The 71,854-nt window shown below is 43.2% G+C and overlaps 2 protein-coding genes across 5 annotated transcripts; both read left to right on the top strand.

The window, feature by feature from the left end:
• Window positions 1–18,034: 18,034 nt before the first annotated feature.
• On the top strand, window positions 18,035–26,749 carry LOC137153401 (putative methyltransferase DDB_G0268948). Of its 4 annotated transcripts, none has more exons than XM_067548700.1 (8): window positions 18,043–18,191; window positions 21,046–21,142; window positions 21,233–21,360; window positions 21,585–21,745; window positions 22,228–22,441; window positions 24,886–24,986; window positions 25,397–25,534; window positions 26,305–26,749. In XM_067548700.1, exons 3-8 carry the CDS (start codon window positions 21,250–21,252, stop codon window positions 26,393–26,395), a joined length of 816 nt encoding a protein of 271 aa, XP_067404801.1. In that variant the 5' UTR covers window positions 18,043–18,191; window positions 21,046–21,142; window positions 21,233–21,249; the 3' UTR covers window positions 26,396–26,749. The 4 variants fall into 4 exon arrangements, with proteins under 4 accessions (XP_067404798.1, XP_067404801.1, XP_067404799.1 ...); XM_067548698.1 differs by having other exon boundaries at window positions 20,966–21,142; XM_067548697.1 differs by lacking the exon at window positions 21,046–21,142 and having other exon boundaries at window positions 18,035–18,191.
• Window positions 26,750–37,737: 10,988 nt separating this feature from the next.
• Window positions 37,738–69,954, top strand: LOC137154072 (interferon lambda-3-like). The gene is made up of 7 exons (XM_067549807.1): window positions 37,738–37,819; window positions 66,355–66,482; window positions 67,516–67,682; window positions 68,108–68,185; window positions 68,683–68,826; window positions 69,113–69,184; window positions 69,856–69,954. Exons 3-7 carry the CDS (start codon window positions 67,521–67,523, stop codon window positions 69,952–69,954), a joined length of 555 nt encoding a protein of 184 aa, XP_067405908.1. The 5' UTR covers window positions 37,738–37,819; window positions 66,355–66,482; window positions 67,516–67,520.
• Window positions 69,955–71,854: the final 1,900 nt, after the last annotated feature.

Here is a 71,854-nt window from a genome sequence, read left to right as displayed (position 1 = left end):
TATGACAGTAGTTGCTGAGATTCAAAAAGTTAAAGCTTTATAAATTGTTAAAACACAAATTGTCAACATCACATGTCAAAATACACAAAGTAAATCTCCTTAAAACAACAATTCATACCTGTGTTGTTTATTCATTCACTAGGCAATTTGTAATAAGCTTAATTCAAAAGTATAAATCCCTGGATTTTTACTCTAAGTTCCAAAGCAACATTGTTCTTACCTTTCCTATATGTAAATCTTAATGATTATTAATGGAAATGTTTTCCATTGGTTTGTGTGTGAACAGTGAAATTGATGTTTACCAACATTTATCAATAAAAAACTAATCTTTCCAAGCCTATATTTATGCCAGTATTTTCAAATCTAGAGGACTCATGCTAGGAAATGAGGTTCCAATGAAGCAGGCCACTATCTCATAGAAAACAAGCAAAGAGTGTTTCTAGTAAATTTTTATGCAGCCTTGCTAAAAGTTTTTCTGAGGAATGGTGGTAAAATTTAAAACTAAGGCTAACTCTTGTTATTGGGGAAATAAGTAGAAATGTTCTACTGCTGTGCATTCAGAAATATGAACCTAGGATGACAGATACACAGTTCCTGACAGCCGTTCTTGGTAAACAGTACAAAGCAGAGCTTTGAAGAATCATGCACTGATGCACAAATATGCAATGACATATGCAGTGGCATTACTAAAATGTGAATTAAGTTTTTAGGAACATGCCCTGTAGTAAAAAATCAATCAACTCAAAGAATATTGTATAAATATAGGAACTTAGAATAGCTGCACTGTATCAGATCATCTAGTCCAGTATCCTGTGTCCAGCTGTGGGGATTAGAGGAAGTCATTAATCATGTTGTTACCTGGAACCATTCCCAGCGGGAATGGGGGACTTCTCTTTAATATGTGCAGTGGGTTGGGTTTTTTGATAAAGCATTTTAGGATCCATTGCAAATTGCAATGATTACATAAGTGTTATGCACATACCTACACCCACCCAAATCCAATTTGCACACATTATGAGAGGAAGGATGGTCTAGTGCTGATTGGATGAACCCAGGTTCAGTTCCCTGCTCCTCCATGGGTTTCCTGTGTGACCTTGTACAAGTCACTTAACCTCTCTGTGCCTCAGTTCCCCCTCAGTAAAATGGGAAATTGTGCTATCCTGGAAAAAGGAGATATAACAAGAAGATACGACATGCTGGTCTGTCACAGAGGAGGCAACAGGCTGCTTCCATCATTCCTCAAGAAATTGCTTTTTCCAAACCGGTTGCTGGTGAAGGAGGAGAATTTCAAAGGTACAGAGGGCAATTAGGGCTCCAGTCCCACTGAAAATCAACAGGAGGTGGGCACCTAGTTTGTGCCTTTGAAATCCCCTCAAGCTGAAGGAAGCCCAATAAAACCTGTTAGAGTATCACATTGGATTTGTGACCTCCACAAACCACAAAATGTTAGTGCTCTCCATACTGCTAATTCACAGGGAAAAAAAGGAGATCAGAGAGCTGGAGCTCATAGGATTCCCTCAGGGAAAGGAAGGCTGAGGCTGTAAGGCCACTGACAGGGAGGGCCTGTCAGGCTCCCTGAGGTAAAGGAAAACCCAGGGAATTAGTCATGTATGGTTTTGGTCCCCTTCTGGATCTGTTTATGGATTGTTTGAAGACCTAGTATGTGGGGCCTCCCTGAGGAAAATCTGGGAAAGGATTAGAGGTGGCATTTAGCTCTTGAACTGACCACAGCTACAGGGTGTTGACCTTCAGAGGGAATTCTGATTACGGAGGGGTTTTCCTTACCCCTGCTCAGCAATGGGCTTTCGCCTGACTTAAGCAATGGCCACTCAGCCCTCATCTGAGTGACTCCCTCCCATTGCGGTCCCGGGCTTGTGGCGTTCCGTGTGCATGCATCATGCTGCATGTCTGGCTGCAACAGGGATTGTGGGAATCAATCCCAGCTACACTAGCCAGTTCAGTGGCACACGTTTTCTGAAGTTCCATTGAGATAAACCATGCTACATAAAGAGTAGGATGAGTACAAGTAGATGGTGCAGGAAAAGTGAGGGACAGAGCTGCTTGGAGATCGTGAGGGGTCAGTTAAAACGCAAATCTTCTCTGGAAAGAGACTGTAGTAAATGGTACTGGGGGTTCTGTGTTTATGGGATCCCACCAAGTCCATGTCAGCTGTGCTGATTTTGGGCCAAACTTTGGTGCCTGTCCTGCGTGTTTCCAACACTCTCCATGTCAGCTACCCATATCGTGAGCAGCCTCTGCAAGGCGAGTACAACCCCACCACAGTATATGACAGTGGGAAGGGGCCCTGGTACACCAGCCACTAGATCTGTACCGGCACACTGGGGGACGTATGATGAGCCAGGGACAGGGAGAAGGCAGCTTGGAGGTAGTTGCTGAGTGACAGTCTTCTTCCCAGGCTCCTCCTGGGGCCACTCAACAACACACAGCTGCGCACACAGGATCTGAATCTGTTACAAGGAAATACTCTTCACCCTGAGCTCTGAGTCAGGCTGGGCTCTATCCTTCTAACACATCATTACCAGTAATAAAGCCACGCTCTCCCCTCCATAAGGCCTGCACAACCCTGCAGAAAGGATTTGCCCAGGTGTACCTGGGAGCAGAATTTGGGCTGCAGATGCTCTACAGAGAGCATCTCCTTGACACTGAGAGTCCAGGCGGAGGTTGCAGGGCTGGCAGTCAGAAAACAGCATCTTTTTAATTGTAAACCGAGCGAATGTGATAGGTAAGGCCTCGTTCTCCTTTTCGCTAAGGTCCTTTGACGTGGCTCTGGCAGTGTAACCGAGCCGTCGCATGGGTATAAATGATGTCTCTGCCCACTGTGAGGCTCCTTGATCCTGCTGGAGTGTGTAAAGGGGCCTCATGTAAATGAGAGTCAGGCACTAAGTCATTTAGACACAATAAACATGAACCCCCAAAATGTCATCTATAGCAAGAGGGTGAAAGGCTGGCCTCATTGAAGTCAATGGCAAAACTCCATTTAAGAGCAGAACGGCACCATAAGTGGTAATTCTCCCCACCTGCTGGTGGGGATTTGGAGGCAATGAGGACAAAGCCCATAAAGCATCAAAGGACTGAGGAGGTGTGGGAAATCCTGCCCCAATCCCAGCTGTGTGGAGAGACCATGCCTCTGCACTCTCTCTCCCCTAATAGCTCATCTGCAAACTGAGGGCACAGCCATCAACCTCCATGGTAACTAGCCCTCCAGCTGTGCTCTGGGACTCCAGCGTAGGAGTGTCACAGATCATGTTATTGCTGCTTGGGGAGCGTTAACCAAACAGATTTTTGAATAGCTCTCACTCTGCAGGGTAGGGAGAATATGCTTCTCGGTACAGTTCATCCCAGCTACTCTCTGGCCCCATGCTTGTTTCCTGTACAGCTTTCCAAACCTTTCACATAGGGAACTGCAGTGACTATAAAGGTGAAGGGATGTCCAGCATGACTGCCCAGCGCTTCCATTCTGTCCTGCTGTGGTTTTCAACCTACATTTACTATACTCTGTATGGGAAGCACAAGGGCTCAAATGATCATTCAATTAACCTTGATTGTGGAGGACTAGAAACTAAGGAAGAGATATACAGCCACTGTATTCATTTAAAACCTCAGTAAATATTTTTCAGTACTGCCAAACTGAGGTCATCTCACTGATTCAGCACATTCCCCAAGCTCCAAGTCCAATCCACCTGCAATTAATTGCAATTAATTAAATAACTCCAATCAATGTCACTTACAACTCATATAGTATCACAGAATTATCCCTCTGTTTGATTGCAAAGATATCCTGCAGTGCGTGTGAAAGGACCTTATTATAATACAGCAAATAGTATGCTTAGATAGGAGTGAGTCCAGAAGCAACAAAAATGTATTGGGCAACAAGTTGGACTGGTTTTCCTACAGCCTTTTGATGTTTAATATAAAAACTCTTATCACATGATACATATGCAGCAGCTAAAACACACAGAACATTCTTAACGAAATATATACCCACACTAGTCATTTCGGTAAATGTTATCAGAGACAACAGGTGGGATTGTCAAAAGCAATCAGCACTGGTTCTAATGTTGTTCCCATTGAAATCAATGTGAAGGATTTATCCTTTGAAATAATTCTGGAAAATGTTCAATGGGTTTTTTTGTGAGGGGGCGGTCCCTCACCTGTTTTTTGACCAACTATTAGCGGGTTGAAATTTTTTTAAATTTAAAAAAAAAATGTAATTTTGAATTTCAAAAGAATTCAGGGGAGGGGAGATCACAATTTTTCCCTCTTTTTTTGTCAATGTAGTCTTATAGAATTGTAGAATCTTAAAGAGAAAAAAGAATTAATACGTATATTAGCGCAGCTCTCTCATCATGGAAGATTTCCCCATATCGCACATCTGTTCATGGATCATTCATGAAGAGTGAAAGGGGCTACAGCTGTCAAACAAATTTGAAGAGTCACCCAGCTGTTTTGGAAATATATTGGGAGATTGTCTTTAATGTTTGACTAAACAGATGACTTTTCATAAGGACATATAAATAGCTGGCATAAACTAAAGCATCTCAATTGACTTCAATGGAGATGTCCCCGTTTATTTTGGCAGTGAGTTTGGCCCAAACTACAGCTATACTAAGAAGTCACCTGAACCGAAAGCCAAGCTTCAGCTATTGCCCCATATTCCAGCATATGCCCTATCACTATCCCACCCTTCTGCCCATCTCTGCTCATTCCAGTTCCATACAGAGCATAGAGTCTTAGAAGGAGCTGCGTATGCCCTTGTGATGCTGGCAGACTGGGTGCCAGCTCTTGCCAAGGCTGTAGGCATCAGCTGAGCGCTGACAAATTCATTACTGGAAACCAGACCAGCTCACCTGGCTGTTAACATTATCAAAATAGATATTAGATGATAAGTTGATAAGAACATTTAGACTTTGTGAAATGCTTGTAGGATGCTGCAGGTATTGATCTCATTAAAACCTCTATAACCCATGATATAAAGTTATACTGAGTGTTTGCATTGTAAGCCTCTGTAATTGCATAACTCAAACAGGAAAAGAGGCATTAATTAAGATGAAGTGCTCATCCTGCATACAAGATGGCCCACTGAAGGTATTGTGTTGCATCAAAGGATAGAGGCCCTGTTGACTGCAGTCCTAACTCCCTCCGGGACAGAGAGATCTATGTGTGAACTCATCCCATCAGTTTGAACTGTGGGGTGGAAGGGATAAAAATCCCTGACAAGGAAAAACTGGATCTCTCTCTCTTTGTTGTTTGGACTCTCACAGGGCTGGAGCTAGAAGATAGGAGCAGAGATTCCTAGGGTCAACATGGCTTAGCTCTAAAACAGTGGTTCTCAACCTTTCCAGACTACTGTACCCCTTTTAGGAGCCTGATTTGTCTTGCGTACCCCAAGTTTCACCTCACTTAAAAACTGCTTGCTTACAAAATCAGACATAAAAATACAAAAGTGTCACAGCATGCTATTACTGAAAAATTGCTTACTTTCTCATTTTTACCATATAATTATAAAATAAATCAATTGGAATATAAATATTACTTTCTTTTCAGTGTATAGAGCGGTATAAACTAGTCATTGTCTGTATGAAATTTTAGTTTGTACTGACTTAGCGAGTGCTTTTTGTGTTGCCTGTTGTAAAACTAGGCAAGGATCTAAATGAGCTGATGTACCCCCTGGAAGACCTTTGCATACCCCCTGGGGTATGTATACCCCCAGGGGTACGTGTACCCCTGGTTGAGAAACTCTGCTCTAAAAGACTTTCAGTGCTGACATTACTACAACTCGGCCACCTTTTGAAACCACAGATTGTAACTCATTGGAAATATATGTTGCCTGCTTTAACCTGTAAATAACTCTCTCATTTCTTTTTCCTAGTTAATAAATCCTCAGTTAGATTACTACAGGGATTGGCTACAAGCATTGTCATTGACTGGAGATCTGAGGTACAAATTGACCTGGGGTAAGTGACTGGAAGCAACCTGCATCTTTTGTGATCTTGGTGTAGATCCACTTCGAAGCTTGCCTGTGTGGCAAGGTAGACTGGAATGCCCCCGCAGGACTATCTGTGACTCCGTGGTAAGACTGTTATAGAGGTTCTGGGGTTCATATTTGTTACTGGGTTGGTGAAATGTAATTATAGAACACACCTCCTGTTTGGGGTGTCTGCCTTGCTTTTTGAAAATCTACCCTGAGGTTGGCCCTCACGGTTGTGACCCAGGCAGCATGACAGCCCTATACTCTGTAGCGTAGAATCACAGAAGTTAGAGAAGGAAAAGACCTATCATGCTGTCTATCCCCCTAACAATGCACAATTGTTCCTTTTACTATAATTTAATCTCATATAGTTTTAAATGCTAATGTTTAACCTTTTCCCCAATGTTAGGGCCCTGATCAAAAAAGGCAAGACTCCAATCTTTTAAACATCTTGTCCTGGAGGAACTGGGGGAAAGTATAACATTTTGGGAAACTATTGTCTGGCGTAACATCTCCATGCACTAACCCTCACAGTAGAGTGGACACTGGCATGTTGAGAAATTTTGAAGCTCTCAGTAATACATTTACCATGAATAAAACAATGGATTCTATCCAAGAATCCACTACTGTCATGGAAAACAAAATGGAAATGACAAGGATCTATGTAAGACATGGAGAGAACTCAGTTTCATAATTAAATCATAAATAAGGAGCCCAAATTAACCTGATGGTTATGTTAATCTGGGAACATAAATCACTGAGAAGTAGAACAAAACAAGATGACTTTGGGAATAAGAGGCACCAAGGCGCTGTGAAGTTGTGACGCTTGGTAACTATCTAAGGATGCATGCAGTGCAGTCAGAGGTGTGATTGCAGCTAGAGTAGACGTACACATGCTAGCTTTAATCTAGCTAGCATTATTAACAGTAGCACTGATGAGGTGCCAGCATGGCTCCCGTGCAGGCTAGCAGTGCGAGTACATACCTGTGGGCTCTGGCCAGGTTTGTACAGCCCACGCTGCAGCCTATGACACCACACCGTCACTGCTATTTTGAAAGATTAAAGCTAAAGCAGGTATGCCTAGCCAAGCTGCAATCACACCTTCGATTGCAGTGCAGACATACCTTAAAGAGATTGGGGTCCTGGTCCTCTAGGACACTGAGGCTACTTAAGCTGGTGTCCCTGGAGGACACCAAGTATGCATCCTCAATGGTGCAAATCCCCTGTAGTGTCTCCTATTCCACTTTCTTTTCATTAGTTGCTGGTGCAGCGGTCAGATCAGCCCTGTGCCCTGACATCCCTGCTACTGCCAGAATGGCCCCTTGAGGACATCGAGAGCCAGCACAAATTAGAGCAGCTTTGAGGGTGCTCTAGTTTTTAACAGTGGTCCAGTTAGAGCACCTCTAAGATCAGGGCAGGGAGCAAAGGCCTGTTAAAGATAGTTTAGGGCACACAACCTTTCAATTGCCCCAACCGCTCTTCTGCTGCAGCTTAGGAATTTAGGCCTGGATTCTGATCATCTTTGGCTGAAAAATGTTTCTTTATCTATCCAGTTCACCAAGAAGCCCTAATATACCAGAGGATGAGGGCCCCAGCCTCTGAATTTCCTCTTCTGTGAGGAACACAACTGGTACATCTTCTTGGTGACTTCTGAAAAGGTAGGCCTTGATGTCCTGATGCATGTGTGTACAGGGGGCTGATTGAATAATGTTCATCTGTCTATACTTCTTTCCTACAAAAACAGCCGCAGTTAAAACATAGTTAATCAGGTGATTTCAGAATGTGTGCATCTAAGGTTGGCATTCATCTTTTAGGTCTGCAGCAGGTTAATGGAAACATTTTAAGTAAGCTTGTATGAAAAGGTGACCCAGATTGAGCAATGTCTGAATACAATCAAAAGGCCCGATTGACAACAGAGCGGGAAGTTAACCATTGGAACATCTTACCAAGGAATGGGGCCATTTCTCAATCACTTAAAATCAAATTTTGATGTCTTTCTAAAAGACCTACTTTAGTTCAGCCCCATGTTGTGTTTAATGCAGGAATCACTGGGTGAAATTCTGTGGCCTGTGTGATGCGGGAAGTCAGACAATGTTAACAGGAGGTCAGATAATCATAATGGTCCGTTCTAGCCTCAGAATGTGTGAATCTATAGACCCACAAGTTTTATGCTAGTGTAACTCCAGCGGATGCATTAGCTTCAGTGAAGATACAATGGTATAAGCTGCCGTAATTCAGTGGTCAGTCACACCATGTGACTTTATTAAAGAGAGCTATGATTAGAGGAAGATTAAATGTCACAGGATAGAGAGAATAGAAAACTCATTAAAACTTTTAAGGCACCCCTGTGAGGCAGCTGACAAACCCAGAAGAATTATAGCCTATGGGTTTATAGCACAGCCATAGCCAAATGCAATATATGAGAATTAATTTTTATTTTATAAGGAGTAAACATGATTCATTAGAAGGCATGTCCCAATTTACATCGGCTGAGAGTCAGACCCTCTGAATATATTCATTTTAAAATTAAAGAGACCATAAATGCTGGTAAATCTAAAGTGGATTGTCAATCTTGACAACTACGCTGCACAGACCAGTCTCACCGCTGCATCTTAATGTAAAAATCATGGCCGCAGGTCTTAGCCATAAAAATGAACAGAGTAGCACGGCTGACAGCTGTTAGCAGATGGAGCAGTGTGTGTGGTTGGAGGGTGCACAGCAGATGAACTATACTAGACCCTGAGGCAGATCCATTCTTCCCTGTTCTGCTGATCAAACGTAAAGACCTGGCTTTTTATATTTCGTTGTTGATTAAAGACTTATTCACATAGAGTAGGCCTGCTTCACAGAAAAAATTTAGAATGTAATGGACTACGCCAAGTTTATTCAGTTCAGTAGATGCCATGTACTTTGATTCATTGGCTCCATTTATGTTAGTGTGCTAAGAGTCAAAGGGAACAGTCTCTGCGGGTGTAAATCAGTATAGCATTTTCTTTCAGTGTAACTATGGTGATTTACATCAGCTGATGATTTGACCCAAGAACTCTAATCTAGGCATTGTCCTTGATACTTTCTATGGTAGCACCTTGTTGAAAAGGGATATGAGAGAGAGATGATTGAGATGAGCAGGAACAAGGAAATAATATCCAAAGAGCTGTAATTTCCTGGATGCCGTTGTTTTACTATTTTTGCCAAAGGTTCACAGTCCTTGAGAAATCAAACTGCAGGGAGTTGATGTAAACACAAGAGAAAATCAAAGTCCATAGAGGATGTAGAGGAGCAGTTAGGACTCATTCTAATTTGTGGGTTTCCTGTCTTTCATTCCCTTAAATGTATAAATCAACCCTAATAATGTGTGCCATTACTTTGTGTTGGGACTACACTTGTGTGCACGGAGGTATCCCTTTGGGGTTCATCCAAAGCCCATGACAGCCAATGGAAGGATTCTCATTGACTTCAGTGGGTCTTATATCAGGGCCTTGATGGGCAGCTAGTCAAACAGATTATATAAACTGTCTCTTGGTTTTGCAATTTTCATTTCTCATTCTAGTTGTGTGTGAGTAGTGTTGTAAACACACCACACATCCACGTGACTGACTTGCCATGACACTCATCCAATTCACATCTCTGTTCTGGGATATTGTGAAGTCACTTTTCAAACACCGTCTTGTGTTGCCACTATTGCACAGCCAAAATGATCACATTGTGCTTGTGCAAGTTACCGAGTTTTCACGAGCTCACGCTGGTTTTTGAGTGCATGAATTTAGAGGCAGGGGTGGAGCTGCTGTGAAAATATGGCCCTATATGAATTGCTTGAATTTTTCCTTCATTTGTTTTTTTTTATTTTTCATATGTTTTTTTCCTTTGTTTTCTGTGGGCCCAAACCAACGCCTGGTATAGTCAATGGGAGTCGTTTCACTGGCTGAGTGGGCGTTGGGTAGGGCCCTGTTTTTTCTAAAATCAGTAAACTGTTAAACATATGTAATCTCAGTGGCCAGTAGTGCTAGAGGGGAAGACACTCTCTTCTCCCCTCTCTTGATGAGCAAAGGGAAGAATGACCACAGAGCAACTTCATCGTCATAAACTCTTTACTCAGGGCAGCAAGTGAACAGAGGCTCCAGAGTGGAAGGAGCTCTCTGCCCCCATCTGTTGGTGAAATGGGAGAAGTACAGTTACCTCTGCTGTCTACCAAGGATTCCTCTGGTGACACTTTGGAAATCATCATAGTAGCGACAAACTCGGAATTAGCAGGGATAGGTGGTGTCACTTCAGAATAGGACCAGACAGCACGTCCCAAGAGACTGGAGACAGGCTTATCTGAGTGCACCTGAGGCCACGCTGCCCATTGACACCAACCCGTAAATGGGGAAGGAGGCAGTGATGCAGGAAAGGTTATGGTTATTCAGATGGGTGGCTGGGGAGCTGAGTTAACAGGCTACTGGCAGAGTTACTGCTGGGGAGGGTTTTTATTTATCCTTCATGTAAATATATTGTTGCTGGGAGTCACTGGGTGGCTGGCCCTTTTAAATGAAATAGATCCTCTGGCTGCCCTGTGCCAGCCCAGGGGCTCCCCTTTAGCCATTAAGAGGGTAAGGCAGCCCCTGAGGCTATAAAGGATCAGGGAGAATCAGAGAGGGAAGAGGTTCCTGGAGGAAGGCTGGAGCGCTGCCAAGGCATTTGCCAGATGATCTCCCCAAGCTCATAGCCAGGGCCAGAGGTCTGAAGGCAGGGGAGGAGCTTTTCTGCTGACCTTGCCATGCTGGAGAGCTGGAAAAGGGTAACAGAACAGGGTACTGATGGGTGCTGCTCTAGTGAAGGGGAGCTCCCAGCAGAGAGGCTGCGGAGGTTCCCGCTGGGGAGTGCGGGATTGCACTCCGACTGAAAGGGCTGAGGTGGCTGTCCTGGCAAAGGATGGGAGAGGAGCGAAGAAGGGCTTGGGTCCAGTAGAAGACCCCAGAGTGGGGCATGTGCTATGTTGGTGGATTATAGGCCATAGGATTTTAAAGACTATTTGCACTGGGTGTGATAAATGGATTATGTTTGGGGACACTTATAGATTATTTTCAGCTTGTTTTCATTATAAATCAGCCCCGAAGATGGGTATTACTGAGACTGGGGAGCCTGTAGTCTGTAGAAGCCGAAGAGGGGAAGTGAGACCTTAACCCAGATGTTAAGGCACCTAGCCACAAGGGGGCACTTTGAGACAAGGGTGAATTGTTCATACTGTTTTCCCCTAATGTTTTCCTTGTTTCATATGCAGACCCACTGCTCAGAAGCAGAGAACTGTTGCCTGTTGAGGGCACCCAGGGAAGGTGTTTATAAATTCTATTTGGGGGCTTGAGCCTGTGTTTTTTGCCAGTGTTAAGAGGAACTCCTAGCAATTTGAACCCAATGCTTGTTGCTGGCGACAACACGTGACAGGAGGGCTGCGCCCAAAAGAAAGAGAACTCACAAGAGTAGGCATGCTGAGTGAAGTATGTATGCTCAAGATGGGCAGTTCCTTGTGCACCCAACTTCAGAGTCAAAGTTTGGAAAGATTTTGCAAGACACCTACTGGCCCTCCACTGATTAGAGTTTCTGTGTAGTAGGTGGAGAAGGGTGACATCAAATAAAATTAACAAAGAGAATATGTACTCAACTATCCTGTATTTTTCTGGAAACCTGAGCAATAAGGCTTTGATTCAGCAGTCCTACCTTCTTAGCAAAGCACTTTAAGGCCATGCTTATCTTCAGATGCATGCTGAAGTCCCTTGACTTCAATGAGACTTACGTAGGTCCTCAAAATTAAACAGGGCTTACATGCTTTGCTGGATAGGATGGACCTAAGGACATTGGCTTTGCTGAATTGGAAGTGACAGATCCTCAGCTGCTGTAAGTTACAGCTTTGACTTCAGGTGTAAATTACATTCACATGTAAACTGTTATAATTCTGACTCCAGCCAAGCTACTGGGGTTTTCACCGACGGAGGATCTGGCTCTAAATTGTTCAAATATCAGTGATTTTGCTTTTAATTTAGGTATTAAAAATTCTGAAGGGGGAATGAAAATCTTTCCCTTCCAACCCCCCTCCCCATCCCATCATACAATACAAAGGCGACCCTCAACAAAACTGAAGGGTAGAACATTTGGAACCAGCTACACAGCATATAGTCACTGGGATTCACTGCTGCAACAGTGCATTGAGATAAATTATGTGGGCCTAATTTTCCATTGCCTGGCACCTTCTCTAGCTGTTTACACATGTTTAGAGTGCCTGCACAATGCTCCAAACTCAGCACGGTTGTGCTTTGCACCCATCTTCCACAGGAGTCAGTGACTGCCCAAGGAGGATCTGGATTTTTTGAAAGTTGATAGATAATGGAATCTCACATTTCAGGAAAAATCACCTACAGGGACCAGGAAGAGATTCCCCACGTTGCACCATGCAATACAGTAGAGTGCTGCTGGAAGAGATCACTACTGGGAATGTTTCACTCTCCTCTGAAGTACCATTGCTGAAAGCAGAAGACTGAACTAGGCTAACCAATGAGTTGATCTGTTATGACAATCCCTAGGCCACCTGAGGGGGCACTGTACTGCAGTAACTACCAATATAGTTAAAGTAATACAGTTTCACTGTGTAGACAAGCCCTTGTGGTCTTAAATGAATAGACATTGCTCCTACTTCATTGGGCAGTAGAGGGAGCAACTTTCCTATAAATTAGAGCAGGAACTTTCACACTGGTATATACTGACAGAGCTTCAAGAGCATGCAGTGTTCCTGTAGGTGGGTTGGTCCTAGGATATTAGAGAGACAAGGTAGCAGAGGCAATATCTTTGATGGGACCAACTTCTGTTGCTTCAAGAGGGTTTTCTGTTCATTTGGCCTCCCGCTCAAGTTAGTTTGGGGACAGAGAATCAGTTACTAACTGCATTGTACAGGTGTTGGATTACAGTGTTGGATTACAATAATTTTGTTCCTCCTTATTTCAGATGGGTGTTAAATTATCAGATATGCAGTGTTCAGCATTTACTGCTATTGGTATGTCTGCAAAACACCAAGCCTCTAGACTGCATCAACATGCAGAAAGCCTTATAATCCAGTCACTGTCATAGACCAGTTTAGAAGTACTGCTGAGAATGCTGGAGACACAATACAGTTTATGCTAACAAAGATAGCTGTCGCACCATACTTTCTATTTACACAAGATATGCCAAACACTACAAACTGGAGGTCAATGTTAAATATATTGTCACTTGTTAACCCTGAAGTTGGATTCTGGGTTCCAAACAAGACTGGCTGTAGGAAGGTGCAGTGGCCTTCCTCTGAGCCGAGGCCCGAAGAAGGGCCACAACCGCAGGACTGGACAGAGAAAGGGCCGGCAGCCCAGTCTGCCCAGCAACTGGGCGGCCGGCTCGCGATAGGGTCTGATGGCCGACCAATCCAGCACCAGAGTGGCAGAGTCTCAGCCAGGGCTGAGAATACAAAAAGCAGGCCCCACAGCTCAGAGAGGAGGAAGCTGCCGCCGGAGGCAGACGTGTGGCCCCGCCAACTATAGCTGAAGCCTGAACCGGGCTGGGCCGCTGACATGAGCGAGAAAGCGACCCCGGGAGTAGCCCAAGCGACCAACCGCTAAGGATTGGGTAGAGCCCCCAGGCCCCCTAGACTGGCCAAGGCCTACAGGCCCCCTGGACTGGGCCAAGCCTGTAGGCCCTAGTGATTGGACTGAGCCCCCTGAGCTGAAGGGCTGGGAGACCCCCCTCCCCCCGAGGCCGGACCTGACCTAGAGGAGCTGTCCGAGGCTGAGCCATCCCCCGAGCCCTGGGACCTGGAGGAACTGCCCCTAGCCGAGGAGCTTCCCGCCTTGCCACCTGTGGATGCCGAGGGACTGGCGAGCCTGCCACGGGCAGTCTACCCCAGTGACTCTGAGGAACCCACAGATGCAGGAACCTGGGGATACAGGGAGGAAGTAGCCCAGAGGCAGCCATAACCGTGGCTGAGACAGGGGCAAGCCCCAGTCGGCGTGTTGCAGCAGGAGCCCGCCGACTTAGTGGCACACCTTTGCCACTTCTAGGGCCCTGGGCTGGGACGCAGTGGAGTTGGGTGGGCCTGCGTCCCCGTCCCCTCCCCCTTAACTTTACCACACAGAGAGTGAGCACCATCCCCTGCACTCCCGATTCAAAACCACTGCTTTCTTGCCTGCCCTGCCTGAGGGCCAGAGTGATAGACTGCTCGCTCGCCTGCCCTGCCTGGGGGCCGGGGCGATAGACAGTTTGCACGCCCTCCCTGTCTCAGGGCCGGGTCACCAGATTCACATCCGTAGTGAACATTCCCCTTTTAGGAAGGTGCAGTGGCCTTCCTCTGAGCCGGGTCCCGAAGAAGGGCCACAACCGCGGGGCCAGACAGATCCCTGTTCTACACTGGGAAATGCTCACTATCTTTCTGCAAGAACCTCAACTGACTGGTTAGAAGCGTGCGGTGCAACAGTGAAAGACTCAGCAATTGAAAAAGTGAAGAATTCTTGAACCCCATTCAAAAAATTTGCATACATGGCTGATGAATGCACTGATGCAAATGGGTGTCAAGTATTTAAGTCATTGCATATGATTTCTTGATGTCAGTAGGTTATAGAAGACGATCCATGACAACCCACATCTTAGGAGAGTTAAATGCTTATCAACTGGACCCCAACAGATGGCATTTGATGGAGCTGCAAACTTCTCTGGTAGATGTGGTGGAGTATAAGCATTGCTCAGAGAAAAGTAACGAGAATCCTGTAGCATATTAAAGACTAACAAGTTTCTGCAGGCATAAGATTTAGTCTTTAAGGTGCTACAGGATTTTCGTTGTTTTTGCAGACTAACACTGCTACCCCTCTGGAACTTTTCATCAGAGAAAAGTGTAACCCTAATCTCTCCTATACACATTGCTTAATTATTTGCTTCATTATCTTTCCAGGTACTGAAGTTAAGATGGCTATTGCAATCAATTTGCAAACACCTAGAAGATAATAAGGCAATAAGTAACAGTCAGCATGGATTTGTCAAAAACAAATCTTGTCAAACCAACCAAATAGCTTTCTTTGACATGGTAACAAGCCTTGTGGATGGGGAAGCAGTAGCTGTGGTATATCTTGACTTTAGTCAGGCTTTTGATACTGTCTCACATGACCTTCTCATAAACAAACTAAGGATATACAACCTGTATGGAGTTACTATAAGGTGGGTGCATAACATTAGAAAACCATTTACGGAGAGTAATTATCAGTGGTTCACAGTCAAGCTGGAAGGTAATATTGAGTGGGGTCCCATAGGGATTGGTCCTTGTTCTGGTTCTGTTCAATATCTTCATCAATGATTTAGATAATGGCATAGAGAGTACACTTACAAAGTTTGCGTATGATGCCAAGCTGGGAGGGATTGCAAGTGCTTTGGAGGATAGGGTTAAAACTCAAAATGATCTGGATAAACTGGAGAAATGGTCTGACGTAAACAGGATAAAATTCAATAAGGATGCAAAGTACTCCACTTAGGAAGGAACAATCAGTTGCACACGTACAAAATGGGAAATTACTGTCTAGGAAGGAGTACTGCGGGAAGGGATCTGGCAGTCAGAGGGATCTGGGGATCACAAACTAAACATGAGTCAGTGTCACACTATTGCAAAAAAAGCAAACATCATTCTGGGCTGTATTAGCAGAAGTGTTGTAAGCAAGACACAAGAAGTAATTCTTCCGCTCTACTCCACACTGATTAGGCCTCAACTGGAGTATTGTGTCCTGTTCTGAGTGCCAGATTTCAGGAAGTATGTGGACAAATTGGAGAAAGTCCAGAGGAGAGCAACAAAAATTATTAAAGGTCTAGAAAACATGACTAAGAGGAAAGATTGAAAGAACTGGGTTTATTTTGTCTGGAGAAGAGAAAACTGAAAGGGGACATGATAGCAACTTACAAGTACATAAAAAGTTGTTACAAGGAGGAGGAAGAAACATTATTCTCATTAACCTCTGAGGCTAAGACAAGAAGCTATGGGGACTTAAATTTCAGCAAGGGAGGTTTAGGTTGGTCATTAAGAAAAACTTCCTAAATGTCAGGATAAATTAAGCACTGGAATAAATTGACTAGGGAGATTGTGGAATCTCCATCGTTGGAGGTTGTTAAAAGAAGGTTAGGCAATCACCTGTCAGGAATGGTCTAGATAATACTTAGTCCTATCTTGAGTGCAAGAGACTGAACTAGAAGACCAGACCTTTGTGCTGTTTCCTGAGATGAAAGAAGTCACAATTCATCTCTTGCTACTCCCAGTCACACCAGCTACATCTGAATGTTCTTTTTCATTATTGAATAGAATTTTGTGTTCTGAAAGAAGTCACCTTCTGCCTGATCATGTGCATGAACTAATGAGCACATCAGTTGAAGAACTGGAAGTACCAGACACACAAGCCATCAAAGATGAATGCACTGCCTTCGAGAGTTATACAAAATTACAACAAGAAACCAAGAAGGATGTAGATGTACTGCTTCATAGAAGGCAGGAGTAGCCAACTTTAATTTGTGTGATGATTTTAAAACATGTTAAATCCTACAAAATGGTCATGAAACATTTTTCAGTTTTTACTATGGTGCCATACAGCCCACCTTTTCCCTCATGGTGTCACCCCTCAGCCCCCTGTAAATTCAAACACCCCACCTAATTTCAATTCCTGGGGAAAATATTTGTGCCAGCTATCTCTATCTGCCCTCTAGCCAGCAATAATTGGCTGATTTGGTAGGGGTATATCTTAAGGAGGGGAATAAAGGAGAAGAGACTGACAGCCTTTTATTTTTTTAACCACTCATTTGTTAGCTGTTTGTCATTAACTGTAATTCATTTGTTAGCTGCTAGCACAGCCTTTTAATTATCAGAGTTCCAGCATACCTTGGTTTTGCCCAGACCAGGAGTGCAAGAACAGCCTTTTGTCAATATTTGTTTTCAGTTCCACTCCTGACTTAAACTAGAAAGCACAGAGATTAGAGGCGGGACTTTTTTTTAAAAGTGAACCAGACTTTTTCTAGCCCTAAAAGTTCAAGTTTAGCATGACTTCTGGGCTAAGAGCTGTTTCCCACTTTGTTTAAAGTGGTCTGCCTGTCCCAGCAAATGACTTATCCTAAACTCAGTATCTGCAGCAACAATGTAAAGCGATCTCACTGAAGGAAGTGTGTAACAAAATCTAAATTCCCCTAAAATAGCTGCAATTTAAGTACACTACTATTAGGAGGAGTAGAGGGGGAATAAATCATTGATATTTCTCTTGTGTTTTATATTCCCAAATATTTCCCATACTCAGGAAAATCTCTATTTCGTTTCAATGAATTTCTTTTTTATATGTAGTAAAATACATCCAGATTTCAAAGGTAACTTACTGGCTCCCAGAAACTAACATGCTTCCGTAGGTACATTTAATCTCCTGAAGAAAGGAATAAAAAAATACCCCATCCATCATTCCTGGGAGTTAGTTTTATTGGAGATAATAGAACTTCACAGAAATCACTGAGCCTCACACTATGCACACAGCAATTCCTATGAAGCAGAGGCATGTTGACACATGCTCCAAAAGAAACAAAATCTTTTCCATATAGAAAGTGTGATAACTGATTGGGAAAGCTTTTCAGTTCTACATCTCTAGGGACTGTGACAACCAAGAGAGAGGAAAGGAATAACAATTAAATCCTGTAAATACCTGACAGTATCCTTTTGCATTCATCAAACTTTATTTCATTTAAGGTTCCAAAATGCAAATCTCATTGTAAGTTTCAGAATTAGTCAAAAATGTCATTATAAAATATATTTACTCTAAAATACTCAGGGTTAAACTTTTTGTTTCCCGGACACACATCGTGATAAAGAAATCTTTATCGGTCTAACTGGCACAGATTTTCCATGAAAGAAAAGAAACATTGTAAAGGAGCGCTCTATTGGCCAGTGCTTAAAATTCATTTGATTGGTTATATTTATTCAGCTGACAACCAGAAGCCAATAGACTCTTCTGTTCTCAGGTTTCTAAAGCAATGAATTACTCTCACTTGACGTTGCCATTGACAAAGCAAAGCTTCCGGATTCAAAGGCTGACTTCCCGCGAGCTGCGGAAGGAATGTGGTGAATTCATCAAGCACAGCAGGAGTTCTTGGTTCCTTGGCAGGGAACCTGCCTGTTTCAGGTTTCAGTGACACACACAGATACAAGGTACATTTCTTTTTATTGCTATCCAGTTTCCTCTGGTGTTTATCAGATGCTAACTTGTCTCTGGCCGAGCTCGTCAGGTTGAGAAGTTTTTATCTCTGTGAAAGAAGTACATGATTTGGGGTTGACAAAAATTAACTGACAATGTTTTTTGCCAGGCAAATGATGATGGCTCAGCTCTATCTTTTACCTCCTATACATTGTTATAATCATTGTGTCTCTCGGTCCTTTACTTTCCTTCCTGAAGTGTTTTGCTTTCAATGCCTTTGTGTTTTTGACAATAAAAGCCTGAAGAACTGAAATCCTTTAGAGACAGTGTAGTGTCTCAGTGTCTCTGGCTCAGATTCAGAGAGAGGCCACTCTGTGTCACTGCGTCAAGCAACAGTCAATTAGCACTCTGTGGTTCTGGCCCTCTGGCGGGTAGAGCAGTAAGTGGTCCCTGGCCCAAGCCTCTGGGTTAAGGCAGGGGCAATAACAGTCCGGGGCCCTGGCACTCTGAGCGGGGCAGAGCAGGGAGCAGGTTTTTGCCTAAGCCTCCTGGCTAAGGCAGACAGCAAACAAACCGACATGGGCCCACAGTCTCCTAGTTGGGGCAGGCCACAAACATAGCACGGGCCTTCGGGCCTGGGGTGAATAAGCCACCACCCCAGGGGTGGGGTGATGGCTGGAGATACGGGGACCCAGGTCCACCCTACTCCACCGGGTCCGAGTCCAGGGCCCTAACAATGGCAGACAGTTCTGCCACTGACTGGTCATCTGGCAACAAAACCAGACTAAAGTCTGGGAAAAGGGGTTGATGTAACTATAAACCATAAACTATAAACTAAATTCTGGTTTCCCTGGGCTACTTCCAACCCTAATCCAGGTAGAGGGTCCTGTAGTCCAAGGGCCCTCCATCTCCTCAGGGTACTCTGTGAACGGCAGTCCCAATAACACTTCTCCAGGGTCGATCTCTTCTGGGGGCAGGAGGTTGCCCAGCACAGAATAAGCTCCGGAGTTCTGCAGCAGGCTGCAGTCGTCTGCCTCCTTTCCCAGCTCTGGCCCAGCTGAACTGCAGGGCCTTCCCTTTATACTTCTTGCCATGCCCCTCTTCTTCTGGTACATGGGATGGGGCTGTCCCGGCTCCACCCACCAGGGGGAATGTAGTGGTCCCTCCGGCTCAGAGGGAGGCTATTCTGCCTCACTACAGACAGAATGGTAGTTTCTATTCTATAATATTCAGGTACTGCCCATCATAGCTGAGCCAGAGGCCTCAATCTCCCATCCTGCTTGATGTATTCATCTGCATTCTGTCTCCATGACAGATTCAGATACTGGAATCTGAAAGCTGGAGTTTCAAACTTTGTAAAGGGCTGTAACTGACAAATTTCCTGACAACCTCTACTACACACAATCCTTCATGGGGACATGGATTATAGTGATATCAACCCCTTTTCCTTCTGCAAGGCTGAATGCCATTGCACACCAGTGGGCTGCAGAATGAGCTGACTTTAACTTCAAAGTTAAATATTGTCCAGAGGAATCTGATGTGGAGGGAAATAACATATCCAGAAGTCCCTTTATGGAAAAATATGACAGAATGCACTGAAGAGACAAGCAAAGATGTTTTGATTAGTGCTGTCTTACAGTGCTTGGATATACACAGAGATGGCAAAGTATCTTGGTTGGCAGCTATTGCTACCAGCCTTTTGGCAGTAGGAAACTTCTCCAGAGGTATTAAACCCATCACAATGTCTCTTCCACAAGAAGACATTTTTGGCAGTCCAGAGGAAGGATTCGGCTGTTGCTAAATTTTACAGAGGAGGATACACAATCTCAATTTCTGTATCTTATCCTGCATTCTATCCAACATGGATGTAATATCAGTAAATGAAGTGATATTGCCTTCTGGTATGGAGATTGTTCTAAATCCAAATGTTTCATCATTTTGCATAGTGCCCAAACCAATTTTTTTTATTCATCAGATTTTTTTTCTAACTAGCTTGCTATAAGCCCAGTGACTTTGTATTATGTGGTTATACCATTGATCATATAGGTATTGTGATTTCATAAGATACAAATATCTTTGGGACTATAAACTGTTCAGACCTGACTATTCTGTCAAGTCGTGGAATTCAGCTGCTACAGAGAATTCCTGCTTGATTGGCACTCATCTGATATGTGGGGACCCAGGTTCCATCCCTGGTCCTAAACCAGGCAGAGCAGAGACTTGAATGGAGTCTCCCACGTGGGTGCCCAAACCACCAGGCGATACAGTATTTAATTGTTTATACACAGTGGAACAGCTTCAACAAGAGAGAATGAAATTTGACAGGTAGTTCTAATTTTACAGCGTCTGAAATGTCCCATTTTTAGTTTTTATGAAAATATTTTTGAAGTTTTAAAATGTTTTTCCTAGTATTTTTTGTCACTTTTGTTTTGTGGTTTGTTTTTCTTCTTTTCTTTTGTCTCTGTCTTCCCTGCCCCCACAGTTATTTTGGAGGGGAAGGGAGACAATTTTTAAAAATGAGTGAGGAGAAAAAAGAGAGGACAGAGGGTAAAAGAAAAGAAGAAAAAGCAAAACCTAAATAGTAAAAGGTATTTAAAAATAGCAAAAAAATAAAAAATTCCAAATTTTGCCATGTTTAAGTGACTGGTTTTTTTGACAGTCAATTAAAAAAAGGTAATTTTTGACACACAAAAAATTTTGAAAATTTTTGACCAGCCCTGCTGTAAACATAGCCCCAGGTAATCCCCTGGTGCCAATCAGCGTAGCTCAACTCTCTTCTGATTTGCAGCACTAGATGATCTGGCCACATCATATTTCCTCCCACAAACCCCTGTATTCTACTTTTTACATTGACCACACATACGCAAGACTAAGACACTTGAAAAGCAAAATTCACTGACCCGCGTGGAACACGAGGTATCTTTGTCCTGAGCTGATTCCAAGGATTAGAACTTCAGTACCTAACGTGAGTAATATTTAACTGAGTTAATTACATAATCAGTGGAGTTTGACTTTATGACTAATATAACAAAGTGAGTTTGCCTAATCCCTTTAGGAGCCAGTTTGCTGAACATGGCTGTGCATTTGTTTGAGGCGCGAGATCATGCCGTTTCCTATCAGAAATACAGGTTCTCTCCCCCTGAAAAGCTCCAAAGTGTCATCTTCTCCTACGTGGAAGAAAAGGTAAGTGACACAGCCAGGCCCTAGGCATTTTCTTAATTCTACTTTGGAGAAGTCCTATAGAATGCAATGGGGGTGAAACCAATAGGATATGACAGAAATTACTAGAATCAGAGCCTTTACTCTGTGACTAGGACTGTGGCTGTGTACAGGGGTGTAAAGAGGACTAAGATTTGGCCCTTCATAAGAATTTGTGCTCTGCTTACTGAGATACGTTCTCTCCTCAGAGAGTAGATCCCATTCGGCTGGTAGTGGACGTTGGCTGCGGATCAGGACAAAGCACTCGTGTACTCGCAGCTCATTTTGAGAAGGTGATTGGAACAGACATCAGTGAAGCTCAGATCGAGGCAGCCAGACAAGCTGCCTCCTTACCAAATGTTTCTTACCAGTAAGTGTTACATAAAAGGATGCTTTCCCTATTGGTGTATCCAACTTGCTGACTTTGCCCAAAGATAGAACATGACAGACACAGGCCAGCATTTTCAAAAAAGGCCGGTGATTTTTAGGTGCCTCATTTCAAACATACTGGGCCAGTTTTTTCAGAAAGTAACTAGAACTCACGGCTCCATCTGAAATTGGTGAGAGCTGCAGGTACTCAGCTTCTGAAAACCAGGCCACTCCTAATTAAATGCCTAAATACGGGTTTTGGAGCTCCAGTTTTGAAAACCTGGGCTGACGTTCCTAGGCCAAACCCACTCTTCAGTTAGGCTTTTACAGTGTCAGATTTTCAATAACAACACATTTCCTCTCAGCAGAGACCACATGTGACAAATTTCATGCATATCAAGCCCCAGTAGAGTCTCCTCCGTCCAATTTGAAATATCTTTTCTCCTTTATCTGTTTATAGAAAATATCTTTTTTCCTTTATAGTGTGTGCCCTGCAGAAGATCTGCCATTTGAAGATGGCTCTGTGGACCTTATTACTGCTTTTACAGCTGCCCACTGGTTTGATATGCCAAAGTTCATGAAAGAAGTGGATCGAGTTCTCAAACCACATGGCTGTGTGGCCCTTAGCACCTACAGTGCAGACTTGAGTATGCACTATAAAGACTGCTCTGAAAGGCTTACAGAAATCTTCACTGAGGTGGGAGAAGAAAACAATCCTTTTTTTTTTTTAAAGACACTCTATACAGCATGAAATGTAAAGTTTATTTTAAGAGTGCCAGACACTTTCCAGTATAATGCCCTGTTTTCAGATGCTTATAACTTTGCCAAACCTTAGCCATTTAGTCTGAAATTTTCCATTCTGGCTGACTGCCACAGGCTGGATTTTTATTTTATTTTTTTCGGTTGAAAGTTTCAGCAAAAACAGTCAGCCATTTCCAAAACCAAAAATAGAAAATAATAGGTGGCTTTTGCCTATTTAAAAACAAATTCTTATAGCCATTTTGTTGAGAAGCTCTAGCTCCTCCTTGCTCTGGAGCAGGGCTTGAAATCTGCAGAAGGATTGTGTGAGGGACATGACTTCTGATTTTTTCCCAATGGGAAAACCACCCAAACATGACTAAGTCTTTGAAAAATTTCAGCTGGTACATGCTCAGTAGAGAGTTTGGCAGCTAAATTTTCCAAAGATTCCATCTGCACTAAGCATGCTCCAGCCTCTCACAGCTCCTGCTGACCACCCAGAGAATGAATGCGCCACCCCCATACAGCAGTTGAATATGCTCCATACTGAAGCTGCTGAGGCTGAGCTGGATGTTCCTTGCTGCAGGTCACTGTGATGCTGGGCATCAGTCCTGAGAGCAGGGAGATTGTCTTCAGTGGTCCCCTGCTGATTCCCAGGTATCATGGAACAAGAAGCATTCTGGCTCGATTCAGAGAGGACATGAGTCGTGGTGGTGGTGGTGGTGGTGGTGGTGGTGGCAGCTGAGGAAGTAGATTGGGACAAGGAGCTTGGGGAGGGCAGGGACTCTTGGACTGGGAGCCAGGGAGAACAGAGTAATTGGGCATAAAACAGGCTATGGGGTGGCAGCTGGAACTGTTGAGCAAGAGGAGTGGGACAAAGTGCCCAAGTGGAAGACTGGGAGTCAGTGAGATGAGACGCTTGGGGGTGGAGGCTGGAATGTTTAATGTTTGTGAAGCACTCAAACACGGTAGTGGTGAGTGCCATAGAAAAGCCCATGAATAAATTAATAACTGTGCATGGCAGAGTTTGAATAGCATGCAGGAAATAAGGCATGAGGCCATACGTTGGACAATGAGGATAAAGCAAAATATTGAATAGCTGCTCATTATGTGAGCCTTGTCCATCTTGTGCAGTGAGTGAGGCAGGGGTCCTGTGGAAAGAATACTATCCAGTCATGTAATTAAAGACTCAGCAGATATACAAGCGGGCCAAATTAAGGTTACACAAAAAACCCTTAACTCTGGCATTTCCTAACCTTAAGTGCTTGACTTTGTATCCTAGATAATGTTATTTTCATGTAGCCTTGGTGTTCTGTGTAGGGCCTGAGTCAAAGCCCATGGAAGTAAGCAAGAGTTGTTTGACTCCACTGGGCTTTAGATCCGGGCCTTATGGAATAATGCTGGTTGAAGTGGTACATTTGGGAAAGCTGGCTTGTGTTCAGGCAGCTTCCATCACATAAAACCTATTCTCAGACAAAAACTACCTTAACATTGAGGTATGGCTCAGAGTACATATGAATAACTTGGGATAAAATACATTAGTGGCTGTTGTAATCATCCCCTAATGAAGTATTACAAATCCAGGAAATACAAAGTTATTGTGAGACTTACCTTCCTTAAGGTAAGGAAATAACTCAGGTAAAGTACCCAAAAAACATTAATTCTGCCCTCTATAGATACCATGTCATACCTATACAATTGTGATTAAGGCATTATAATACTATGGTCTCTTTAGATTAAACTGATACTAAAGAGGTGTTAGATTTCTGTCTTCCCCCACCTCCATTGCATCACTCAGTGAGGTGGCCATTTTGAGAAGGGTATCTATCTCCCATTGCTCTCAGTGAGAGGAAGGCTGCAGGGTGCCTCAACAAAGATGGCTGCTGTTGCCATTCACTTGGGCATAACAATATTCCCATCTGCCTCTTGATGGCATAGGTGGTCACCATCTACCCTGAGGTGGCTTCATTCTTATTGAGTAGGCAGTGATCATTTTGATAGAGGGCATCTTAACTGAGGTTAGCCTTATGGCCTAAATCCCAGTAAGAACAATGGAAGATGTTATGTCAGCCAGTTTTTCATGGAATTCTCTGTAAAAGAACATTATTATACCACACTAGCAGAAAGAGATTCTTTCTATTACAAACAATAATGGGTGGAGAGGGGAAAGGGAAATGACCATTAAACCCAAAAGAAAATTCTTCAAATGTAGTCCATTCACAACATTTCTGTGAGTTTTTAAGTATAGGAGAAGTCTGAAGAGTCAGTATTATTCCATTATTCTTCTGTGTAGCTCTAACTTTCCCTCAGGCCAGGCAGCCCTGAATCAGTGAGTAAAGTTCAGATGGAGTGGAGGATCAAGGTCTAACATAGCATTTTTGCTGTTCTGTTCTGAATTAACAGATCTGGAACCTGCTTTTTGAACATGCAGATGAAAGAGTAAATCTTGTCATTGCAGAGTACAAAGAGGTGTTTGAGTTGTTGCCTTTTCAAGACAAGCAGAGGTGAGACGACAAGGACAAAACTGAATTTTATGTAATCTCTTGCATTGTGGGCTGTATGAGCTCTGAAATGTTGAGCTCTTAGGGAGGCATTCATTGGTTTTTATTTTAAGACTGCAGGTTGCAGAAGATTCATAAAGTTTAAGTCTAGCAGGTGGCACTGAAATAATTTGGTCCAACCTCCTTCAAACACATCTCCAGTTCCTGGTCTGTCTGGTTCATCTGTGTGACTTCTTCGTCAAATGACAGAGGTTTCCCCATAAACAAATATCCAAAAGGGGAAAGGATAACAGATCATGCCTCACATCTTAATAATCAACATGGGCCAGGTCATTAGCTTGTATAAATTGGCATAGGTCCATTACCCTCTATGCTTACTTCTCGAATGTTCTGGTTTATTCCCCCTCTTGCAGAGTTACCCAGATCATAGACAAAATTCCCATGTCCATCTCTGGGGTGATCGGATTTATCCAGTCCTTCTCTATGTATCAAGCCTTTCTGAGGATCAACCCTGAAGCCGCAACATCCCTTCTCCAGAAAACTGAACAAAGGTAAAAATAATTTAAGAAAAAAAGCAGAACGCAGGCAGCTCTCTCGTATGACATAGATGCAGAGTGAGATCACAGCAACTCCTCCACCACTAGAGGGCAGTGGTTGCAGTGGTGCAGTCATCTTTGCTCTGGATGCGTATTGTTGACTTTTTATGGGACACATCCTCAGCTGGTTTAAATCAGCAAAGCTCTATTAACTTCAACAGAGCTATGCCAGCTTAAACCAGCTGGGGGATATGGCCCAGTATTTCTGCCAGAATCCCCTATGTGCCGTGCTCTCATTGGTGAAGTCTAGCTTGATACTTCATACAATAGGCAGCTTTGCTAATTTCCTCCTTCTGGTACTTGATACTGACTGTTTACTTCTAGGACATCCCCAGGTTTGATTAGCAAAGGGAATAAAATATTGAGAGCCTGGGTTACTAGTTCCAGCTTAAACCCAATAAACCACAACCTCTTGGCCTATATATTGCTTCAATCTGTTCAGACAAACCGAGTAACACCAAGAGGAGCTGCACATATGGGCAGCCATATGGTCCTTCATAATCATGGTTAGTGACTGGCACAGGTAATGTGGTAAAACTGCTTTAGACATAATACGTTTCTCTTGAATTACCTTTTGTGTATCAATTTTTCTGGTAAGAGTAGAATGTTTTTGGTGGGACAGGCTGCGATGTTAAGAACTGGCTTGTCACCTGTGTCTCTGGTACAACATGAGTCTTTCTATACAGTGAGAAAGTAAGTGAACCTTTCTCCATTTCTTGTTTCAGGTTCCTGGAGACCATGGGAGTTTGCTCTAATGAAACCCAGGTAGAGGTCTGGCTAAAGAATGTTTGTGTTCTTGCCTGCAAGGGGCCATGAGTGGAAAATCCAGTGATGAGCCTATAGCCAGAAGAAAAATCGCTTTTTGGGTATCTATTTATAAATGATATTACCACCTTTAAAATATTTGATTAAAATCCCCCAAAAATCAATGGCAAGACTCTCATCCTCTTCAGTGGGAGACAAAGGAAGCACAAAATCAAATAGTATCAGTATGAGAAGGGCTTTCATGGGGTTATTGTTTCCTATTTAAAGAGGGAAAGCTCGGTGTTCTTTCTGTCTGTCACCATTCAACAGGCATTGGAAGAAATCAAGGACCGTCTGCCACATAGAAGGCTGCAGAGATTGGATCATATATGGAATATGCAATAAACTATCATGTGCCTAACAGCAGATAGATTTTTATTGTATGACTGAGTAAAAATAGCTTGCAGCAAGATCAGCTGCTCTATGTAATTCCCTGCCAATGGGGAAAGCAAATAGTGACAGCAATAATGTTGTAGGGTTATAATAATACTTCACAGGCATCTTTTATCCAGAATCCTCAAAGAGCTTTACCAAGTATTATTGTTCACGCTCCACAGAAAATGAAGTAGAGACCAGCCCAAAACATGAAAATTACAGAATCTCTTATTACGGGTCAGATTTTCAAAAGAACTCGGCTTCCATTTAGGCACTAAAATAGCTGATGAGATTTTTGAGAAATCTCCGCGCTTTGGGTGCCTAGCTCTGTGTGAAAATCTGACCATAAATGAGCTCTCTTGAAAATCTGACTCCATTTGTGGGTGCTGAGCACTTGAAAATCTGGCCCTAAGTGTCTAAGATAGAGTTAATGAGAGTGACTTTCAATTACTATGACGGACAGGGAGCTTTGTAATAATCTAAGAGCACTGAGATGTAATAACTTTATGAACACTGTCTGTGAGCTGGTCAGTGAGCGGTAGTTCTTGTATATATGGGTTATAAGATTTTCCTGTAGAATGTATTGATCTAGTTTAACAGGAGATTGCAGGAAAAACAATCAAGAAAGCAACCCAATAGCTACATACAAACAGACCTCCCAAACACGGGGATGGCGGGGAGGTCAATTACAGGACAATAACCTACTTCCAGGCTCCAGTTCAAAGTGACTGCTGTTTTGCCAGGCTGGGAGTTTAGAGCTAAAAGGACACTGCTCGAAAGACTGCTGCTCAGTGCACAACAGGGGTCAGAGGAGCAAACAAAAGAAGAGGAGTGGGGTAGAAAATAATACAACAAATACTTTAATGCCGTTTCATAACTCAGTGGAACAGCCTCCCTAGGAATCCTGTGCTCAGTTCTGGTCACTCTGCTTCAGAAAGGAGACAGCAGACAAAAGTGTTCAAAAATGAGTGATGAAATGATGAGAGGTCGACAGAAACTCTGAAGGAAGAGATCTGATACTGGCCACACCTGGAAACAGGCTGGACCACTGGCCTAATGTGCTGTAGCACTTCTTGGCTTCCCATGTTGAGACAACATCTCAGATTCTCATGTCACCACTCTCATGAGTGAAAAGTTCCAGAGGGGTAGCCTTGTTAATCTATATACAGCAAAAACAACGAGAGTCTGCAGCACTTTAAAGACTAACAAATTTAATTTCTGCAGGCATAAGCTTTCATGGCCCATAGCCCACTTCGTCAGATGTAAGGAATAGAAATCAGATAGCAGGTGTGTGTATATATATATGTATGTATATATATGTATGTATATATATGTATGTGTATATGTATATATATATATATATATATATACATATCCAAGGTGTGGTAATCAGTGTGTTGGCCACCGATGTTTATCAGTGTAGGCTGCATGCGTGTCCCAGCTCTGATCAGGAAACCGAGACGGCTCTCACGATCGAATGAATCGACACAACTACGGATTAGCTGAGCAACGAAGGCACCCAGGCCAGGTTTATTGCGTGCGGCACAATAAGAAGTGACCTACAGAGTATCTCTGGGTCAGTTTCGTATAGGTGGCGTTACAATGGCCTTGGCCCAACGGTGGGACTTTCCGTTATCCCCTAGACCGGACACCGGTATTCCCTCTGACACCCTCTTTTAGGCATTGTTACATACACTTTCGTTCTGCCCCCTTTGACATAGGTAGTTGCCACCCTCTTGACATAGTCTAATACCACCTTTTTCCATTAATTAGCTGATTTGGGCAAAACAACACCATGTATCACCTTTTGTCATTTCTATCCACCAGTGTCATTTTAGGGAGTTGGTTATCTCTTTGTTGTCAGGATGTCTTGGTGTCTTCTGCACCTGCTAAATATTTTAGTAATATTTTGGCAATCTTGGAGTATCAGCACTTTCCTGTACCAATTTCAGTGACCCCTTATACTCCTGTTCACTCGGCTTTTTCCATTTAGGCCTTAGCGTGTTTTACAGGCCTTAAGCTCTCACTTCTTACACAAGGTTAAAGAACAACAATGGGGAAGTAGTTGAGGCCTATTCACAACCATTGATTAGGAGGTGAGAACGTGTGAACAGTGACAATTACTTCTTGTAATGAGAGAACCATTCCAAGTCCCTATTTAGACCCAGTTTGATTGTGTCAAGTTTGCAGATCAGTTCAAGCTCAGCAGTTTCTCTTTGAAGTCTGTTTTTGAAGTTTTTTTGTAGAAGTCTGGCAACTTTCACGTCATTTACAGAATGTCCTAGGAGATTGAAGTGCTCTCCGACTGGTTTATAGATGTTTCTATTTTTTATGTCAGACTGACACCATCACAGGTGCTAACCACATCAGCCACACCATAAAGAGCTCATTCACCTGCACATCTACTAATGTAATATATGCCATCATGTGCCAGCAATGCCCCTCTGCCATGTCCATTGGCCAAACCGGACTGTCACTACACAAAAGAATAAATGGACACAAATCAGACATAAAAAATAGAAACATCAGAAAACAAACTTCAAAGAGAAACTGCTGAGCTTGAACTGATCTGCAAACTTGACACAATCAAACTGGGACTTGGAATGGTTCTCTCATTACAAGAAGTAATTGTCACTGTTCACACATTCTCACCTCCTAATCAAGGGTTATGAATAGGCCTCAACTACTTCCCCATTGTTGTTCTTTAACCTTGGATATGTATATATATATATACCTGCTATCTGATTTCTATTCCTTACATCTGACAAAGTGGGTTACAGCCCATGAAAACTTATGCCTGCAGAAATTAAATTTGTTAGTCTTTAAAGTGCTACAGGACTCTCGTTTTTACTCTCATGAGTCTGTCCATTTAAAAAATAATATTCCCAATGGATGAAATAATACAGAGGGTCAGCACAAGGCCCAAGAACTGCTTAATCCCTATTTTGTTCTGGCCCTTTTCATGGGTGACTGTCCCCCACTGAAAACAGGATAAGGGACACATTCTCTTTAGGTTCTTCTCTGAGCTGCTCCTCAGCTGAGCATTTCAGAACTGCTGTCACTTTATAACATCCGGAATGAAGGGCAGGCAGAGGGGAGGCACATACTCTGTCTGCATTTAGAGTCACGCCCACACTATCTAAGAAACAAATGCCCAGATTCCAGGCCAAACCCAGAAGGAGAGGTCACTGGAAAGGCAGGCTGGAACCAAAGGTGGAGAACATGTGCCGTTGGATAGAGTCCAAAACCATCCTGGACAGCGTCACACCAGCAGGATCACAACAACACATCCAGATCGAGGAAGAAAACTCAAACTTACCAGACTAGTAAATTTGTTGTAACTGTAAAGCTTATTGCACTTTATAGACTGCTGCATTGAAGCTTACCCAAACCATTTCCCCACAGTGCTTACATTGTGCTGTATTCTGTAATCTCCATAGAAATGGTTTCAGTGTATGTAACTCCCTTGGGGTTTAGAGAGCATGGACCCTGTAAAACCTTTTCCTGAGGCAGAGGGAGTGTTATTGTTCCAGGCGGAGAATGTGCTGATTGTTCCAGAGACATGGAGAGAGGGCGAGTGACAGGATGTATGTGTGTAGAGCTTCAGACAAGAGGGCTGTGATGCTCTATGATTAAAGATGGCCATTTCCATCATTGATATTACCACTGTGATATAACTGCAACAAATCTTGCACAAAGCGTATCATGTAAAGTGTCCATAGAAAAGTTACAATCCATCGAGTATGATTATCCAGATTAAATCCATATATCATCTTTGTATCTGAAGTTATGAATATTGGCTATGTATTTGTATCTCCAACATGTGATTTTGTTCCTGGGTGACGCCTTCCAAACAGAATTTACATTTGGGTTGGACAGCTATGTATTGCTGGCCCATTCAGGAAACTCCACTCTCACAATAGCTATTGAAGAAACTTGTCCCGTCCAGACAGCTCTTCCTGGTGCCAATGGCTACCCCCTGTGATTCAGCAAAAGATGTAAAGGTATAAGATGTGGACATGTGACCTTGGACTCCATCTTGGCCAATAACTTTCCATGCAACTGGGTTGTGGGCTTTGTTTGGGACAGTAAATTTCCATACCCATGGCAAAGGATATAAAAGACCTCTCAGACACCTCCATTTTGCCTCTTTCCTACTCTGATTCTCTGGACTGTGGATTTATAACTAAAAAGGAGCATCCTGAATTATGTTCAGTCTGCCCTGAGTGTGGCATTCTCAGCGTGGCTCATCCCAGGCACCTAGTCACAAGGGCTACAGCAAACAGACCCTCACAGTCAAAAACCTACCTGAAGCCTGGGAAGGACAGAGCAGCCAACTGGGGATGCCCAGGACACGCCCAGAGTCACTGCAAGAGTGAAATCAATAGGAACTCAGGGGGAGAGAGAGAAGCTTATAAATAGGAGGAGTGGTAGCCCAAAGTGAAGAACTCACCAGGGGAGCAGGACAAGGAACCAAAGGGTTTGCTGTAAAAATTGTGTTCCGGGGACTTTGCCAGTGTTGTTGGATTTAGGCTCCTTCATCCTGCTGGAGAAGACGACTAGAATTGCTGCAGGCTGTGTGAATTGCAGACTCTTAGCAAAGACCCAAGGGGAGTTTGAAAGAATTTGTGGGACTATCACTTATTTTCCTCTTTAAGGAGCTGGCATGCCCTCCAGAGGGTTTGAACACCATTCCCCAGAGACTGAGAAGAGTGAATCCTCCCGGAGAAGAGCCCTTTAATGCTCTATAATATATATACATATTTATATCAAGGTCCTGAAAAGATTAAACTCTGGTCTATACCCCTGCAGATAGGTAAGCTGTGGCACAGGAAAAGGGAAAGAAATAATATACCTGACATTAACACCGTGCTTTTCCTCAGCCTGTTACACTTACAATCAAGGGCTTTTATGCTGCAAACACGTTCACCCTGGCTCAACTTTACTCACGACTTTGGTGGGATTATTTATGTGCTTACAGTCAAGTATGTGTGTAAGTATTCACAGGATCGGCTTGAGAAGATGTGACTAGTGAATAGTGGGGCCAGGCATACAATCAAATGTATACCATTTCGACATGCATCAATGCATTGGCAGTTTTTAAAAAGGTCAAATGAGCGCCAGCTAGTCCTATTTGCCCTCAAGCCATCAATAATTGGCTGATTTATGATGGATCAATCTTGAGGAGGGATCTGATGGAGAAGAGGAGAATTGCCTCTTTTTTAACCACTGGTTTGTTAGCTGTGTCTGGGCTCAAGCCTGCAAGTCACTGAGCACCCTGAGCATGATCCAACAAAGCATTTACAGTAGATACTCAGCTTTGAATACCTGAGTGGTCCCAATGTCTTTCCTTAAATGTTGTTTGTTCTTTTGTTCGATGGTACAGATCACTAGTGACTTGTGAACCTATAGAATATCAGAGTGGTAGCTGTGTTAGTCTGTATACAGCAAAAACAACGAGAGTCCTGTAGCACTTTAATTACTAAGAAATTTAAATTTGTTAGTCTTTAAAGTGCTACAGGACTCTCTTTTTTTTTTTTTTTTTTAATAGAATTTCAAAGATCCAGTTCAGATAAATATACGAGCTTTTGGACATTTATGTGATGCTTATCCAAATCCCATTTTCTGGCTAGAAAGTGTCACCAGTTCATTCTTTTAATTCCAGTAGTTCCAGTATGTTATAATTTAGCCCAGACCAGGACCACTACAAGAACAGTCTTTCATACAATATTGCAGTTCTTTCATTTCTGCTCTTGGCTTAAACTAGAAAGGGCAGAGATGTAGGGGGGGGGAAACTTTTTACAAGTGAGCCAACCTTTTGGTTCCCCAGAGAAGTTCAGCATGAGTTTAGAGTCAGGACCAGTTCCCATTTTATCTGAAGGGGTTTGCCTCTCCCAACAAATGACCCACCACGTAAAGCGATCTCACTGAGCAGACAATTTGAGCAGAGAACTACTAAAAGGGGTTGGGTAGGAATAGCTCATTACTATTTTTGTTACATTTATAGCCTTTGTGTGTATATATCTTACCCATACTCAGGGAAAAAAACCCTTTTAATTTCAATGGGAGTTTATATACAGATATATTCATTACAACAAAATACATCCAAATTTAAAGGTAATTTACCAGGTCCTGAGGCTCATATGCTGCCGTAGGGGCAGGAGGGGGCAAAAGAATACACCATAACTGGGTAGGAAGAGTTAAGTCTTCTTGGAGACAACAGAAGTGCACCAAAATCATTGAGGCCTGCTCTGTACACATAGGAGGACACATGAAGCAGAGTCACATTGGCAGGTGCTCCAGAAGAAACAAGAACTTTTTGATATACAAAGGCGGTAACTGACTGGGAAAGCTTTTGATTCCACATCTCTAAGGAACTTAAGTCAAGACATGGTGAAAAGTTCCAGAGTGGTAGCTGTGTTAGTCTGTATACAGCAAAAATAAGTATGCCATACTTCTTCAAAAAAAAGTTCTATTTCTTCAAAAACAGACTTCAAAGAGAAACTGCAGAGCTGGAACTCATCTGCAAACTTGACACAATCAAACTGGGTCTAAATAGGACTTGGAATGGTTATCTCATTACAAGAAGTAATTGTCACTGTTCACACGTTCTCACCTCCTTATCAATGGTTGTGAATAGGCCTCAACTACTCTTACAGAATGGACTTTGCTTTTATCCCCCTTCCCCATTGTTGTTACTTACCCTTGGATATGTATATATATGCCTCCTATGTGATTTCTATTCCTTACATCTGACGAAGTGGGTTACAGCCCATGAAAGCTTATGCCTGCAGAAATTAAATTTGTTAGTCTTTAAAGTGCTACAGGACTCTCGTTTTTTCAAGTCAAGACAGACGAAAGAAACAATAATTAAACCCTACAAATACCTGATAATATCCTTTTACGTTCATCAAACTTCATCCTGTTTAAGGTTCAAAATGCAAATCTCATTGTAAATTGCAGGATTAGTCAAAATTACCCTATAAAATATATTTACTCTGAAATACTATAAAAGTTTAAACTTTGTCATCTCAGTTACACATCCTGAAATGATGCAGGGACATCCGAGGTCGCCAGGCACAGGGTTTCCAAGATAAAGAAGAAACACTTACGAATTAGAGCACGACTTGTCATCTCTTAAAATCCAGACAGTTGGTTACATTTATATAACCAGAAGCCAATGGAAGGTACTGTTCTCAAGTTTCTAAAACTAGACCATATTGAACTGAAATACACAATTAAGAAGGTGTCAGGTCCAAAGGCTGGCCTCCCAGCAATGTGGAGAAAGAGTACAGTTAATTAATTAATATAGCACAGAATCTGTCTGCTTCAGATTTCAGTGACAAGGTGAGTGAGGTGTCTCTCTAATATTCTGGGATTGACACTGCTACCACACATTGCATACAACATCAGATTCCAGTAACATACACAGATACAAGGCACTTTACTTCTCTTTACTGTTTTGAGGTTTCTTCCAGTCTTTATCATATGCTAACGTTTTCTGGCAGGGCTTGTCAGTAGAGCCGGTTGAAAATTTTTCAGTGGAAAAGGTTTCTGTTGGAAAATGCTGTTTTGTTGAAATCAAAATGTTGCACAGAAAAATGTCAATTCCAATAACAATTTTGATGGAAATGATTCAAAATCAAAGTGGAATAATTTTTATTTTGTTTTGACATTCATTTGGAATTTTCATATTATAATACCTATGTTATAGATTAGTTATATTTAGTATTTTATATCATATTTTGACATCAAAACAAAATCTTTTGATTGTATCCAAATGAAATTTTTTGACATTACTGAAACATTCATTTGGATAAGAATCTTTAGATTTTTCTGGAGCAAAGTATTTCAGAATATTCTGTGAAAAACGTTGACTTTTGGTCCTGATTCAGGACAAAAACAAATTTTGAAATGTTGGGATTTCCCAGCAACCGTATTTCACAGGTGGAGAAGCTTTTATTACTGTGAAAGAAATGTATAATATGGGGTGAAAAAAATTGACTGAAAATACTATTGTCCAGTAGACTATAGAAGGGTAAATGATAGTAGTGCAATGTCTTCAAACAATAACAACCCGTATTCTCTGGGGACCACATCTTAAAAGAAATCTTTTCCAAACTCCCTCTTCTGACTTTCAATCTCTTCAAGCTCATCATCAGAAGCAAGCTCCCCGCAGACCAGTACCCACCAACTCAAAGTTGGCATCAGACCCGATCAGAACAACAGATGCAAAACTTGTAGATTTCTCCACTGCTACAATGATGAACTCTTCCCACAACATACCTTTTAAGATCCATGGGTCTTCTAGAATCATAGAAGATTAGGGTTAGGAGGGACCTCAGGAGGTCATCTAGTCCAACCCTCTGCTCAAAGCAGGACCAACCCCAACTAAATCATCCCAGCCAGGGCTTTGTCAAGCCACACCTTAAAAACCTCTCAGGATGGAGATTCCACCACCTCCCTAGGTAACCCATTCCAGTGCTTCACCACCCTCCTGGTGAAAAAGTTTTTCCTAATATCCAACCTAGACCTCCCCCACTGCAACTTGAGACCATTACTCCTAGTTCTGTCATCTGCCATTACTGAGAACAGTTTAGCTCCATCCTCCCTGAAACCCCCCTTCAGGTAGTTAAAGGCTGCTCTCAAATCCCCCCTCACTCTTCTCTTCTGCAGACTAAACAAGCCTAGTTGCCTCAGCCTCTCTTCATAAGTCCTGTGCTCCAGCCCCCTAATCATTTTTGTTGCCCTCTGCTGAACTAGTTCCAGTGTGTCCACATCCTTTCTGTAGTGGGGGGCCCAAAACTGGACACAATACTCCAAATGAGGTCTCACCAGTGCTGAATAGAAGGGAATAATCACTTCCCTCGCTTTGCTGGCAATGCTTCTACTAATGCAATCCTACACATGCCTATCACAACATGTGGTGTACCACATCCAGTGTGCCAAATGCCCCAGTACCAGCCATGTGGGTGAAACCAGACAATCGCTACGCTCTCGAATGAACTCACACAGGAAAATGATAAAAGAGAAAAGCACCATATCACCTGTGGGTGAACACTTTTCAGCAAACCTTCACTCCATATCCGACCCTTCAGTCCTCAGCCTCAAAGGAAACCTGCACAACACCTTCCAAAGACGAGCCTTGGAGTTTAAATTAATAACTCTGCTAGACATTCAAAATCATGGTTTTAATTCAGACACTGGATTTATGGCTTATTACAACAATCTGTAACCCACTATATCCCCTTTTTTTTCCTATTACTATGGAGGTGTTAATGGGCCACTTCACTTCACTTCATTAAGAGAATGATCCCTTAAAATATATGTTTACTTATGCTAAACAATCTGTTCCACCATATAGTTAGCTGTGACACTCAGTGCCTTTCCCAGACTTGAAAAAGAGCTCTGTGTAGCTCGAAAGCTTGTCTCTCTCACCAGTACGTGTTGGGTCAATAAAAGATATGACCTCACCCACCTTGTCACTTTTATATCAATTATACTGATACAGTTATACCATATAACCGTGTGGATACTCTTATCCTGGTATATGAGTGTCCACAGTGGGATTATACTGGTATAACTAGGAAAACCACCTTGTACAGTCACAGCCTGAGAGTTTGCCTACAGTGAAAACGCTGCAGCTGGGCTGCTATAGACATTACCTATGCCAACAAGAGGGGATTTCCTGTTGGCGTAGGTACTCCACTTTTCCGAGAGGTGGTAGCTATGTTGATGGGAGAATTATCCCATTGACCAAGCGCTGTCTACACCAGGGGTTAGGTTGGGTTAACTGCATCACTCAGGGATGTGGATTTTTCAAAATTATCCTGATCTAATTTTCTAGTGTAGACCGGGCCTTAGTGTTTTAGAGCTGCAGTTACTTTGTAATATCCTGAAGGAACACTAGGGGGCACATTCGGTCTAAATTTAGAGTCAACCAAACTATGGGAAATGTACACAGCCTTAAGTTCTTGCACCTTGTTTGCTCTTATTGCTTGTTTTACCTCTATACATAAATAATTTTTAATATGGGATCCAATCCAGATGCATTCCTGAGATTCTCCATTTTATTTACTCCTCTTAAGTTCTCTACTCAGGTTACTCAGTGTGTCCAGTTAGTCACTCCTAGGTTTAATTTTCAAACATTCCTTGTTCAAGGCGTATAGCTAAATATATCTTTTTTATTAGGGGATACTGCGTCCCTCTGTGCTCTGGCATGTCACTGAGCTTCTCTGCCTCATTTTCCTCAGCGGTAAGGCGGTGCTGATGGTTCCCTACTTCCTAGGGATATTGTGAGATTTTCATTAGATGGAGCCAGATTTTCAAGTGTTCAACAACCACAACGGGCCAGATTTATAAAGAGCTCAGCTCACCATTAGGCACCTAAATAAAGACTAGATTTTCAAAAGGGCTCGGTATCCGGCTGTTCCTCCTATGATACCGAGAGCTGAGTCCTTCCCAGCCCTCTGCTGGAGCATAAATCAATGGAGAGGCTGAAAACCCTGGCCCTCTGTTAAGGGGCCAGTTATACTTCTAACAACACGGCTATTTCAATGAACCTTGGTCTGTGAACTGCAGCCACCATTAGTGTGAAGGGCCAGAGTGGAGGCCAGGAGAAATGGGGGTGGAGAGAGAAGGAAGGGGCAAATTCTGGTCTCAGTTGCACTGGTGTGAATTTGGAGTAACTTTTGGAATGTAGGGCTCTCCCTACTAGATCAGACCAGTGGTCCATCTAATCCAGCATCCTGTCTCAGTGGCCATTAGCAGCTGCCTCTGATAAAGATACAGGAAACCCTGCAGAACTGGAGGCAATTATGAAATTACCAGAAATAGTTAGCAGCTGTCTCATGCCATGAAACATGAGGGTTTATATCACAACCAAAACTCTTGTTTGTTGCTTTAATCTTTACTGCTATAACTCTGGCCATTCTTGTTATCCAGATACATGTCCAGTCCTTTGATGGATTCTGCTAATACTTGGGCCGCACTGCTATCTTGGTGGCAAGGAGTTCCATAGGTGAACGGTGTGAAAATTCATTTTTGTCTTTCAGTTTCAAGGTTAGTGCCTTTCAATGACGTTGCATAACCCCTTGGTCTTGCTTTATGAGAAAGGGTGAGATCAGAATCCAGCCCCATGCTGCCCAGTTCAGAATTGGTTCCTGAAGCAAATAGGGAGCAGTGAAATCATTTAAGAATGGGAGTGGTGTGTGCTTGGGTCTACGTGCCAGAAGGCAGGCAGCAGTGGCTGGCACATACTGGGACCTGAAGTAGCTGAGGCTGTGCAGTATCTGTCAAAGGGTTTCCCAGGGAGAGAGATAGCCAGGACAGCAAAGGCCACTTTTGCTGCACTGTACCCCAAAATCAGCCAACAGGAGGGTGGGACACAATTCCTTCCCCATTTCCTTGGGGACAGAGCCCAAGCCCAGGTATCCCAATTTAAGACCTGGTTCAACAAAGCACTTTTGACACATGCCCCACTTTAAAGACATGCTTAAGTCCTGTTGAAGCCTATGGGACCCAAGCTGGCACTAAAGTATTGTGGTGAATAGAAATGGGATTGCCCATATGCTTGAAGTTAGGCGTGTGCTTAGGTTAAAGAGGGGCTTTGTTGATAACGGAGCAGAACAAGATTAAGTGCCTCCTCTCTGACTAATGCAAAGTGATCAGTCCCAATGTGCGTTGACTTCCCCTGATTAATAAAGAGCAGAAATGCTGCTACCAGCTGGAAAAGTGCTTTGCAGAAAAGCCTGAGACAGCTCTAGCCAGTAAAAGGCATGGCTGGGAAACATGCTGAGCTGAGTAATCAATCATTCCTGGAGCTGATAACATCCCATTTCCAGGGTGACCAGCCTGAGAACAGTCCCCTAACCTAGCCCTTTTAAAGGGAAAGAATTAGAAATGCAAATGTGAGCATGCACTACAGAGAAAAGCAATAATGATCCCAGCTGGGGAAGACACATATCTGGGCAGACGCATTTTCTTGTTGCTTCTCAGGCCACAGGTATCCCATACTAACCCTCAGAGTGAAACGTAAAGGAAAGGTAGAAGAATGGAAATAATGAATAAGCAAACTGTCCCCTGGGTTGAACTTTTTCGTCCCTGTGGAGGAAATGTAAGGGCCACATCTTCAGCTAGTGTACATCAGCCTGTCCCTGTCTTCAGCCTGAGCAGAACGCTGTTATAGGATTACACCAGTTTTCACAAGCTGAGGATCCAGCCCAGTGCGTTTCGCTTATATATGTAAAATTTTACATGTGTGAATAATAGAGTTTCACCATTTAAAATATATTTTTCATTATTGTAAAATCATCTTTTTATAGTATATAAAATATAAATGGAGGGGAGTCTTAAAGCTCTGATCTATATGTTTATAATCATGTTTCTGTAAACCATATTATACACGTATAAATGATACACTAATTTATGTGGACAATATTTTACAACATATACATGGCTGTAAAATTCATTAATTCAGTCTTATGGTGTGAAGAAGACTAGCGTCTCCCACATCCCACTTAGCCCTGTTTCAAAGTATGCAGGCCTTGTTCTGAGTCTGTGCAAAGGGGGTGGCTTTATCCTGAGCTGTTCATTTGCAGAAATCAGTCACTCTCCCTAGTGCGAGTGAGGTTCTACTTTGTTTGCATCTTTCCCACTTCAGTTATTAGGACTCTCTTATTCCTCCTCTCTCTGTGTTGCATTTTGTCTTTCAGCCTCCATGTGCATTCCTGGGCCCAACACTGTAAAACATTGCACCTGTGATGGGGTATGTGCCTCACACAGGCCCGGAAGGGGTTAACTTGGGTCTGAGAGGCCAATTCATGTACCTAGGAGCACCTGGGAGAGCAAACCAGGCTTCACTGATAAGAAGTCCAGCTGGGGAGGGTCTGGGTGCTGATTATAAAGCCAAAAAGTTTGCAGCAGAAAGGCAGCTAGATGGTAGGTTTTCTGGGGCCAGAAGAAGGACTAGCAAGTAGGAGGGTAGAAAAGGGAAGTGGGGAAAGTAATATAATATAATATAATATAATAGTAAAATCCTTAGCTAAGGACATAAACATAAAGGATATGAATCCCCTGTTATTTTCAGAGTGGATCCAAAAAAAAGTGCTGGAGATATAGTAAGATCTAGGCAACTACCTGGTGAAGACTTGTTAGTGAAATATGAAAACAAAAATAAATAAGGAAACTCCTTAAGACAAAGGTTCTAGGTAGAATAAAAATAAACTGTCGGCTACCCAAATTCCTCACAGAAACAAAAGGGTAGTATATGGCAGTGGTTTTGTGTACGTGTACATGTATCCTGGGGATATGCAGAGGTGTTCCCGGGGCATATCAGCTCATCTAGATATTTGCCAAATTTTTACAATTTTTACTACATAAAAACCACTAGTGAAGTCTGTACAAACAATTTCATACAGACAATGACTTGTTTATACTGTTCCTTATACTATACACTGAAATGCAAAATGTTTACATTCCAATTGACTTATTTTATAATGATATGGTAGAAATGAGAAAGGAAGCAATTTTTCAGTAATAATGCGCTGTGACACGTCTGTATTTTTAGGTCTGATTTTGTAAGCAAGTAGTTTTTAGATGAGGAGAAACTTGGGGTATGTAAGACAAATCAGACTCTTGTAAGGGATACAGTAGTCTGGAAAGGTTGAGAGCCACTGGTATATGGTGTGCCAACTGAAACCTAAAAAAAGGAGGAAGAGCAAGGACTAGCTGAAGGTAAGGTGGTAACTGCTACGAGGAGATGATAGCAAAAGAAAAGATGATAGCAAGCTCTCCAGAGTAGTGCTGGTCACATTTAATGGAACATGCTGTCAGACAAAGTAACTTTAGGGTATCAGATATTCTGAACTAAACCCTATGTTCCTTCTCTTGTGAGATGCTACAGGTGCCAAAGGTTTAGTCATGTAAGTAGATAATTGCAAAGGGTCAATAGGGCACAGTAAGCGAGGAGGTGACCATTCTTATGAAAATTTGTAGGAATGGACAGAACAAAAATGTGGCAACTGGGGAGAAAAACATGGCTCAGCATATGGAGGATGTACTGAAGTAAAGCAAGCTAGAGAAAAACAAAAAACCCCAAAACACTAATAATGTGATTCAGATGCAGAAGCTGCTAGGAGCTATCTAAAAGAAGGAGAGGGGGAACTGGATATGGGGAAAGGGAACAGCCAGCAACAAATTAATGGGAAGGAAGTAATGAGAGACCTTGGGGTAAAAGGAGATGACATACTGCTTATAGAAACAGAGAGATTCATCAAAAATAACAGGAGTCCTGTAGCACTTTAAAGACTAACAAATTTAATTTCTGCAGGCATAAGCTTTCGTGAGCTGCAACCCACTTCCTCCGATGCAAGAAATAGAAATCAGATAGGGGGTGTATATATATACATCCAAGGGTAAGGAACAATTCCAAGATTCATTTCATTCATGGTTGGAGTAATAAATTGTACCTCTCAAACAAGAAAGAAAACAGAGGATATGAGAATTACAATTAAAGCTGCTGATAAGTTCCTATGGACTAGCAACCTACCTGAAGGAAATGTCAAAGGTTAAAAGAATGGTGGTGACTCTTTTCAGCTGGAATGCCCATAGCCTAATAGCCTATGAGCAGGAATTAAAGAAAAAATACTATTGATATGAAACCATAGCCTGATATAATATGCACACAAGAGACTTGGCTACTAGAAAAACTAAACTCTGAATTCCCAGGATATGGTGGATATAGACGTGATAAAGAAATAGGAAAGAGTGGGGGAGTCTGCACCCTCATTAAGGGCAGTGCTTAATTTGTAATGAAAGAGGTGCTGAGGTGCATTCAGAACTGATGCAGCAAGGCCAGAGGTGCTGGGGCTATGAACTGTCAAGCCTGCAGGTGCCAGGGTATCTAGGGTAATGCACTGATCTCCTGATACAAAAGCACTCTGCTTCTCTGAGATTTTATGTTAATAACCCAGGCAGGAAACAAAAGACTATGGACCTAAAAGAATTAACTGAAGATGTCACATGCTGTTGGTTATCTGTGGTGATCTGAATAGTCACAAGAGATGGTGGGGAAGTAAGGAAAATGATAAAAATGGAAAATGTTTATAGCAGGTTTTTGAAGAGAATAAATTTACTAATATTAAATGACAGAGCACCTATCAGGTTCAATACAATTGGCAGAAGCTTCTCATGCCTGCTTTCGGAACAGCTTGTAGCACCATCGCTAGCAAATGCAGCTGGGAAATGGACAGAGAGGAGGGAACGGGTAGAGACCCTACCTGATGTCAATTACATAGCAAGGAAAAGGAAATACTGAAGATGAGGATAAAAGCCCTACTTGGAATCTAACCAAAGCAAATTGGAAACTCTTTAAAAACAAAAATGAGGAATATGTGAATGAGCAATGCATAAATAAAGATATTGAGGAATTCTCTAGTAATGGGAAGCATAAAGACAATCAGCCTAGCTATTTAGATATCAATGCTACCTAAAGACAGGAACAGTGTATCATAGTGGAACAAGGAATGTGAAATGGCAATTAGGGAAAGGAACAAGGCATGCAAGACAGCAAAAAATTCCATAAGTAGAGAAGAAATATGAAAAAAATAATGAAATGTAAAAAAAAAATGAAGGCAGTTGCACAAAGGGCAAAGAGAGAAGTCTGGTGACCATATTGTGGGAAAGTAAATAAAGATACCAATACAGCAGAAGTATATAAACAAATTATGAAAATGGATAGAATAAAGAATCAGAGCCACATAACACCAACCTTGTAGTTGCAGGGTTGTAATAAGCTCCAACAAAGAAAAAGGAGAAATTCTGGCCATCAGGAATGTCAGTAATGATGAGGAGCAGAAGATAGAAATTAGGAAGCGGAGAAGAACATTCTTTAAGGGTAACGATGAGAGGATGAAGAGGTGGGAGGAGGATGTGGATATTATTTTAAATGAAAACTTTACTATGATAGAACTCCAAAAAAATGATGATGAGCAAAATCACTGCACCAGGCAAGGATGAAATCAGCTCTGAAATACTTAAAACATAAGTGAAAGAAGCTTGTGGAGGTGATACTAAAATTATATAATTTCATATGGAGAAAAGGTGATATACCTAAGGAATGGAAACATTTCATTATTGTCCTAGTGAGGAAAATGTGTGTCACACTCAAGACTTGAAGCATACTGACCAATTGCCCTCACAGCATGTTCAGTTAAAACTGTCATACTGTTTGGAGGGGCTCACGACCATGAGTGCCAGCCTCAGGACAGTGTTGCTGTAGGTGTGTTAGTCCCAGGATATTAGAGAAACAAGGTAGTGTTTATTGGTCTCACTCACCAATGGAAATTGGTCCAATAAAAGATATTACCTCACCCACCTTGTCTCTCCAACCTCAGGGCAAAAACCCCAAACTGGTTGTATGTTCTATAATTAGATTTCACCAACACACAGTAACAAGTATGAACTCCTAAAACACTACAACAATCTTACCACAGAGGTGCAGAAAGTCTCCTTGGGCACTCTGAACTATCTTGCCACCCAGGTAAGCTTGTCTTTGTGATAGATGGTCCCTCACATGAAAAATCAGAGCAATATTCAAGTTACTTTCAATCCCAAAGGACCAATCACTTACCCCAGGTCAATTGCACCCTAGATCTCTCACCAAAGACAATGTTTGTGCCAATTCTGTAATAAATTAACTACAGGTGTATTAACTATGAAAAGAAATGAGTTATTTACAAGGTTAAAGTAGATAAACATACACCCACAAATGAGGTACAGTCATAGTTTCAACAGACCATAGAAACCTCTATAATAAACAAACTCTATATGTCCTTTAGAGCTAGCCAAAGCTAAACAGCTGGAGACCCCTTTCTTATGCTTCAAAATCATCACTCCTCTGAGTCCTAGCAGCATAAGAATGAAGTTTCTTCTGGTCAGGGATTTGTATTCCCTTCCCCCAGACTTCAGACTCATAGGACAAGTGTGGTGCCTTGTCTCCTCTTTGTGTGTGGGGGGAAATCAACAATTCATTGTCATTTGGTGCTTCACAGTGGCTCATTTGGTTTAAATAGACCTTCTTGTGTGCAAGCTGAGCCCTTTCCATAAATTAATGCTTATTCCTTTTTGGTGAGTTGCACAATTACAGAGATTTACAATGCAAACACTCAGTGTAACTTTATACCGTGAGCTATAGACCGATACATGCAGCATCCTACGAGTATTTCAGCAAATCTAAACACATTCTTATCAACTTTTAACAATACTGACACACAGGTGAGCCAGACTGGCTTCCAGCTATGCATTTGTCAGTGTTTAGTGAGGCCTATGGTCTTAGCATGAGCTGGCCCTTTGTCTGCCAGCATTACAAAAACGACCGAAAGAAAGGTAATGGAGAGATAAGTAGCACACTTAGAAAGAAATAGATTCATAGATGGAATGCAAAGTCAATTCAGAAGAGATAGGAATGCGATTGACCACATGGTAAGGATAGAGACAGAAACACAAAAAAGCATGAGAACCAAAGAATTCATGATAGTAACCTTCCTGGACATAGAAAAAACCTATGATGTGTTATGGAGAGAAGGACTATGCCATAAAGTGGCCTCCTTGGGTATTATAGGAAGGACGTACGGGTGGATAAGGATTTCTTAAGCAAAAGGACAATACAAGTCCCAAGAGGGAACTCTTTTTCCAATGTATATCCCTGGAATTCCACAAGGGAGTGTAATTAACCCAGTCCTCATTAACATCATAATATATGACCTCCCTAAAGAGATGAATACAGTAACAGGTATCACATTATTTGCTGACAACTGTGCCATCTGGACCAAATGCTGAAACCTGGTTGAAAGCACCACTAAAGGAAGCAATGATGCACTTAAGAGAAGTGCAGAATGGGCAAAAAGGTGGAGCTTCAAATTCTCCATCAACACAACTAAGAGAAAGATCCCAACAAAGAAAATCCAAAAAGATGTAAAGTTGTGGCTATATGGGCAACAGATAAATATAGTGGAAAAATTACAGATTCTTAGGTGTGATGTTTATAACAAGGTCATGTGGAGGGCCCGGACTGAAAATATTAAAGATACGTGCAAAGGTGGAATTAATTTATATAAAAGTATCTCTCTGGAACATCCTAGAGAGCAGATAAGAAAACAGAGGAAATGCTATAGAGAGCGCTAATTAGACCAATTATTGAGTATGGACACCAGGCCTTTGGTTCAGCAATGAACACAAATCTGAGAAAACTAGACTATGTCTAAGTATAGGTGTTGCATATAGGATGTGACAGAATGCAAAGTGTGCCTCTGTGTGTACTACAGATAGCAGCAAGTAAAATGCCTATCACTTGGAATGAAACTCCTAAGCTTAACTTTTTGGGCCAAAGGACTAGGTAATAGCGAAGATGACAACACGAAGCTGATATATAGAGATTGTTAGGAATTAAGTAGAGGCCAGGTAGGACAAAAAAAAATAAAAATTCCCTGTATAAAAAGGACATAGAAGTGGACAAAGGATCATAATGAAAACAATGGATTGAAAGACAAAAATCTATAGCTATAGAAAAATACTTTTTTCACTGGAAAACCATCCCCCCAACATAGACATGGAATTATATAATGAAATAAATACAAGGAGAAGACTGATAAATATACAAGATATAACAAATTGATATATTTGTGATAAGTGGGACACAATTGCCAAATATGTGCAGATGGCTCCAAAAAGGCAGGAACAAGAAGAGTGGGAACAGCTTTCTGCTTGCTCTCCCTTTGGGCTCCAGAATGCCATGAGGCTAACTAACTTTGTATCTGTCTTTACGACTGAGCTAACAGGGATTGTGCTAGCACTAAATTAGGCTTTAGACGTGCAGCCAGCTTCCACGGCTATCTTGTCTGACTCCTTATCAGAGCTGCAGGCAATTTACAATGGTAAGTCTGATAGCACAAACGATATTCTTAATTAAATATTGCTGCTAACCAAACTGGCGCAACTAGACATAACTATAGTATGGCATGGATCTGGTCCATGTAGGGATAGCAGCCAACAAATTGGTCGACAAATGGGCAAAAAGTGCTTTTAGTCACGAACAAGACTACCTAGGGATCCCCTTAAGCAAACATGAATTTAAACAGATAATCAAAAATAAGCTAAGGAAGGAATGGCAAGAACTGTGGGCAAATGAAACGAAGGGGATAAATTCCGAGAAGTATACCCAACAATGGAAAATGTTGATATAATCCAAGGCCCAGAAAGGAAGAGCAAAGTGGCTCTAGTTAGAATTCTAACAGGTCATTGTGGATTAAAAAGTAATGTATTTCTAATTAACAGTCATAATGATGGATTATGCACAACATATAAAGTTCAGGAAACAACAGATCATATCTCTGAATGTCTTGAAGTAAAAAAGTCCACAAAAGCAAAGAAAAGATTAAAAGACAAGGCCAAGGAAAAATGCCTGAAAATATTATTTCAGTTTCAGAGAGTACTTGTGTCATAAACAGAAATCCATCTTCCTTGGAAAGGTGCACTCACATTAAAATCAGGGTCTAATGCAAGATGAACATGGCACCGAGGCAATGACAATTAACATCCAAATTGCTTTTATTAATAATAGCCCAGTATAATGACAGACTTGACCATTAGGTCTTGTCTACATAGGAACACTCAGGAAAATTAATCTGAATTAATTTTTAAAGTGGATTAGTAAAACTGCATTAAATCTGTATTTTAGGAATGAATTAAATTAAACCAAACTAAAGCCACTTTAATCCTTAATGGAAGCATCCATGTAGTGTTCTGATGCAATTTAATTAATCCCATTTAAATTCACATCTTTAGTTAATTTGGATTAGTTTTCCTGAGTGTTCTTATGTAAACAAGCCTTTAGGTGGGGAGATAACTACAAATTTAGTTTCCAGGCAACATTCCAGGGGCACAAAACTGTAGAAAACTAACATCTCAAAGAGAATTATGTTATTAATATGGCTATTTGTGTCAATATTACTTGAAAATAATTTGGCTGAGCAGAGAGAACCACATCGGCTCAATAAGGGTGAAATTCAGTCCCGTATGGAAAAGCCAGCTCAAGGCCTATGCATCATTTATGTCCTTGAAAATAGCCTTTAGTGGGATATAAGTGATATGCAGGTCATGTGGTGTTCCACTGTACAGGGGTGAATCTCATTTTAAATGAACAAATTCAGTTTTAACAAGCCAGGTTAATGCATCACATAGTCGATTTGGCTCATTTATTTCCACAATTGGCATTTAGTTTGAATTATTTTTAGTAGCTCACAACATACAAGTAAATACACGGTTGTGTAGCTAGTGAGCATAGATGGGAGCTCGCTCTAGCCTTCTGCAGTAAATTCTGAGCTGAACAGTAGGGAGAGACAGTCAGTTGTTGTGAGTCAATGACGTGTGGGTTGGCGAGGCTCCACCATGTGTGTGTTTGCAGCCCGTCATGCGATAGGGAGGAAAGAACAGAAGGATGCAATGTGTTGGAGTTTCACGCCATCGCAGTCTAGAAAGAGTTAAAATCGAGTTAGTCAAATCTACGACACCTGTGCTGTAATTAATTTGCTGCTTCTCAGCCAGCAGGAGTGAGACTATGAGGTGACATTTACGGGACATCTAGGCCTCATAAAAGGCCGTGAGAGTAGCCCAGAAAGGGGAATGAAGATAGAGTGCAGAGGAAGGGCTGAGTTGTTGAGAAACCTTGGATACTCGTTTGAACTTATGTTACCCCAAAAGTAGGGTTGCCAGCCATCCGGTTTTTACCCAGACAGTCCTGTTTGGGCTGTGTCCAGGCACCATTTTAGGGTTGCCGGGGGGCAGTGGGAGGTGCCAGGTCATTAACGTGCCCAGCTCCTGCTCAGCTGGGACCGCCTCCTGCTCCTTGAGATAATCAAGTGAGGGAGGAGGGAGAGGAGCGAAAGACCGGGGTGTGGCCTTGAGGAAAGAGGCAGAGCAGGGGCAGGGCCTTGGGGGGAAGGGGTGGGGCCTTGGGAGGAAGAGGCAGCGTCTTGGGGGTCCGGTTACCAGCAATTTGAAAGGTGGCACACTGTTTGTTTAAGTTCAGACAGCAGCTAGAAGCAACCAGTCCTGAGGCAGAAGCTACAGACAACTGGTATCCTCTGTCTCCCCGCCGTCCCAGCTCAGCGGAGACCCTGGCATCAGCTCCCTCCTTCCTTTCTGGCTCTGCACAGCTCATCAGGAGTGTCTCCCCTTCTCCCCTGTAGTCCAGGCAGGAGTGCATTTGCTGCTGGCAGCTGGCTGGCATGCTTAACTCTGTGAGAAATTTCAGAACTTCCTGTGGCTTTGAAAAGGGTGGGGCAGATGGCTGCAGGGCAGCGGAGTTCAAACTGCTGACCAAAGCGGTCACAGTGGGCATAACCAAGAGCAGTGTTTACACCGATGTTTTGTCGCTAAAACTTTGCCACAAAAAGCGCTACGCCGCTTGTCGAGGTGGTTTTACTTTGTTGCAGGGGAATTTTGTTGGCGAGGGGAGAAAGGTAGTGTGTACGCCAGCACAGTTTTGGCGCTAAAAGCTGACTGGTCAATAAAACACACCAAAGCCAGGAGAGGGAAGGTGAGGAAAAGAGAGAACTGAACAGCCAAGATGGGAAACGCAGCTTCCGTCTCTGGTATTGACTCTCACGTGCAGGCTCCCTGCTGGAGAAACATAGGCACAGCACATGCTCGCATCAGCCACTTTGAGTCCTGTACCAGCATTGGGCTGTTTTGGGCATTGCTTTTAGGGGCCTCTTTGGTCACAGGCTCACAGCCATGTTGCAAAATATCCAGTCTTGGCTGGCTAGGACAGACTCTCATTAAACAGCCAGCAAAAAAAAGAGAAATAGGAAAGAAAAGACCTGTGGGGAAGGAAAAGGCCACACAACCGTGGATGGAGGTGGCAGAGTCTCACATCCCAGGTGGTTTGGGGGATTTAGGTGGAGCTGGGATTGGTGACAATGTCATCTGGGTCCCTCTTTTTGGCCTGGTCTGGTCAGGAGGACATCTCTTGAGATCAGGACAGTGAAGACCCAACAGCATCACAGTGGATGCTGGGGGTCCCAGAAGATGGTGGGGGTGGCAGCCCTGAGGGTGATGCTCACACCTTCCTCTCGCCCACCTTTCACTCAGCCAGCATCTGCACAAAGTCCCTTTTAAGGACCCCAAAAGGGTGCAATAGCCCAGCCTCTCATTATTTTGTCCACCAATTAGGCCTAATTTCTGAGGCACCGGTTGTGATTCACTGATTCCCAGTCCTACACTTCTCTTGTTTACCAGGCATGCACTTAACACAGCCCTTGAGTCATATCAGTCAGCCTTTCTGTTGGGTCCAGTTCAGCTTTTCTGTCTCCCTTTTGCACCTTTTCCCATCAATATTTATTGTTCCAAGTTATTGTGACCTTTAAAACCTTCATCCACTTTCTGATAGTTAGGCTCCCAACTGAGGTAGACCTCCAACGTCCCACCAGGCCCACCGACAGTGGGGGACAAAGGAGGCAATTGCCCAGGGGCCCAGCAATTTTAAAAGGGCCTGGGCCATGGGCGATGGGTGAAGCTTCCCCTTGGGGAGGCAAGTTCCCCGTCTCTCCAATTCCACCCATGGCCCCACCCACAGTCCACCCCTGCTCTGCCCCAGGCCCTGCCCCGCTCCACCCGAGCCCCATCCACCCCATTCAGCCAGCTCGCTGCTGCATCCCTTCCCTCCCTCCCCACTTGGCCCCTGCCTCTCTTCCACACCCCCTCTTCCCCGCATGGCCTCCCCTCTACTGCATCCTTCTTCCCTGCTCAGCCCCCCGCCATCACTCACCACGTGCCTTCCTCTCCTCACTGCCCTGCTGCAGCTTGCTGAATCCCTCCTCCCACCCTCCCTGCTCGCCACCATATCCCAGCATGGGCGAGGCAGGCAGAAGAGGTGGAACAGAGAGCTAGCCTCCCTGAGGGGAAGCTTCTCCCGCTGCCCATGGTCGTAAACCTCAACTATGCCTTTCTAGAGGGGCGGGGGCCATTGACTGTTCTGTCCTGGGGCCCGGAATTGCTGTCAGTGGGCCTGGTCCCAATTATCACAACCGTCTCCAAGGGGGCAGAGTTCTGTCTTCAGAAGTGACCTTTTAATTCTTGCCTTTTCTCAGCCTCAACAGCGTCTCTGTAAATGGATCTGTCCAACTCCTGTTCTATGATTTATAGGCCCTAATGTTGAGACTAATTTTTTCCCAGATGAAAAGCTGTATTATTTTTATCAGCGTGTAGAAACCTTCAGTTTATGTGAAGAAAAAGCAATGATCTTTTTTTTCCTGGCAAGTCTAGTCTAGTGTATAACCAACAAAGTAGTTTATGGATCACTCAGCTATATAGCACTAGGATTAGTTTGTTTGTCCCTAAACTGTTTTCCCTTCTGGATGTATTCATAGCAAAAATTCACATACACCTGAATATACTGGTGCCTGAATACCTTTGAGGATCTGGTATATTCTGCTGTATGTTACTCCATTCACCTATTATCTAGTCTACAACTAGCATCCCCCTCAAACATCAAGAATGTTTTATAATTACAGTGGAAGATCGCAGTTGGAATGGGAAGAAAAAAGAGCCTAAACATTTGTTAAAAGAAAATAACATTTTCAGCTTTGAATTGGAAAGCCAGCCCCTTTCTTTGGTGCTAAGTTTCATGAGCCTGATTCTGAGCACACGTACACTGGTTTTACACAGATCTGAGATGAGTTACTCCTCATCTGCACAACGGTAGCAAGAGGAGAATCGGACTCTGTGAGTCTTCAAATCTAATTTTTTTTAAAGATGACTGAATCTAATTAAGTTTAAGACTGAAAATCATGGGCCAAGTGTTCAACTGGAATAGACTGGACTCACTTCACTGACTATTATTATTAATAATGTGTATTACCATTGCACCTAGCAGCCCCATTCATGGACCAGGCCCCCACTGTGCTAGGTGCCGTACAGACACAGAACAAACATATGGCGCCTGCACCAGAGAGCAGATATAGCACGTGGAATTATTGTTTGACTAGAGGAGAAACATGGGTAGAATGAATATGTTGTTGTGCCCTATTTCTACACCACTTGGGACCATCCCCACTTCTTTGGGCAGAGAGGTATCCTTATTGGAACAGCTCTAGACGTCTGATTTTGCAGTACCTTCCCCACCCCCACTCATACTGGCTTTTGTGATAGACTACATTTTTAAATACTCCCACCATGGCTCCCAAAGAAGAAACCAGCTCTGCACTGAAATCAAAATGTTTTTGAACAGGTGAATGGTTTCCTTTTAAAGCGTCTGCAGTTCAGAGGAAATTGCTCAATTGTCCCTTTACTGATCTGTCAAGGAGGATAGATTGGATCAAACTGTAATAAATTAGAACTGAATATACTAATTGGAAGTAAGCTTCAAACACTGAGCGCTTATGTGCCCTGCAACACTGCAGTTTTATCCCAGAATGTAATGGTGCCCGTGTGACCCTGGTCAGCATAACTGTGCCTGGAGCCATGCAGTACACGTTCAGCCTTGGAGGAGGGCCAGTAGACAAAGAAAGGCTATGTTTTCTTGACACTTTGTATGCTTATGGAAGAGAACGTAATTAAAGAAAGTAGGGCCAAGTCCTCAGTAGGTGCAAGGCAGGGTGGTACTGCTGACTTCAATGGCTCCTACTCTGGATGCTAAGTTTAGAAAGGTAGAATCCACTACAGAGAGGGGCTGAAGCTGTCTGCAGCACAATGAACCAAGTTCAGTGAAAAGCACGTTGATGGACATACTCAGTGATGTGCTCTCAGTGATATTCTTTCCCATGATTTTTATTACCATGGTCATATTTAGACTGGACTGGCTCAGTACAGCTGCCCCCTTCCCATCCTACACACACACCAGGGAAGGAGAGAACCTTGTAGCAGATTGCAGATGCTCCTCTCCCTGTGCTCAGATGTCTAAGCCAGACATGGGTGACATCAGGGCAAGTTAGATCTGGGGACCCAGGGGGAAATCTCAGGGTAAATATTAAGTGCTGGAAAGATCTTGGTTGTTATTTACTTCTTGGCTCGTCCTGGTTCACAGCCCTCTGTATGCATGTGGGAAGGAGAGAGAGAGTGTGTGAGTGAGAGCTTTGGGATGGCTTTTAAAGGTGGAAGTGTGAACTGGAACAGTTTGTGGACATATCAAGACCAATCAGCACAGCTCTGCCAGTGTCAGAATTGCTGCTGGGCTCAAGAGACATGACTAGGAAACTGCTCTTCACATGTCTGCTTTTTCTGTTGCCTTTGTATAGTCACTGGCTAAATACACATGCATGTAAAACATCATAGGCCTGCACTCGAAATGATTAATGGACTATCTCACTGCTTGATCTAACACTGCCTCTGCTGGAGATCTGCAAATCCCCAGGGCTGGTGGACAGGATAGCACAAAGGGTATAAACTGGGGTAGTGATGTGAGCAAAGTGTCTCTTCTAGAATCATTCCCAGTCCTTTCAGCTCCTCTGAACCTCTTGATACTCAGTGTATGATCACTGCGCTTAGGAAAGCCAGGGCAATTTAGTTTGTTTGCTTAACTGTCTTGAAAATTGCCACATGCCATTTATTTTTAGAATACGATGCCAGTCCTAGCAATCTACTGAATTAAAGAGGACAGATTTATGCAATGTGATTCACTATATAAAACTGCATATAGCTTGTCCATGCTTCTTTGGTATAGATGTTATTTGAATGGGTAGATGCCAGGCTGTCGTGAAAGGTAAAACATGGCTCATTGTGCTTGTGAATTTCTTCACTGCTGGCAAAGAAGAAAGAAATGATTTTGCAGCATTGTATTGGACATATTTTTACCAGTGTTCACATCCAGATGTTTGGGCTTGGGGGAAGCAGCTGTATGCTGAAGCCAGGGGATGTTACACAGATGCAGACTCAAATTTACAACTTCATTGCCTGGTCTGGGGCATAACCTAGCCCACCCCTGCAGGTGCAGAGAGTCCTCTTGGATCAGAAGGGTTGTTGCTCAGCTATGCCCTGGAGAGGAGCATGGGGTGATTATACAGAGGAGTTGGAGGCACAGCAGAGATGGGGAATGGCGAGGATCCACTAAGCGCAGCCTTTCCCAAAGTGGAGGGGCATGGAAGGTGTATACGTTAAGGTGGTAGTTCAGTAACACGTGACAGGGGGGTTAAAAGGAGCAGCAATAGTTTTCATTTGTCTGAAGAGGGGCTCAACTCTCAAGAATTTGGCAGATGCTGTACGACTGGTGCTAGGGGCACAGGGGCTCTGCTGACTGGAGTTGCAGTAGTCAGAGCAACAATGATGCAGTTTCACAGCCGCGGGTCCGTGGGGAAGGAATTCCTCCCCACTTTACCCTGCCGAGTTTCCCAGAGCAAGCCAGTTTACTCCAAGGCCTTGCCCACTGCCATAAGCTAAACTGCACTATGCCCGGTTTAAACGAAATACACCTGTCGACACAGCCTGCTGCACTGGTTTCACACTAACTGGGTTTAAAAATCACTGCCTAAATCAATTCAACTTTCTCGTGCAGACAAGGTGTAAGTCAATGAAGTGGCGCCACAGAGCCAAATTCTACTCCATTACACCCAGGCAACTCTCTGAAGTCAATGGAGTTGGATATCTGTGACAGGGAACAGAATTTGGACCCAGGTCTAGATTTGGCCCAGGGTCTTTAGAGAAGCTTGACAGACCTGCTGGTCTTCATAAGTCTTCATGAGTCTTCAAGATTTTAACTGCATCAGACCACAGGTAGGAGGGAGCCACAGAGCCACTATCCCATCTGCACCCCCTCCAAAGCTTATAGAGAAATTCCAGGGTAGCCGTTATGGCAGCTTTCCAGCAAGCTTTGTGCTGCTAAAGTAGATAAAGCCGCTGGACTGGAACTGAGAATCAACTCCCAGAGCAAGATGTCACTGTTGGGTCAGCACAGAGCCGATGTAACGCAGTGGTTAGTGTGTGATACAGGTCCCTGATCCAGAGGACATGGGTGTATTACAGCTGCAGCTAAGGACGCATGGTTTTTTACCTCAAACTATAGCAGCTCATGCTTTTACCTCCAGAAATCTTGGATCAATCCCAGGTGTCTTGGCCTAGATGGCAGCTATCTCACTAACACAGCCTTTTTTTCTTCTTCTCTCTCTTTGCAAAGCCAATGGAGAATATTTTTCTGTGAGTGCTCCTTTCCTGAATTCATATTCCAACATGTTTGCATTTTCAATGAAACAAAAATTGATATTGAAAAATCACACGAGAAGAGCAAAAGCTCATGCATACACAGTGCAGTGAAACACTTCCAGATAAAAAGTTAAGAGTTTGCTCTCAAAAGGGTTATGAATGGGAAGTTATTTTAAGGATCATAAAAACATTACTGCTAACTTGCAGGACTTTATGAGAAGTCTTGCAGCGGTAGTGTTTTTGCTAGAGCCCCTGCTGCTGAAATCAAGTTACTACCTGAGAATCTCAGCTTCGAACATTGTAAAGTAAGTTCCTAGCCCTCATGGCTGCGAAGAAAAACTTGAAAATGTGCATCTGAAATACTCCAATTCCTCAAGCCAACTAAAAAGAACCCAACATTTAATTTCATGATTTTTAAGCCAATCTGATGATTTCCGGAGGCTTAACTCATAATTTTTAAACACCTGGGATGCAACACTGGAAAAATGCCTTATCTGTCCTTTTTTAAGGGAAAGGGGTAATGTGAGAAAAGCACCACTCCAGAATAAATTCCACCCATTGCATTGGCTAAGGCTACATTACTGCTTTACAGATATCTTAAAGGAAAAAATACATATGTTTCACATATTGTTAATTTAGCCCTTCTCATCAGCCACAGCAATTAACAATCCTAGATTTGTTACATGTATGGTAAAATATGTCTAATGTATGAAACAAAAAAATCCAGAGCGCTCAGCTCCTTAAAGGTGCTTAACTACTACTGGAGAATGGGGCCTGAATGCCTTTGAGGATCTGGGTCCATATAATTCAATTAAACTGGGTCAGATCCACTGGTACATTCTAGCTGCTTTGCTCTACTCCAGCAATTCAAAGCAACCATGAGCTCAGCTTACTTACATAGCCAGGTTACTGCTCCCTTATGCTGACTGAGTAGCTGGAGCGTACCAGTGAATCTAGTTCACTATCTTTTCCCACAGAACTACTATATCTTTGGAATATGGCTTCCCAGTGTTATTACTGTATAGATTTGCTGATAGAATTTTCCTCTTTTGAGACACAACATGGTTTCATTATTGCCTTAGGCACGCTCCAACATTTTAGCTCAGTATTAACCACTCCATAGAAATCTCAGTTATAACAGCATTTATCATAATCACACGGTTTGCTGTTCCAAACAGTTATTTTTTGTGTTATCTAGTGTATTAAGTATTTAATGAAATTAGGATACAGCCAGTTCTCTGCTATAAATCAATAGGTAGGTTACATGCTGTTAAAATTTCATTGCTCATAGTTAAAAGGATATTTGGAGGATACCCTATTTTTTAATTAATTTGGTTGTAATTTAAAGGTACTGCTCTTAAAGCAAATTTTAATCTGAAAAATGAATGACTATTTTTGAGGAAAATCACTGATACTATGGATCTGATTTTTTTTTTTAAATCCTCTCCAATTTTGTAGAAGTTGTTACTAGCGATCTAGAGGTCTAACTACTTGATTAGACTAGAGGTCTAACTACTTGATTGTGCCTATGAATCAGATAATTAGACAACTAAGTGCCAGCATTTATACCTGTAATTATCTGTGCTTGAAATTTTGCTGCAAAAATTAACTGCAGGAGCTTTTTACATTCCCCAAGTTGGAAGCCCAATTGAAACCCTTTTAAAAGGTGGGCCCAGATCCTCAAAAGTATTTGGTCTCCGATTGTCTACTAAAATCAATGGAAGTTAGGCGACTAAATACCCTTGAGGATCTGGATAGTCAGGGTATAATCCAGAATTGCAGGTATCTTGTGAGAATTTTGTATATTTTTCTTGGAGTAAAGGTAAAAAAGAAAGGTAATGCTTGAGAGAGATGCCAGTGAGTGAAGTGTGAAGTTGACTTTTTATCTGCAAATATTTCTGGGAGTGATAGACACATTTGCATTTCTATAGCAATTGCATTGCAAACAAAGTCTGCAGTTGTAGCAGAAGTGATTATGATGCAAACGATACTCTAGTAAGGGTGGACTGAGAGGCCAAGATCCCCTAAGGCATTTATATCAATTGACTCCATGGGAGTTAGGCACCAAAATATCTTTAAGGAGATCTGGGCTAGACTGACTTAGGTCATTTACCAACCTTGTTTGCAGTGTTGTAGCCAGAACGTTAGAGAGAGGAGGTGGATGAGGTAATGTCTTTCATTGGACCAACTTCTGCTGGTGAAAGGCATAAGCGTTTGAGCTACACAGAAGACTGGAAGAAGAGCTCTGAGTAGCTTGAAAGCTTGTACCATCCACCAACAGAAGTTGGTGCAATACAAGATATTACCCCACTCGCTTTGTCACTCGCTTTGTCTAGCTCACTTACATCTATCCCCGCGCCGTCAGTGATTTGGAGCCTAAGCCAAATTGACTTTCACTGGAGCATAGGCCACTAAGGCCCAGGTCCTGAAAGGTATGTAGGCACCTAACTCCCATTGATTTCCGTCTGGGCCTTAAGTCATTTTTGAAAGTCAGGCGTAGACTCCAAAATCCCTCACTTAAAACAAACACAAACAAACAACACACCCAACAAATAACAAAAGTGACATATTTATGTACAAAATATTTTAATGTGGGTCTGGAAAATCTGTTGTTCAAATAATGAATTATGAAATGTATCTGCAGGGTCTATAATGTTCCTTACAGTAAAAATACCATTTAAGAAATGTGTAGAACTGATACATCTCCCTGTCCTCTGGAGGTCTATTTCATGAGCTGTATGTTCAGAGATACCACCTTCATTTCCAGGAATGAGGGAAATTAAGTTGCTTACAATCGTTTTGAGAACGGTGAAAAGGTATCATGCTGACGTCACAAAAAGAAGCCATGCTTTGCTTACAAATATATGCTCTGTTGTTTCCCAGCTCGTGCACCCTTTACCCTGGTATATTCCCTAATTACCCAATATTCTCCAGAAGGCCTGCACTATGGGGAATGGCATAGTGTTAATCCTTCAGCATCTCCGGGAGCATTTCTGAATATACTTTCATCAAAGACAATACACCTGGGAATCGCAAATCAGCATGGCAGGGCCCAATAACTTGGTAGGTGAGAGAGCTGCCTAAATATTTGTCTGTGAAACGTTCATTCATAATTACCCCCGAGCCCCTTTTGGGGAAATGGTTCCCACCTGTGACTAAGTAGCTGCCTCCCAGGTGAAGCTGAGGGGATACAGGTCAGGTGTTGGCCTTTAAAGACCAGCTAGAACTGCAGATGGGTTGACTGGAAGAGCAAGAGAAAGCAAGCAAGCCTGTCTGACTCCTGTAGGAGTTCCAGAGTCAGGACAAGGACCTGGAGGGACCGAGAGAGGTGAGGGGACCATCTCTGGGAACTGTCAGGCTGAGGAGCTGCTTTATTCTGACATTTTTGACAACATTTCTGGTTAAGCAATAAATTATGTCCTGAGGCAAGGGCCTGAAACAGACCCTGGTGTGATATTGAGTCTTCCTTGCCCAGTGAGAGCTGAGCAGCTTCCATGTGGTGGAAAATATGGGCCACTGATTGGGGCCTGGGTGTCTGGTGGGGCCTCCACCCCCACTCCTAGTAAAGGGAAAGGATGGAGGACAGTCTCTGCCTGCTGCTGGCTCACAAGGAATCCCGGCTGGCTTCCTGAAGAGTCAACAAAAGAAGCAGGCGGCCCAAACACCAGCAGCAGAAGTAGTGCCTGAGGCATCCTGAGAAGCAGGTTGTAGGGAGCATTGCTGCTCTGGGAAAGGGCAGCTCAAGCCGGCCTGCTACTGGGCTGGTAAACAGGGCCCAGAAGATGACCCTGAGGCCTTCCTCTGCACCTCTGAACGGGTGGCCAGTGCTGCCAGTGGGAAGAGTCGATGTGGGCAGCCAGGGTGTCACCATTTCTGACAAGAGAGGCAGCGCACTAAGCCTGGAGCAACGAACAATCCGGCTCATGTTCAGAGTTAAAAGCAGCCCTTTTAGATAGTCTGGAATGACTCCCAGTTCCTGGTCAAACCACTTCCAGTGGAGCATGTCTGAGCATAGCAGCCCAGCAGTTGCCGAGCCTTGTTACCCGTTGATTATGTTCCAGTGAGAGAATCATGGACTTGGTGGTCCTGGAACAATTTCTGCAGGTCCTGCCTAGTGAGAGGCTGAAGCTGGGTCATTCATTTCTTGCCATCACCCATGGGTGAGGTGGTGGAGACTGTGAAGGCCGAGGGAGCTGGGTGGCGTGCCTGACAAAGAGTGTTCAACTTGGGAAGGCAAGAAGAGAGGGTGGCCTCATCTAGGAAGGCTGGGGGACACTCCTAAGAGGAGAGAATCATGGTTAGCCTGTTACCCAAATAACAAATATCACAGGATCTTTTTAGGGGATAAGGCAACAAGCCACGTTTATTGTGAACACAGAAACTTGGTAAATAGTATTAAAGAAAAGAAAAGTATCAACACTGTAATAACATTAATATTGTGCTTTACTTAGTGAAATAGCATTAATAATAATGTAAACACTAGGAAAACAGTATTAACATTATATCAATACTACAATTACAGAGACACATGTTTCAATTGATGCTTTCATTCACACTCTCACAGACTGACAGGCACACACAGACAGGGAGACAGACAAACATACATATAGATCTTCCAGATGTCATAGTTACCAGCTTCTTGGTGCTCATGATAGTCACTGGCCAGGTGACTAGAGCATGAGGATGAGGAGCAAGGTTCTGCCGATGCACATCGGTACTCCTGGCTGATGTGATGTTGTAGACCCGAACGTCCAGCCTTCATCTTCTTGTCCCATTTTATAGGGAAAGGACCCCATGTCAGTGTATGGGTTTTGCATTGTCATGCTGCAACTGCATTCTTGGTATGATCCTTAATCACCCACATTGTTGCAAGCCTGATCAGATTTTGTCCTTTGAAATGTGCTGGCTCCAAAGTTATCAGGATGGGTTCCTCTTCGGCCATTTGATCATCTTTGCTTCTTTCTTCTTCCCTCAAGCGTTTTAGGTGAGGCTGGTGTTTTCTTCATGTCTGTTTCCATATCCCTTACTCAGACCAATTGTTCAATCACTCTTTTTGTCTACACCCAACTCAATTGCTCAGCCATTCACACTTCAATCACTCAGGGCCAACTCCTAGCTGAAGAACTTACATATTACTTTTAGAGCAAACCTTATTTCATTTTTGACAGTGTCTTTCACAATTAGATAGATACATTACATTGCACAGTGTGGCTTTTGTACTTAGAATATGATTTTTACAAATATATTGGAAGCAGGTAAAATGAACAGATAAACTGGCCAGTGGACATAGTACAGACATTTACAAACAATCTTAAAATTATACAAAGTGCAGACAGACTTGAATTAACATTTAAAAGGGTAGAACAGTAAGAGTCAGTTTGAGGTTTTAGCTTTTGATTCAGACTGATGTGCCTTTTGGTAGGAAGAGGGGGGGTTTGTGGCTCTGTTCTTACATATATTTCAAAAACAAGATTTTGGCCAACAAGCCTTTTCTATAGACCTTTGGAAGAGCCACGAGCCTCCATTCATTCCCACAACCTCATGGGAGTTTCCCTGGGGGAGCTTTTTAACCTTATTGTCAGCTGCATTACTTAGAAATAGCATGTCAGGAGTCAAGGACCCAACATGGCGTTAGCATTAAAGAAGCTCATGTGGAAATATGGAGCCATGTTCTAGCTTCCGTTGAGATTTGCCCCCAATGAGCAATGTCAGGGCCAGGTCATGGGCAGCCAGACCTAGTGGTCAGAGCTAGGGATGTAAAAAATTAACCATTTAACCAGTAATCACCTGTTTAAATGTTTTAAACAGCTGATTACCATTTAAACTGGGGGGGAGTGGAGGGGAGCGACAGCTGCGCTGGCTCCCAGCCAGCCAGAGCAGCTGGGCAGCTCTCGCTGGTGAGGAAGTACGGAGCTCAGTGCAGGGGTAGCCACAGCTGAGGTCAGCTGGGTCAGGATGCCAGGAGATCAGATGCAGGAGAGAAACCAGAGATCAGGAGCCAAGTCAGAGGTCAGGATGCCAGGAAGCCAAGCTAGGGGAGCAGGCAGCACAAGGAACGCAGTCTGGAGGAGGACGGTGCACAGTTGTTCAGACAGCATCCTCTTCTTATTGCTGGCTTAAGTAGAGCCAGCGTGCCTACTGGCTGCACTGGGACTCCACCCATGGGACATCATAGGTAGAGCCTCAAACTGGGGCAGGGCTTCACAGATCCTGGGTCAGCAGCCATGGTCACAGGCTGCCAAGTGAAAGGTTGAAGCATGGCTACTCCTGTAAAACCTGCAGACCTGGGTTTGAGGGCCATGACAGGCACAAACTAATGTCATTTTCACAACTGTATTTTGCCCCCGGCTCTCCCAGCCACGTGTTTACGATGCGTCTTCCAGGAAGAGGAGTGATCGCCAGAGAGAGGGTGTATGGAGCTGCTGGAAGGGAGGCTGGATTTCTGTTGGCCCGGCCCCCATACCTGAATCCAGGCAAAGGGACCTCTCTGAGATCCAAATGGAAGGCTTATGAAGCACTGATTACTTTGCGTTTTAGAGTGGGCAGCATAGGAGCAAAACTATGGTGGCCCAACTAAAATCCACACAGTCAACATAGACTGCCCATGGGCCATCCATCCATCCAGATCTCAGACAGGCTTTCCTGGCTGCCCTGTAACATATGTAAAATAGCCAGAATTGCACCCCAGGTAAGGAAAATATTTGACTCAGGGAAGTAATAGACATATTGGGGCTGTGAAGAAGACTTTGCTTTAAAACTCTCGCGACCATGCTATATGTAGATCTCAATACAATGAATTAACTGCAGCTTCTAGTTAATGAGAAATTTCCCAGAATTAGAACTCAAAACTGTCCTCAGAGATATTAAAACCCAAGCAACCTTAAAGCAACAGGTCTGTGAGTTCCAAGGCTCCCTGATGAGCTGCTGAGTCCTAATCATGGAAATCAGCTAGCAGGAGGAGATGAAATTCAGCTCATTTCAGCCGTTTCTTAGCAACACGGACAACTATTAAAAAACGTATGCTCTAGAAGAGAAATGTGGACTTCTGCTATTACTTTGTGTCGGGTTTATTTCTAGTGTGTTTGTACTTAGAAATGAAAGCTGACTTTGATTGTTTCCATCTTATCTTTCTGACAAGGTAAACTCCAACGCTGAGAATGTTCCCCAGCTAAACTTGGTTCCACCTGCACCTGTGAGAAGATGCAATACAATGCATGCAAATGAGATGCAGTTCAGTAAAATGTACCCAGAGAAATCTCATCCATTTACAATAACTCTGCCTCTCATCTTGCATGACTTATGTACACCTCCTCCAACTTATCTGCACAACACTTAGCTTATTATCCACCCTTCCTATATTTTCCTAACTTTTCCCATTCTATCACATGGACAGTGTCCTGAGTTAGGGGCTGATCCAGCTCCCACTGAAGTTGGAGGTACAATTATTATTTATATTACTGTAGTACCTACCAGCTCTAGTAATGGACCAGGACCCCTTTGCTGTACAGACACACAACAATCCTCAGTTCATTTATTTCCTGTGCTAAGGGTTCTCCTTTTGGTTCATATCACATGCCAAAGTATACTACCTGCTTGGTTTTGTTCACATTTCTGAAGCTTCTGTTCTGGCAGTGCCTGCATTACTCTGTCAGCCTTCCGTCTTTCTACTGCAAAGCCCTTAGAGTCCTGTAATGGCACTCTAGCAAACATGCTTTCCAAACTAAAGGACAGATCATGTTTGCCTTATGCGTGCAACTAGACTTCGATGTGACTACTTGCATAAGGCGAGCAGAATTTTTCCCTTAATGGAAAGCATTGTGAAATAATAGCTGCATGCAAAGAGGTTGAAAATTTCTTTCGAACATTTCCCCTCTGGAATACCATTAATTGATTTCTCTTTCTTGAATAGGTTGCCTATGTAGTTGGACTTCGGAAGCAATATTTTGATGTGTAACTCAACCAGTTTCATTTTTGCTTCATTAGTTCCTAACCGTATCTTATCAAGGCACGTGTCACAGAGTCCTGTGTTGATTCGGGTAGTACAATTTGATTCTGTGTATTGTCAAGTCTGCTAACGGTATCCAATGCAGTTAGTTGGTGTCAGAAAGCCACTTTTCATACATCTCTCTTTTGTCGGCTCCCTGAAAGGGTCCCATGGACTGAATCCAGTTATCTTTGAATTATTTGGACTGAGAATAGTTTCCATATAGTTCTGGATTTTCCTGTTACTCTAAATAAAAAACCCTGATCTAATGTATGTTCAGGTTTGCTTTGCACATGACAAGCAGCACAAATACACAAAGGTTTCCTTTTATTCATTAGAAACTTAGTGTGCAGATAATACACATCCTACAATGGCACAGGTAATACCAGGAATTTAAATGCCTGTATCGACATAACTCATAACTACACCTGCCAGTCATCTGGTTATGCTTAACAGAACCTATTGGCTCGAAAGGGGAGACAGAGAGAATAATGCAGGAAGGATCAACAGACCTCAGGGCTAATAAAAGGAAGTCGCTGAAAAGGCAATGAGCCTCACAGGCCTACAAGTGGAAGGGAGTGAAATCTTCTTAACAAATCATTTAAAAAATTTAAAATTTAAATTTAAAATTTAAAAAATCATCAACTCCCCTAGTAAGAGAATATATGGACTCAGGCATGAAAAGCTGGTTAGCTTTGGGTCTGCAGTACTTTCATAGGCTGAATACCACTGAAACCAGTGAGTGAGCTGTGTTGCTCATGTAGTGCCCTTCCTTCTAGTCAGATATAAGCACCTGACATCAAAGCCTTTTCTAAAATAGTGGTGTACCGGTGTGGTTAAAGCAGTACAACCTCCCTTACTGTTCCCCTCTGTCCCCTAAAAGGAATGCAGTTATCAGTGTAAAGGTGCTTTATACCGGGATAGCTATTCCTGTACAAAAAGGGACATAACCGGTGTAAGGCGCCTTTATACTGATATAACTGCATCCACACTTTGTAGTACTGGTATAATCATATTGATTTTAAAAATCATAATCAGGACTATCTGAATAATGGAGCTCATCCTTGATTGAGACAAAGAGACAACAGCCCTCAATATACTGATGAATACAGCAAAAAAGATCAGAACAAAAGAACGGAAACAGATAATAAAACATGTAAGAGTTCAGTGTGAGACCTAGGGATGGCAGCTAGGGTGAGGGCCTGCAAAGAGCTTTACCTTGGAAGGAAGACAGTAGCACATGTACTCTTCATTAAGAAAGGCAAAGCTTTGCGCCTGTTACTGCCATCCTTGTCTTTCCCCCATGACACTCAGTTGTGTTCTACAACCCAATTGTGCTGAGGCCCCATTTAAACTTACATAAGGCACTGTCTTTATATTATGCATACAATGCTTACCTAATGAGATCCTGATACTGACTGGGTCCTCTGTGCACTAGTGGAATAAATGCTACTACTAACCAGTAACGTTAGAGTACAGAAAACCTCCATAGAGACAGTATGTTCTTGGCTTTTGTGGTGAAAGAGTAGGCCCTGTTCTACACTTACCTGGAGATTCGGCAGCAGTCGATGGGAATTATGCAAGCTACGCAGAGTAGCTTGTGCTTCCCTTCTGTGCGCCGTCTTCACCGCACTGCGCTGCCGGGAACTGCGTTCCCATCGATGCAGCATTACGCCACTCGAGGGGATGGTTTACTAATGTCGACTTCCTGATCGATTGAGCGGGTCTACACCGACTGCTCAATCTATCCAGAAAGATCAATCTGACTGCAGCGACTTTGCCGCCGTCAGTATAGGCATACCCTAGGAGGCAGTAGCCCAAGACAGGGCTAACATGTGAAGACTTATCAGAGAAGGAACGACCACTTTTGAGGAAAATCGCCTTGCCCCAATTGCAGAAAAATGTCATAAAAGGAAGGACAGACAACTCTCATGCAGCAGTCGAAGCCCAACCCTGCCTTCTAACACCACCTGCAACATCTGTCAGCAAGTCTGCAGCTCAAGGAATGGACTCCTCAGTCACCAAAAGTGCTGAATAAAATAAAACCTGGAAAGGGATCATCCTTGACTCAAGGGATCGACAATGACAACGGTGAAAAGTAAAACAAATAGGATGGACAAACTAATATCCACCCAGCCCAAAATTACTGTATGTTGGTCTTTACCATAGCCCTCAGTATACATTTATTTTTGTGTGGCTGTACAGATGACATTAGAGGGACCCCTAAATATGTTAGATTCTCTAGGGAAATTGTTTTTAAGTCGTGATTTAAAACCTTCAGGAAATCTGTATAGAAGATTTTGAAAGAGGGCACCTAGAGAACTCACCTATGTCTCCTGGAAACCATCTATGTTTGAGAAGGATTTCTAGGAATCCTGTTACGAGATTTACACCCTACCTTAAATGGAAAGCTCATCACAACTCTACTCTGTGGAGCCACTAATGTTGTCAGCAGCATTTAGGTGCCTAAGTAAGAAGCCTGATTTTCAGAGGGGCAGGGTGATTGCTGCTCCCATGGAAGTCTAAGGGGAGTGTAACCGGGAGGGGTGGTCGCCCTCTGAGAGGGACCCAGAGGAGAGCCAAACCCACCGTGGCTGTTAGAGCGCAGAAGGAATCACCTGCCCGGAAGCAGGTGGGCGGGCCCACGCCTTTAGAAGCCAAAGGGACACCACCTGACTGGAAGCAGGGGGGCGGAGCCAGGCCTTTAAAACACAGGCCTGCTAGCTCAGTCAGGCAGGGCTGGCCAAGGGAGAAGGATGCCTCTCCCCTGGGGCTCCCACCTAGAACCAGACCAGAGGCCCACGCCGAGGGGGAGCAGCCGGTCTTACCCATGGCCTGGGAGCCAGAGGAAGGCCTGCCCGAACTGCCTGCGGCCTGGGAGCTGGAGGAGGACAGGCCTGAGCCGCTTGCCACCTGGGACCCAGAGGAAGACCGATCTGAGCGATCTGCTGCCTGGGACCCAGAGAACCTGTCGGCCCTACCCACTGCTTGGGGGCCAGAGGACCTAGAGGAACTGCCCTCCGCTGAAGAGCCCATGCAGTTTCCGGAGCTGCCGCCAGTGGACGGGGAAGGATTTGTGGGACTCCCACACCCCGCGAACCCAGCGACCCAGGCGAACGCGACGGAGCCCAGATACTTTAAGCAGAGGGCAGGAGGAAAGAGCCCAGGGAAGCTGACTGTGGTCCGACTGAGCTGCACTGACTCAGTGAGTCGGTGCATTTCGGCTGGAGCCCTGCCAACACAGTGACAGGACACCACATCACTGACAGGGCCCTGGGTTGGGACGCAGTGGAGACAGGTGGGCCTGCGTCCCCTTCCCCTGACTTAGGGTGGATAGCGGCTACCACTGGAACCAACCCCGCATTACCTGCCCTGCTCTGCTTAAGGGCTGGCCCCAGACCACTGCTCACCCCGCTATGGGCCTGAGTGCCCATGTGCTAATTGCTTCTGCTCTCATGTACTTCTGCCAGCTTTCCCCGGCCTCCGAACCCTAGACTATTGACTCCCCAGCTAAAGACTAGAGCCGGTGGGCCCTCGGCCCCGCCCTGCCAAGGGCTGGGGCGAAAGACTGCTTGCTCGCCTGCCCTGCCAAGGGCTGGGGCGAAAGACTACTTGCTCGCCCGGTTGGAGGGCTTGAGACTGCTTCCCGGTGCAGTGGGTAGCCAGGAGGGGTGGTCTTCCTCTGAGAGGGACCCAGAGGGAGAGCCCCAGGCACTGGCCCCTACACAGGGGGACGTCTACAGGGAGTTACAGCTGCTCTGATGTTTACATTATGCTGCCTCTTGTGTTATTGAGCAACCCCTTCCTTGTGACCAGAGGTTCATGCTGGATGCTCAGCAGAGAAGCTGACTCAACGGAAGGCAATCGGTTGGCAAAGAATTTACAGTGGCCCTAGTGACATCAGTGGAAGCTGGTCAATACTGCTCCGTACATCCATGAGTGGAGTTGGCATCAACAGCCATCCAAGTGCCTACGACTATGATTTAGCTCGGTTTTCTTAAAGACCAGCCCAGGTTTGCAGTGAGTAACCTATGATCTGTAGGAGATTGGTGACAAGGTTCCAACCCTCCTGATCACTTTACATTTTCAAGGTTATATCTGCAGGGAAGAGGACTTTAAAAACAAAAGGAAGGCTGAGATTGTTCTGTACACTGGAGCCCAAAAGGCTTTGCAATTCAGAAAAGGCCAGGTCTACATACATACCTACTCTAGGCAGGGAACTCTTGCATAATTCACTCGTGATGTCACACTGTGTTTTCCTCACCTGGAAAGCCCTCAGTGCTCTGAGCTCAGGTGTAATCCTGCCTCACTTTTGCTTTCCCTTTCCAAACAGTTTGCTGCTCTTTGCTGGGTGACAGCAGAGCTGGGTTTTTCTGCACTAAACTAAAGCAAAATGAGGTTTCATTTTATTTTTCTTAAACAGAAAGAGCCTTCTGGTATAAAAGCAAGAGCAATGGAGAAGAAAATCCACATTCAGAGCCAAGAGAGAGGCAAAGCAGCCCTGAGACACAAGAGGCAACTAAAGCAACATCCCAGCAAATACAAAGCAAGGTAAGAGCTGCTGATTTCTCTTTACCGAATGATTATATTGTGCTCTACAGGGAGACAACATGGAATGAATGTCGTACAAGTAAAGTTAATTACACCTGTAATGTATTACTAATGAATATTTAATCTGAATTAATATTGAATTAACTGAATATTTAAACAACCCCGTGATTCATGAATATTTTCCTAGAGAAAATCAGAGTTCAAGTTGCTATGATTTGTAGAGTATTTTCATTTTGTATCTGGAGAATTGTCAGGTATTTTGAAAAGTGTTGCCAATCCCCAAAACTTTCACAAATGACATTTCATACAAAAATTTGTATGGCTTAAAAATGGTTCAATCATCAAATGATGGAGCATAAATAATGTCATGTGACTTAGGAGACCAACAACGACATTTACAATGACTATCAAATTGCAAATAGTTAAAAAAAAACAAAAAAAAAAACAGTCAGTAGCCTGAAAATTATTTATCAGAATTATTTGGCAAGTGGCAGATATATATCTGCATAAAATTAAGATTAGTTCACACTTTGCTATCCTAAAAGAAGCAGGATAAATTTGTATCAAATGTTATACAATGAAAAATGTACCCTGCTCCAACTTTGTTTGACTACGTAGAGTGCAAGTATTTGCAATAGCTGAAGTCTGAATGGTGGTCTGAAAAGAACAGATAATTCTGCTGAATCCCAATAAGTTGTTTTCTTGTATTCCTTCAAACTATCACTTTGGTCAGCTGTTTAATTTAACAGCCAATCAAATGTACCGTTTGACTTCAGAAATGGTAACAATTATTTTATTTACCAATCCTCTGTATGAAGCCACAGATCACAGAGCTGCCCAATTCACTGATTATGCTGTATTATAACCCCCTGCAGTAGATTTAACAATGGTTTAAAAAACAGTGAAAAGAAAGTTTAGTTAGGTTTGTCTCCGGTGCAGGCCTAGCATAGTGAGACATCATCCAACACTCTAACTGGTAAGCCTTGCAACCTGGAATGTCAGTGATATCTCTCTCCTGTTCTGACTCCGTTAGGAAAAATGATGAACGTAGGCTACAAAGTGCTCCTTGCTCTGACCCTCTGGATGATGATTACAGAGGCCTTTCCCAAAGGCCATCAGAAGACAAAATGCCACCTTTCAAAATACAAGTCTCTGCCACCTGGGTACCTGGAGGCCTTCAAGAAAGCCAAGGACAAATTTGTAAGTGTGTAAGAAGTTATTGTAAGGGCAATAACAACACCGTGAGCTCTAGGCTCTGGTCTGAACAGCAGCTCTCTCTGCATGTCCCTTTGGACTCAGTGAAGAAGCTCAAAACCAACTACCGAGAAGGATTTTGTCTGACATTTCTCCCATCTCTAGCACCCTGCTGGCAAGCATCTGGTGCAGCAGGAATAGGTCTACAAAACACAGTTTAAACCTGGTCATGCATAACACTATAATATCCCTTGTGGATACCAGCCCTAGAGGTACAAGGGAGGCATCTGATGTCAGCATCTCTTCTCCCTGCATCACCTATATGCAGCCTTTGACTGGGGTTATGTGGATAGAATGGAGGGAAAAACTAGTATAAGTTTGTTCCTGCTCCTACATACTTATGGGTCTATGTTCTTTCTTTCCACCTCCAGGAAGATATCATGCTGTTGTCAGACCAAAAATGCAGGACCAGGATTTTCCACCGGAACTGGAAAGTCAAACAGTTGTCGGTAAGAAAAATCTCAGCTAAGGAGTAAAAGAAGGTCACAAGCTAGCTGATGCGTCTCCTAACATGTCTCCCTTTCTGTCTGATTCTGATCTCACTTAGCCCTTGTGCTGATCTGACACATGGCACTCTGACCATTGACTTCAGGCAGGTTACTCTGAAGTCACTGATTTACCCAGGATCGTGTCATAATCAGATCTGACTGTGACTCTTTCTCAGTGTAAATAAGGGTCACCCCTCACCTTTGGTTCAGGTGTCTTCTCACTGGCTATAAACTGGTGTCAAAAAAGACACGTGGAGATTAAGCTGTTTCCAATCAGGAGTGATTTTAATATTTCATTTATTGACAAATCAAGAAAGCCCTGGGTGGCTTTGGAAAATCTCCAGTTTCAACTAGTCTACCCACCACTACACGTGGAAATTTCTAGTCTGTATCTGCACAGCTGCATGTCTTTCTGTCACACCACAGACACTGTCTTACCTACAAGTTTCTCTCCCCAGGTGCATGACAGAGTGATCCTGGTAGAGAAGGAGATGAACGTTACCATTAATGTACTTGAGAACGTTGAGGACCCTAGTCTGTCGGAGCTGCTCTCAAAGCCGCTAGAAATCCTGATACAGATTAGAGAGGACTTGAGGGACTGTGTGAGTATTCAGATTTCTCTTTGAACCATGTGGATCCCTTTCAGGGGAAGCCTTAGGAATTTCCCAAATGGAGCTGCTTATCCTTGTACCAGCAAATACTCACACGCTGCTCTTGCTTTGTGCCCATCATATTGAAAGCGGGGAGTAGTTGATATGAAATGCACAAGAGTATCCACTTAGACTATGTCAAGGCAAGAACTGTTCTGCATCTGAAGAGAAAGGGCTTTGATCCACTGTCTGCTGAAATCGCTATGCATCAACCAGTCTATATCAATTTTGTTTTCAGACCAGACAAACTCTTCCACATTCCGAGAGGCTGAAAAATTGGCTCCAAAATTTCGACGAGAGCAAAGAGAAGGTGAGTAGTCATTCCAGACAATGAGGAATGTGAACTTCCATACAAATTAGAAAAGGAACAAGCCTAACAGGTTCCCCTCCCAGGGGCCAGGGCAGAATTACTACAGTGTATTCTGTGGTGCCTTGTCCAGTCTCTGTTGCAATAGGCCCAAGACTGAAGTTGTGCACAAATCTGGTAGATCTCAATAAAAAAAAATCTATTGTGTCTGCTGCTAGGCTGGTTGTCTCTTCCCAGCACAGCCTGTAAAAACACTGTAAAAATCCATGTGGGATTTTGGCCCTCTGCAAAGAAATCAGGCATTTTAGGAAATGACGCCCGGGGAGATTTCTATCTATCATTTCTCAGTTTTTGTTTTTACATATTGCAATAAAATTGAGCCTATTGATCTATGCCAATCTACCGTGCAATGAGTAACAGATTACAGCAACAGCTAATGTCCAGTTTGAATTATGCTGCATTTAATGATGGCACATTAAACTACAATTTGCATGTGCATTTTCTTGGGTTACAGAAATCAGTATTCACATTGCTCTGTTTCCAATACTCACCCTCTTTCCACATCCTCTGGGCTTATAGATATGCATCTGCCTTCTAATTACGCAACGTACTTGTGGTGACTTTAATTTAGCCCCCTGAACACTTCCTGTTGTAAATCGTCTCTCATTTCCCAGGAAACACCTGGGTGCCTGGAAGCATCTGTGATCCTCAATCTCTTCCGATTGCTGAACGAAGACTTGAGGTGTATAGCCCACATGAAGGTCTGTGTGTAGCCATCTGGTCTTTGCAGTGCCTTTGTCCATATCTACTTAGACACCGGAGAGTCCCTAGCTTGAAATACCTGCATACATATTGGGAGAAGATGTGTGTGAACCAGGAACATTCATCTTTTCACTCTGTCTTCTGATCATAGATCCCCAGGCAAACTGATTCCATCCTTTTATGCCAAAGAATTACATGACAGTTGGTCTCCAGGTCTCTCCAATTTCCAGCTGGTGCAGCACTCTAGACTCTTTATATAATATTAACGGTAGAACCATTTTTCGTCACAGTTAAAATTGAGGACTTCAACAGGATTTGGCCCTCTGGAGATATTATTTATTTGAATGTAATTGTATTGTTGCTATATGAATGCATTTTAGTCAATGTAACATATCCAAAAATATTGGAAACATTTAATAAGCTTTAATTTAAAAAAAGCCACACACTCCAGTTCTAGGATTTACACACTAGTTACAGCTTCAGATCTCTTAGAAACAACCTCAGGAAATGCATTAACATTGAAGTTTGGCAGTTCTTACTATACATACTCTCCACAGATGTATGTATATGGAGTATATTTTTATCTTGCTGTTTCTTTACATATTATTACCCAGTTAAGAAGAGTAATTGATTTGTATAACTGTCAGACTTTAACCAAAGTGTTATTTATTATGGATTATCTATGTATTTATTTTTATGTATTTATCTATTATTAAGATTGTGCCTTTTTATATAATTGTGAACAAATAAAATTGTTATCCCAAGGTCTTGGCATTCCTGTCTTTTAATTAGAGGCATTTTGTAAACAGGAAAATGGGAGGCATTGGAATAATAATATCCAGCTCCTATACAGTGCTTTGCCGCAGCAGATCCTGAAGTGCTTTACAAAGCAGGTAATATCATTATTCCTGACTTTACAGCTGAGGAACTAAGGCACAAAGAAGCAAAGTGATTGGTCCAAGATCACTCAGCAGGCCAATGGAAGAGCCAAGAATCCTGAGAGCCGGTCTTATACTCTAGCCAGTAGACCACACTGCCTCCTTCTTGTATTGCGAAGCATCTTGCATTTGGATCACCCTCACTGCATTTCCAAACAGGCAACTACAAGGCCAAGCGATATGTGACGCTTGTCTTTCTCCTTCCTTTTGGCATTACAATTAGAGCTAGACAAATGTTCACAGGGGAGCCCAGACTCAGGAAAATTCCTGTGTCTGTCTGTTCTGTAATACTCTCACACCACGTTCGCCGATAACACACTATTTCAGACCAACCCTGAGAGTACTTCTGCCCTTGCAGCAAAGTCAAAGCAAAGACTAAGTTCAGCCTTTGTGGAGTTTGTGGCTTGCAAAGTTCATACGTGATAAGATGGAGAAACAGACAGCTTCCCACGGAATGCCCCCGAACAGACAGCGCTGACTCCTGGAGCTGTGAGCAGATTGTTTTCCCCACAACAGCTAGTCACAGCTATTCAAATAACAAAGCCATCTGAGCTGTGAGAGAGCAAAACCAAGAGCAACTTTCCAAACTTGAAAAACCAGAAACTAGCTCAGCGTTTCCCAACTGGTGTGCCATCAGACATGAACAGGGGTGCTGTGGGAAGCTGAGCTGACTCACCCCCACACTGGGCTCCCCCTCCCCCCCCCCCCGCGCTAGGGTTCCCCCTCCCGCACTGGGCTCCATGACTCCTCACCCAGCTGGCAGCTGCACTCCCATTCCCCCCAGTTTAAATGGTAATCAGCTGCTGATTACCATTGAAATGGTTAATCTTTTACATCTGGTCGCATTGCTCGTTCAGTGTACGTATGTAACTAATACAGACATGAGACAGATGCCACCCTTTGTCTAGTAGTAAAACTGTTCACATGGGAATCACGTGTTTGGCGGAGTTGCAGTTGCAGTGGCCATTTTTGA

This window comes from Emydura macquarii, unplaced genomic scaffold (assembly GCF_026122565.2).
Source record: "Emydura macquarii macquarii isolate MOO-44397 ecotype Brisbane River unplaced genomic scaffold, CSIRO-AGI_Emac_v2 contig_1253, whole genome shotgun sequence".
Classification (NCBI taxonomy): Eukaryota; Metazoa; Chordata; order Testudines; family Chelidae; genus Emydura; species Emydura macquarii.
This window is presented reverse-complemented; position numbering and strand designations above follow the sequence as displayed.

Excerpts from the sequence above, each read along its gene's own strand:
- LOC137153401 (XM_067548697.1), top strand. The coding sequence starts at position 21,250 with ATGGCTGTGCATTTGTTTGAGGCGCGAGATCATGCCGTTTCCTATCAG. Across the intron at positions 22,442-24,885 it reads TTACAGAAATCTTCACTGAG|ATCTGGAACCTGCTTTTTGA; the intron begins GTGGGAGAAGAA and ends CTGAATTAACAG. Across the intron at positions 25,535-26,304 it reads CTCCAGAAAACTGAACAAAG|GTTCCTGGAGACCATGGGAG; the intron begins GTAAAAATAATT and ends TTCTTGTTTCAG.
- LOC137154072 (XM_067549807.1), top strand. The coding sequence starts at position 67,521 with ATGATGAACGTAGGCTACAAAGTGCTCCTTGCTCTGACCCTCTGGATG. Across the intron at positions 67,683-68,107 it reads AGAAAGCCAAGGACAAATTT|GAAGATATCATGCTGTTGTC; the intron begins GTAAGTGTGTAA and ends TTCCACCTCCAG. Across the intron at positions 68,827-69,112 it reads GAGAGGACTTGAGGGACTGT|ACCAGACAAACTCTTCCACA; the intron begins GTGAGTATTCAG and ends TTTTGTTTTCAG.